Source organism: Aegilops tauschii, chromosome 7, assembly GCF_002575655.3.
Source record: "Aegilops tauschii subsp. strangulata cultivar AL8/78 chromosome 7, Aet v6.0, whole genome shotgun sequence".
Classification (NCBI taxonomy): Eukaryota; Viridiplantae; Streptophyta; class Magnoliopsida; order Poales; family Poaceae; genus Aegilops; species Aegilops tauschii.
This window is the reverse complement of record NC_053041.3, coordinates 505,016,583-505,088,671: the sequence shown is the minus strand read 5'-3', so window position 1 is coordinate 505,088,671 and position 72,089 is coordinate 505,016,583. Positions and strand designations below refer to the sequence as shown.

The window sequence follows — 72,089 nt, the reverse complement described above, 5'->3', positions numbered from 1 at the left end:
TCCGACGGTGACAGTATTCCGGACCCGTTTGAGCCGCCAAGTCAGGTCGGAGTCTTTATGGCCGGTGCACAGCCTGTTCAGAACCCTGCTGCTGGAGCGGGAACCCCGGTGCCTTCGCCGGCTCAGGTGCTAATGGATCTCACGGACAGGATGACGGCCCTGTTAACCGCCACGGTTGACCCGGGGGATCAAGCTCAGCATGATGCGGAGGTGGCACAGTTAAAGTTGGATCTAGTGAAAGCTAAGGAGGATCTGGCAGCGGAAGGGATCAAGATGGCTGCGGAGAGGGCGGCTCTCGATGCCCAAACTCAGTTAATCCAGGCGCAGTCCTTCCGGCTCACGATGGATCAGAACGCGTCCAATGAGGTCATGAGAAGGAGGCATCAAAAGGCCCAATCTCGACTCCCTCCGGTTTACGATCCACGCAACCTCTTCAACACGCCAGGTGCAGGGTCTAGTAACCCGCCAGGGGTCATAGTGCCCGGGTCTGGGACCCCTATTCAGCCAATAGTGATGGGGCCTCCCCAGGTGCCCCCTGCCCCGCCTCAGTACGTGCCAATACCCCCGGGTCATTATAATAACCCGCTGGAGAACATGGTCGCCGCGGCAGCACGGCTGGCGGCTCTCCCAGTCGACGGCGACTCTCCGACGGCTATTGAAACCCGCCGGGTCAGGGAACTCCTTCAGACAGCACTGGCGCAGCAAGAGGCGTACTCCTACAGCCGGGACAGGATCCACTCGACCCCTCGGCCAGGCCGGAGCCCGAGTTACAGCAGGCACATGGTCTCAGCGACCGGCTCAAGTAACGTCCGACGCCATGACCCGCCCCCTGGCCATGGCCCGGTTCATAACGGAGCTTTTCACGCAGCAGACCAGGACAGAGCGCGGCAGGAGGCGGAGCAGGTGCCTCAGTTGACGGCTTACCAGACTCCCCCGGCTTATCCGACGACTTCCGCCGACGTGGGTATCCCTACCAGGACTGGGGGTGTCCCTTGTTTAGTGCCAGCTATCCGCAATGAACGTCTACCCAAGGACTTCAAAGGTCCTAGGAAGGTGCCTAATTACACAGCAGACTTACAACCCGCAGCCTGGATCGAGAGTTATGAGATGGCTATGGAGCTGCTGGAGGTCAGTGAGGCGGCCATGGCTAAGTACTTCACCATGATGTTAGATGGGACTGCCCGCACTTGGTTGAAAGGGCTACCACCGAATTCCATTGGGTCTTGGGCTGAGCTGAAGGCCCAGTTCATCCAAAACTTCAAGGATACCTGTAGGCAGTCTATGTCAATTATGGATTTGACTAACTGCAAGCAGCAGGAGGGTGAGTCTACGACACATTGGGTTCGCCGGGTTAAGGAGATAATACATTCCTCGGATAAGATGGACGCCGGCTCTGCAGTCTTAATGTTGGAGCAGAATTGTCGTTTTGTGCCCCTGAAGATGAAACTCGGGCGGCTTAAGCGCGACTGCAATGATATGGGTACACTGATGGCGGCTCTTGTCAAGTACGCCAATTCTGATGGTACCAAGGACCCCGCTTCAGATGATGAAAGGACAGGGAAGGGAAAGAAGAACGGCAATGGCAAGGGTCCTCAGCATAACCCGGGGAACCAAGGAGGAGGCAAGCGCAAGGCCGATGGCAGCCTAGAGTTTGTGGCCAACGCCAGCTCACAAGGTAATAACCGGCGACGTAAGGGGAGGCCCCCTCCCCGAGGCGGCGGGTCAGGCCCGACGCTGGAGCAGCTGCTGAATGAGCCTTGTCCAAGGCATGGCTCTAGAGAGAAGCCAGCAACTCATCTATGGAAGGATTGTGCAATCATGAAGGCCTTTAAGAATTACAATGGCCCGGGTGGCGGCTCAGGCGCCGGCGGCTTTCATGGCCCGGGCGGCGGCTCAAACTCTAATCCTCAGAACGGTCAAGGGGGCTTTAATCAGCAGTCTGGCCAGGGTCATCAACAGCAGCAGGGGGGTTATCAGACCAATCCAAAGCAGCTTAGCGGTGGACAGTACCATGTATTTACCACCAGTCTGTGTAAGCGAGATCAGAAGCTTCATAAGAGGGCTGTGAATGCTGTTGAGCCGGCGGTTCCACGCTACTTGCGGTGGTCTGAGCAGCCTATATTATGGAGTAGAGAGGATTACCCTCCCCGGGTGGACAATCCGGGTCACTTGGCCTTAGTGGTGGCTCCTCAGGTGGGAGGATATAAGTTCACTAATGTACTCATGGACGGAGGCAGCAGCATCAACATCCTCTATTATGAGACTTTTCGCCGTATGGGGTTGGTTGATAAGAATCTCAGCCGGTCAAACACTATCTTCCATGGTGTGGTACCTGATAAGTCGGCTTATCCAGTCGGCAAGATCGAGTTGGAAGTGGCCTTCGGAGATGAGAACAACTACAGGGTGGAAAAATTGACCTTTGAGGTAGTCAAGATAAGAAGTCCGTACCATGCCATATTTGGGCGGCCGGCTTACGCCAAGTTCATGGCACGGCCGTGTTACGTATATTTACAGCTCAAGATGCCGGGTCATAAGGGGACCATTACGGTTCACGGCAGCCGGAAGGTGGCCTTGGAATGTGAGGAAGGCGATGCAGCTTATGCAGAATCTGTTTGTGCAACAGAGGAGTTGAAGTTTTACAAAGACAATGTTGACCCAACAGATATGACCTCTCTGAAAAAGCCGACTACGGAGCATGAGCCGGCAATGAAATTTAAGTCGGCTGATGAGACTAAACTTGTTGATTTCGTTCCAGGAGATTCATCTCAGCAGTTTAGCATCAGCGCCAATCTGGATCCAAAATAGGAAAGCGCGCTCATCGAGTTCATCCGTGAGAATAGGGACATCTTCGCATGGAAACCTTCTGACATGCCAGGTGTACCTAGAGAACTCGCTGAGCACACTCTCAATGTTGATCCGAAATTTAAGCCGGTCAGGAAGTTCCTTCGGCGGTTCAATGAGGAGAGGCGGAAAGCTATTGGTGAAGAGGTGGCTCGGCTCTTGGCGGCCGGGTTTATTGTTGAAGTCTTTCACCCAGAATGGTTAGCTAACCCGGTGCTCGTACTCAAGAAGAACGGCACTTGGCGGATGTGTGTGGACTACACGGACTTAAACAAGGCGTGTCCGGCTGATCCTTTTGCCCTTCCCCGTATTGATCAAATCATTGATGCTACGGCCGGTTGTGCGCGCTTAAGTTTCCTGGACGCTTATTCCGGATATCATCAGATTAAAATGGCAGTTAAGGACCAGGAGAAGACGGCGTTCATCACTCCCTTTGGAGCCTTCTGCTATGTGTCTATGCCCTTTGGACTCAAGTGTGCACAGGCGACTTACCAGCGTTGTGTACAGAACTGTCTTCATAAACAGATTGGGCGCAATGTTCATGCTTATGTGGACGACATTGTAGTTAAATATATAAAAGAGGAAACCCTGATAGATGATTTGAGGGAAACCTTTGATAATCTCCGGGTTTACAAGATGATGCTTAACCCGGCCAAGTGTGTTTTTGGTGTTCCTGCAGGCAAACTCTTGGGTTTTTTAGTTTCTGACAGAGGCATTGAAGCTAACCCGGAGAAGATCAAGGCCATCACCTCCCTGGCTAAGCCGGCGTGTATAAATGATGTTCAGCGCTTGGCGGGTCGCATCGCTGCTTTAAGCCGATTTATAAGCCGTTTGGGTGAGAAGGCAATGCCATTATATCAGTTGATGAAGAAATCTGATAATTTTGTCTGGAATGATGCAGCTAATACTGCCTTTGAGGATTTGAAGAAGCAGCTGTCAGAGCCCCCAGTCCTTGCTGCTCCGGTTGATAAGGAGCCCTTATTGCTGTATGTGGCTGCTAACACGCGAGCCGTCAGTGTGGCCGTGGTGGTGGAGTGCAAGGAAGAGGGTAAGGAGCATCCGGTTCAGCGGCCGGTTTATTATGTCTGCGAAGTGCTCATTGAGTCCAAGCAGCGTTATCCGCATTGGCAGAAGCTTGTTTATGGTGTGTTCATGGCGAGCCGGAAGCTTAAGCATTATTTCCAGGGTCATCCCATCACTGTGGTCAGTTCTGCCCCTCTTGGTGATATCATCCAAAACAGAGAGGCCACAGGGAGAGTGGCTAAGTGGGCTATCGAGCTCGGACCTCATGGTCTCAAATATGTGCCACGCACTGCTGTTAAGTCTCAGGCCTTGGTGGATTTCATCAATGATTGGACAGAGTCACAAGTGCCCGAGCAAAAGCCGGATAACACATATTGGACTATTCACTTCGATGGGTCCAGGCAGTTGGAGGGCTCGGGGGCTGGAGTTGTATTGGCTTCCCCTAAAGGTGACAAGTTTCATTATGTGCTACAATTGATGTTTCCTTGCACTAACAATGCGGCTGAGTACGAGGCCTTGCTCCACGGTCTTCGGATGGCTAAGGAGATGAGCTTGAGCCGGGTAAGGTGTTTCGGTGACTCAGACTTGGTGGCTCAACAAGTATCAGGCAAGTGGGACTCTAAGGACCCTCTCATGGCGGCTTATCGCTGCGAAGTTGATGCCATTGCTGGGCACTTTCAGGGCTACCAAGTAGAGCACATTGATCGCAGGAAGAACGAGGCGGCTGATGCTTTAAGCCGGCTAGGATCCCAGCGAAAGCCGGTGCCGCCTAATACTTTCCTGGATGTCCTGTATAATCCTTCTGTTAAGCTGCCTACAGAGGAAGACTTGGCTGTCCCTGACCCGGAGGCACGACTGGTGGCGGCTCTCCATATCATACCGGACTGGACAATGCCCTATCTGGCTTACATGACCCGGGGCGAGTTGCCTGAGGATGAAACTTTGGCCAGGCAAATAACCCGGCGGGCTAAGTCAATGATTGTTATCAATGGTGAGTTGCATCACCGCAGTGTTACGGGAGCGTTTCAGCGTTGTGTTTCCCCTGAGGAAGGTCAACAGATCTTGCGTGAGATCCATGAAGGGGATTGTGGCCATCACGCCGGCTCAAAGTCTCTTGTGGCCAAGGCTTTTCGTCATGGTTTTTATTGGTTGACGCCTCATGCTGATGCAGAGGACTTGGTCAGTAAGTGTGATGGCTGCCAAAGGTTCTCGCGACGGGCTCATGTACCGGCTCAAGAGCTGAGGATGATCCCAATTACTTGGTCCTTTGCGGTCTGGGGGCTTGATATGGTTGGGCCTTTCAAAAGATCCAAGGATAAGAAGACCCACCTTTTGGTGGCAGTTGACAAGTTTACCAAGTGGGTTGAAGCGGAGCCAGTTAGCAAGTGTGATGCAGCCACGGCGGTTCAGTTTATGAAAAAGGTGATCTTTCGCTTTGGTTTTCCACACAGCATTATAACTGACAATGGCACCAATTTATCCAAAGGCGCCATGGTGGAGTTTTGTCAATGAGAGCATATCCGACTTGATGTTTCCTCGGTGGCTCATCCTCAATCCAATGGTCAGGCTGAGAGAGCTAATCAGGAAATTCTGAAGGGCATCAAGCCCCGGCTTTTGGTCCCTTTGCAACGGACGCCGGGTTGTTGGGTGGAGGAGTTGCCCTCCGTGCTGTGGAGCATCAACACTACTCCTAACAGGTCTACAGGCTTTACACCTTTCTTCATGGTTTATGGAGCAGAAGCAGTCCTCCCCAGTGACGTCCGTCATGACTCGCCTCGAGTGGCGGCTTATGTTGAGGCGGACAATGAACAGGCGCGCCAAGATGCTCTTGACTTGTTGGACGAACAGCGTGATGTGGCCGCAGCTTGTTCAGCGATTTATCAACAAGACCTGCGCCGTTATCATAGTCGACGGGTTAAATCCCGGGTCTTCCAGGAAGGCGATCTGGTGCTCCGGCTCACCCAGGATCAAACTGATGCGCACAAGCTATCCCCACCTTGGGAAGGGCCCTTTGTGGTCAGCAAGAATTTGCACAACGGGTCATCTTACCTCATTGATATTCGGGAGCACAAAGATTCACGTAAGTCGGAGGAAGAGACCCGTCGGCCGTGGAACATAGCTCAGCTTCGGCCTTACTACACTTGAGTCACCAGCTCTCATGATGTACATATTTCTCTAAGCCATGTATATATTATAATAAGCAATAAAGCAGGACCTCTGTCCTTTTTCCTCCTCCAAATGTGCACGTGTTGTTTTCATTGCAAGATTACATGATAGCTTGAAGGAGGATCCGGCTTATGATCATCTTCGAATCTAGCCGTAAGTAATAAGATCACTTGGGGGCTTCCTGTTCAAACATAGGTCGTATTCGAACCAAAGAGAACATAGCTGTCGATACCCATTTGATTGGCAAAGTGCCGAGCTCATTGGGGAGTTTTCTTTGATCATATTTGAATCTTAGTTTAACCCCTTTGGGAACCGACGTGGATCGTATTTGAATCAGCGTCGTTAAACAATTCTTAAAGTCATTTGGGGGCTTCCTGTTCAAACATAGGTCGTATTCGAACCAAAGAGAACATAGCTGTCGATACCCTCTTGATTGGCATCGCCACACCCACTGGGGGCTATATGATCGCATTCGAATCTTAGGATAACCCCTTTGGGCCGGGTCTCTGGTCGTATTCGAACCGGAAGCCCCTAAGTTCTTCTGCTTCATGTAAGTTTTCTTCTGATCATTTCAAAGTGTGTACGGCCGGGTCTCATTTTGCCGGTTTAACTTGGATTTACAGTATTAGTTGAACACAATGGGTGTCATTAAGACAAGTAAATCGTAATTAAGGTACCAACCTTCTTACCTGGGTTATTTAAACCAGAAGTATGCTTGCAGGCCGCTAAGTGTGTTATTACGGCTGTATTAAGGATATAATTGAGGACCAGTCTTTTTCGATTCATATTCCGGGTTATATATCTAAACATATGATTCTCAGGGTGGTAAGCCGCCTGGAGACTTGCGATTCGTCTTTCTATGCAGGATAGTTAAAGACAATTATTTGAGACTAAGGCGAATGAATGACCCGGAGAAATATAAGGGAGACAACTTCAATAAAACTTCAAGCATTCAGGGCATGCGCGATGGCACGGCAAAGATAAAGTGTTGGTCCTACTCTATTACAAGACTCATCGAGTCCAAAAGGGTGGAGCATTGTTTTATAAGCCGTCTGCAGAAGTTAAGACGCTTGCTGGGTTGAAGTCTCCGGCTCGTCTCTTTCTTCTCCTCCGGCTGTTCCCAAGGTCTGGAAAGTCGACGACTTCCAGTCGATGCTGCTCAGCGCTTCGAATTGGGCTTCTCGTCAATTAACCCGGCCGGGTCAATCTCCGGGGCGAAGGTGTGCTGACGAGCCGGCGGAATTAAACTCAGGGCTTCATAGCGAGGGGTCGGGATCCTCTGATTCTCCGCATTGTAACCCGGCTGGTACTTAGTCAGATCTGTGTCGTTCCCGATAAGGGTGGCCACCGGGCGCACGACCTTCACGCAGGCGGCAAAGTCTCTTTGGTCGAAGGCCGTGCCGTCTTCCTTCAGACTTGGATAGCCGAGGGCGATGTCCGCCGGGTCTAACTCGGGGAGGAAAGCCTTGGCCCGGCTCAGCGCGGCGATCGCTCCGGCTCTTGCAGAGGCCCGTCGCAGCTCTTGGATACGTTGAGGCAGAACGGCGAGCCGGCGAAGCACTTCCGCCAGATGAGTCGGCACCTCGTTAGATAGGGCCACCACAGCTAAGGCACGCTGTGACCCGGTGTAGAGTTGCTCCACCAGGGTATACACGGCCTTTAGCTTGGTTACCACACTCTGGTTGAGGTTGGCGCTTCTGGGACCTGTTTAACAGAATCAGATAAGTCGCCGACAAGGATGAACTATGAGATATAAAAGATTCTACAACTTGATGAAAGCCGGTGAGATGACTTACCGAAGATTGCGGCCACCATCTGGGACACTTGGCGCTTTAAGCCGGAGAGTTCGGCCGTCTTCTCTGACAGGGCCTCCTCCGCCTGTTCGGCCCGGTTCACCAGTGCGGCCTTCTCTTCGGCCCAGGCTTTCCGTTCAGCGTCAAACTCCGTCTTCAGCTTCTCTTGCGCGGCGATGCTGGACACAAATTTGGCATTTGCCTTCCGGGTCTCCATCTCTTGCATCTTCAGCCGGTTCTTGAGATCAGCGAGGTCAGCTTCCAGCTTCTTGCCAGCAGCCTGCATAAATTTCCGGGTTATGGCGTGAACAGTTACTATACAAATGTAAAGTCCCAAGCGTTTTCCAAGCAAAGACACTTGACACTTGGGGGCTAATGCATATTGAACGTTTCTATCTACAAATTGCTGGTTCAATTGGGTAAGCCGGAACCTAAGTCTACAACATATTCAATCATAAGTCGTCGACTTGGGGGCTAGCATGGTAAAGGTAACTATGCAGTAAGTAAGAGGACAGAAGAATAATACCTCAGATTTTTGCTGGATCTGGGTCACCATGGCAATCTCTGCGTCCCGGCTCTTGTGCACTTGGCTGACGAAGCTGGAGACGATCTCTCCAATGTTCAAATTGGAGTAGTCAGTGAGGTCCAGGTTAACCCGGCGGGACTCTAGCAGCTCCCCTTTGGCGGAGCACTTGGCCAGCACGGTAGGTCTCCCCGGCTCAACAAACTCCATCCGGGTAATTACCACGTCCGGGTCATCTACTGGTTGAGCCGAGCTGGAGGCCTCCGGGTTAACAAAAGCTTCTGTTGCGGGCTTGTTGGTTGGGGCAGCAGCCTCAGGAGCAGAGGCAGCCGGCGGTTCTTGAGCGGCTGCCTCCGGCTCAGGCAAGTCCGGCTCATCGACCGGCTTGGATTTCTTCGCCCTCTTGGTGAGCTTGGCCTGGGCACTGGAAGGACAGAAAGGTTAAGCACAATGGTGTAAGTAAAGACAAAAGTACAGTATGAGATGGTTATCATTACCCGGGCACGGTCTTGAAAGCCGGCAGGCTTGACTGCATAGAGTCGCCAGAAGAGGGGGAAGTTTCCTGGTAATTTGAGTCAGAAGAGTTGAGCGGTTGACGTATAACACCTGCCAAAGGATGAACATGGTACAATTTTAAGATCACCTCGGTCCGGCGTTTCCTCGATGCGTCAGGTAACCCGGAGGAGAGGTCGGTGCTTTTGTCGGTCCGGGTGTGCCGCCGGCTCTCATGCACCTGTTGCTTCAAAATAAATTGAGGGTCTTGATAAGCTAAAGGATGTGAAAAGCTTACTTTCCGGGTTACCCTTCGGATTTTCAGCCTTGGCAAGGGCTCCGAGTCGGAGGAAAATGTCGTTACCTCTTCAACCACCGGGTTACTTGCTCCGGTGTCGTCCTATTGATAAACAAGTATTGATAAGGCGGACAGAAGTAAACAACAAAGTACAACAAGGACTTACAGGCTCAGGGGTTACCTCTGACTCGGAGCTGTCGCTTAGTTGCATCAGCTCTGAAGCAGTAGGCCTATTTCCTTTTTTGCGAGGGGCGGCTTTCTTGGCGGCTTTCTTCGCCTTTCTGGCCTTCTTGGCCGCCTCATGGTCATATTTGACCCGCCAGAACTTATCATCGGCCTGGAAAATACAATGATGATTTCTTAAAACGATTCAGATGAAAGCTATATGCAGATAAGATGTTCAGATCAGCGGCTTACCGCTGGGGCTGGATTGGTCTTGTAGAAGGGGGCTAGGCCGGTGCTTCCGCAGTCTGCCAGGCTCTCGTTTAAGAGAGCCTTGGTCATCTCCTCTGCAACATCTTCAGGAAGATCGTTGCGGCTGTGTCTCTGGGGGTCATCCTTTCGGCCCGTGTACTCACACATTAAGCCAGGGCGGCGGCTCAATGGGATCACCCGCCACGAGATCCAGACCCGGACCAGATCGATTCCGTTCAGACCATTGCCCAGGAGAGCCTTGATCTTGTTGATGGTGGGGAGCAGAGGTTGGCGCTCTGCTTGAGTCAGCTTGTCTGACAGTGGGTGAGTCAGCTCCAGACGCGAGGGGCGAAAGCCGGGCAACGGACTCTCATCAGCCGGCGACGTGTCTTGGCAGTAAAACCACGTCAAATTCCAGTCTTTGGGGTGGCTCGGCGGCTCTGCGTAAGGGAAAAGGCAGTCCCTGCGCCGCTGGATGGAGATGCCGCCTAGCTCCAAACTTGGCCCATTGGCGCACTCGTTCTGGCGGTTTAAATAGAAAAGCTCTCTGAAGAGCAGCAGACTGGGTTCTTCTCCAAGGTAAACCTCGCAGAACACTTGGAAGTTGTAGATATTGGACACTGAGTTGGGTCCTATGTCCTGAGGCCGCAGATCGAAGAAATTCAGAACGTCTTTGAAAAACTTTGAGCCGGGCGGTGCGAAGCCCCGGCTCATGTGATCCGCAAAAATGACCACCTCTCCGTCCTTTGGCTGTGGTCTCTCCTCTGATGGGTCAGGGGCACGGTAGGACATGACGTCCTTCTTGGGCAAGTGGCCTAACTTGACAAAATCCGCTAGGGTCTCATTGGTGACGTTGAACCTCATCCAATTGCAAGTAATGGAGGCCTTAGGAGCTTTGGGAGGCATGGTGAAAGTCGGCAGCCTATGATAAAAGGAACGTCCAGTTTAAGTATAAGCCGGAGGAAAGTTATAGTTCAGTGTTAAGTGGCGGCTTACAGAGGGGCCTAATGATATATATCTGAGTACATTGAGTTATCTAAGCCGCAGAAAAGATGTCAAGAGTAATTCAAAATTGTCTACGGCCTTATCACGGATGAGCCGGAAATTCTATGGTGCATGGTCTCCTTTAAGCCGGAAGATTCTACGGCACGTGTTTTCTTTAAACCGGAAATGTAACCCGCCATGACTCAACGAGTGCAGTTTTTTTACTAAGTGTGGTGAAAACAAGTTTCACACATGGCGGTAAATAATTTGGATCAAGTGGTCGACAGAAAAAGAAAATTTCTAGACCTAAAAACAGACGCGAGGGAAGTTCTTGAGCTCGAATGAGGCCTTTATGCAGTAAAAAGAGGCCTACTTGCATTTGAAATGAGTGCTAAACAGCCGCCGCACTAGTTCTATCCTATACTAAGATCAAAAAGAGGCAGTAAAAATCAAATCTACTGAGGGTCGCGATGAACTATGAAGAACAGAGGAAGAACTACGGAGCCCTAGTGCGGATCTATCCTATGGAATGGCGAAGACTCACCGGTGCTGAAGAGACGCGGAGGTCGTCGCGTTTCTCTGGTCAGATCAGGGTGATGCAGCGGCCTGAGTTGGTGACGATGCGAAGACCCGCGGCGGCGGCAGCAGCAGAGCTCGGGCAGGGGAGCAGTAGCGCGAGGAAGAAGACGAAGGAGAGAGAAGTGGCTGAAGGCCCATCGGACCGGCCTATTTATAAGGGCGAGCTCATAAGTGGGCGCGAGAATCAAGGAGACCACGGCGTGGTTATCTCCCCACGAAACGCCTCGATTTTCGGGATGACAGTAAAGATAAGATCCGTTGCGGATCTGGCAGAGTAAAAAACGGACTTAATGGAAGATGATGTCACGGCGGATTACCCGAAGTCCAGAGGATGACGTCACGCCGGGTTATGGCCTTCACATAATTGTAAGCCGGAGATTTTCTGTCGAAAAGATTGAAGATTGACATGAGCCGGCTCAAATCAATCTGGGGCCTAATGTTGAGGGTATAGACCTTAGAGTTACCCGCCAGAAGGGGCTGGGTCACTCATATGGTCATTGCCAGAAGCCCGGCGTCAAGCTTAAAGACGGTGGGCCAGAGATGGGCTTAAGACCCGGATACGGCTTAAGGCCCGTAGTTGCAATTATTATCATGGTAGAACTTGTAGTGTAAGGCAAGAATAGTTGAGAGTCCGAGCCGGACACTCTTATGAGCCGGCCGGGACTCTGAGAGCTGCTGGGCGTCGGCCTCCCTATATAAGGGGACGACCCGGCAGCGGTTTAGGGACAAGCAAGATCTCATCGAGAACCAGGCATAGCGGTCTCGCTCCCTGGTCATCGAAACCCTAATCAATACCACCTCAAACTGGACGTAGGCTTTTACCTTCACCGTAAGGGGCTGAACCAGTATAAACCCTCGTGTTCCTTGTCCCACTTAACCCTTTCAAGCTTCCTAGTCGCGATGGCTCCACGACTAAGTCCTAGTTCGAGGACATCTGCCGTGACAATTCCACGACACCGTGCGTTCGGTACTTGATCGTTTGGATCGCGAAGACGTTCGACTACATCAACCGTGTTACTTAACGCTCCGCTTTCGGTCTATGAGGGTACGTGGACACACTCTCCCCGCTCGTTGCTATGCTTCTTCTAGATAGATCTTGCGTTTTCGTAGGATTTTTTTTTGAAATACTACGTTCCCCAACACCATCTCAGGTCAAGTGCCAGATGCCATGTTTGGACAACTGCAGCTGTTGCCATGTGTGGTATGGTCTCCTACAGTTGCCATGATTTGAAAACTTTAGGAGTTGCCACCTACTAACACTAGGCAGTTGCCATGTAGCACTACAAAAAGACATGGCAAAATAGCATGTTCGGGTAAAGAGAGAGTTGACATCTGCTTACAAGCACACTAGGGGCAGTTGCCATGTACCCTGCAAATCACATGGCAACTGACAGCTTTGGGTGTTGGAGAGGAGACGGGCGTGTGGGCACGGTGGTATCTTTAGAAGTTGCCATCTACTAAACACTAGGCAGTTGCCATGTAGCACTACAAAAAAGACATGGCAAAAATAACATGTTTGGGTAAAGAGAGAGTTGCCATCTGCTTATAAGCATACTAGGGCAGTTGCCACGTACCCTGCAAAACACATGGCAACTGATAGCTTTGGTTGTGGGAGAGGAGACGGGCGTGTGGGCGAACTGATAAACGCCCACACACCAGCCCCTTTGCGTGCGTTGAAAACTGGCGTGTGGGCGAACTGGTAAACGCTCACACACCAGCACCTCCGCGTGTGAGAACGGACGTGTGGGCGACCAGATGAATGCCCACACACCAGCCCAATCCTACGTGGGCGTTAGTATTTCCGAAAATAAACTAGATGAAGCTCGTAACTAGGCTATACACAAGATCACGAGGGGAGGATCTCGATGCCTGTGGGTGTTGGGGAATGTAACATGCAATTTCAAAAAAATTCCTACGCTCATGCAAGATCTATCTAGGAGATGCATAGCAACGAGAGGGGGAGAACATCTTCATACCCTTGAAGGTCGCAAAGCGGAAGCGTTTATCAACGCAGTTGATGTAGTCGTACACCTTCACGATCCGTCCTGATCAAGTACCGAAAGTACGACACCTCCGCGTTCAGCACACGTTCAGCTCGATGACGTCCTCGCCTTCTTGATCTAGCAAGAGGGGCGAAGTAGTAGATGAGTTCTGGCAGCACGACGGCGTGGTGACGGTGTTGGTGAAGAACAATCTCCACAGGGCTTCGCCTAAGCACTACGAAAACTATGATGGAGGATAAACTAGAGGGGGCGGGGTTGCCGGCACACGGCTTGGTGATACTTGATGTGTCTTGGGTGCTAGCCCTGCCCCTCTATTTATATGTTGAGCCCTGGGGTTGAAACTTGGAGTAAAAGCCTCCTCAAAGTCGGTTTTGCCCGAAAGGCAAGAGTCCCACACAGACTCCAAGACCAAACGCCACAATCCTTGGCGTCTGGCCCAGACGCCATGGGCCTCGGCGTCTGGCCCTCCGGCGTTTGGCCTCTGACCTCCGCAAAACTATCTTTTGCACCGACCTATAGCCCCGTGGGCCTGACCCCTTGGCCTAACCATATCATCCAATATATGAATGTTTACCTCTGGACCATTCCGGAGCTCCTCGTCATGTCCATGATCTCATCCGGGACTCCGAACAACATTCGGTCACCAACATACATAACTCATATAATACTATATCGTCAACAAACGTTAAGCATGCGGACCCTACGGGTTCGAGAACTATGTAGACATGACCGAGATACCTCTCTGGTCAATAACCAATAGCGGAACCTGGATGCCCATATTGGCTCCTACATATTCTACAAAGATCTTTATCGGTCGAACCTTATGACAACATACGTAATTCCCTTTGTCATCGGTATGTTACTTGCCCGAGATTTGATCCTCGGTATTCTCATACCTAGTTCAATCTCGTTACTGGCAAGTCTCTTTACTCGTTCTGTAATGCATCATCCCGTAACTAACTCATTAGTCACATTGCTTGCAAGGCTTATAGTGATGTGCATTACCGAGAGGGCCCAGAGATACCTCTCCGACACTCGGAGTGACAAATCCTAATCTTGATATATGCCAACCCAACAAACACCTTCGGAGACACCTGTAGAGCATCTTTATAATCACCCAGTTACGTTGTGACGTTTGATAGCACACAAGGTGTTCCTCCGGTATTCGAGAGTTGCATAATCTCATAGTCAGAGGAATATGTATAAGTCATGAAGAAAGCAATAGCAATAAAACTTAACAATCATTATGCTCAGCTAATGGATGGGTCTTGTCCATCACATCATTCTCTAATGATGTGATCCCGTTCATCGAATGACAACACATGTCCATAGTCAGGAAACTTAACCATCTTTAATTAACGAGCTAGTCAAGTAGAGGCATACTAGTGACACTCTGTTTTGTCTATGTATTCACACATGTACTAAGTTTTCGGTTAATACAATTCTAGCATGAATAATAAACATTTATCATGATATAAGGAAATATAAATAACAACTTTATTATTGCCTCTAGGGCATATTTCATTCATTCTCCCACTTGCACTAGAGTCAATAATCTAGTCCACATCGTCATGTGATTTAACACCAATAGTTCACATCTTTATGTGATTAGTCCACATTGCCATGTGACTAACACCCAAAGGGTTTACTAGAGTCAATAATCTAGTTCACATCGCTATGTGATTTACACCCAAAGAGTACTAAGGTGTGATCATGTTTTGCTTGTGAGAGAGGTTTAGTCAACAGGTCTGCCATATTCAGATCCGTATGTATTTTGCAAATTTCTATGTCTACAATGCTGTGCACGGAGCTACTCTAGCTAATTGCTCCCACTTTCAATATGTATCCAGATTAAGACTTAGAGTCATCCGGATTAGTGTCAAAGCTTGCATCGATGTAACCCTTTACGACGAACTTTTTGTCACCTCCATAACCGAGAAATATATCCTTATTCCACTAAGGATAATTTTGACCCCTGTCCAGTGATCCACTCCTGGATCACTATTGCACCCTCTTGCTAAACTCATGGTGAGGTACACAATAGGTCTGGTACACAACATAGCATACTTTATAGAACCTATGACAGCGGCATAGGGAATGACTTTTCATTCTCTTTCTATTTTCTGTCGTGGTCGGGTTTTGAGTCTTTAATCAACTTTACACCTTGCAACACAGGCAAGAACTCCTTTGACTGTTCCATTTTGAACTACTTCAAAATCTTGTCAAGGTATGTACTCATTGAAAAAACTTATCAAGCGTCTTGATCTATGTCTATAGATCTTGATGCTCAATATGTAAGCAGCTTCACCGAGGTCTTTCTTTGAAAAAACTTCTTTCAAACACTCCTTTATGCTTTCCAGAAAATTCTACATCATTTCTGATCAACAATATGTCATTCACATATACTTATCAAAAAGGTTGTAGTGCTCCCACTCACTTTCTTGTAAATACAGGCTTCACCAAAAGTCTGTATAAAACCATATGCTTTGATCACCTTATCAAAGCGTATATTCCAACTCCGAGATACTTGCACCAGTCCATAGATGGATCACTGGAGCTTGCACACTTTGCTAGTACCTTTAGGATTGACAAAACCTTCTGGTTGCATCATATACAACTCTTCTTTAAGAAACCCATTAAGGAATGCAGTTTTGACATCCATTTACCAGATTTCATAAAATGTGGCAATTGCTAACATGATCCGGACAGACTTAAGCATCGCTACGAGTGAGAAAATCTCATTGTAGTCAACACCTTGAACTTGTCAAAAACCTTTTTTCGACAAGTCTAGATTTGTAGATAGTAACACTACTATCAGCATTTGTCTTCCTCTTGAAGATCCATTTATTCTCTATGGCTTGCCGATCATAGAGCAAGTCAACCAAAGTCCACACTTTGTTCTCATACATGGATCCCATCTTAGATTTCATGGCCTCAAGCCATTTCGCGGAATCTGGGCTCATCATCGCTTCCTCATAGTTCGTAGGTTCGTCACGGTCAAGTAACATGACCTCCAGAACAAAATTACCATACCACTCTGGTGCGGACCTTACTCTGGTTGACCTACGAGGTCCAGTAGTAGATTGATCCAAAGTTTCATGATTATCATCATTAACTTCCTCACTAATTGGTGTAGGCATCACTTGAACTGATTTCTGTGATGAACTACTTTCCAATTCAGGAGAAGGTACAATTACCTAATCAAGTTCTACTTTCCTCCCACTCACTTCTTTCGAGAGAAAACTCCTTCTCTAGAAAGGATCCATTCTTAGCAATGAATATCTTGCCTTCGGATCTGTGAAAGAAGGTGTACCCAACAGTTTCCTTTGGGTACCCTATGAAGACACATTTCTCCGATTTGGGTTCGAGCTTATCAGGTTGAAGCTTTTTCACATAAGCATCGCAGCCCCAAACTTTAAGAAACGACAGCTTAGGTTTCTTGCTAAACCACAGTTCATACGGTGTCGTCTCAACGGATTTAGATGGTGCCCTATTTAACGTGAATGGAGCTGTTTCCAATGCATAACCCCAAAACAATAGTGGTAAATCAGTAAGAGACATCATAGATTGCACCATATCTAATAAAGCACGGTTATGATGTTCGGACACACCATTACACTGTGGTGTTCCAGGTGGCGTGAGTTGCGAAACTATTCCACATTGTTTCAAACGAAGACCAAACTCATAACTCAAATATTCACCTCCACGATCAGATCGTAGAAACTTTATTATCTTGTTACGATGATTTTCCACTTCACTCTGAAATTCTTTGAACTTTTCAAATGTTTCAGACTTATGTTTCATCAAGTAGATATACTCATATCTTCTCAAATCATTTGTGAAGGTCAGAAAATAACGATACCCTGCCGCGGGCCTCAACACTCATCGGACCGCATACATCAGTATGCATTATTTCCAATAAGTCAGCTACTCGCTCCATTGTTCCGGAGAATGGATTTTTAGTCATCTTGCCCATGAGGCATGGTTCGCAAGCATCAAGTGATCCATAATCAAGTGATTCCAAAAGTCCATCAGCATGGAGTTTCTTCATGCGCTTTACACCAATATGACCTAACGGCAGTGCCACATATAAGTTGCACTATCATTATTAACTTTGCATCTTTTGGCTTCAATATTATGAATATGTGTATCACTACGATCAAGATTCAATAAACCATTTATATTGAGTGTATGACCATAGAAGGTTTTATTCATGTAAATAGAATAACAATTATTCTTCGACTTAAATGAATAACCGTATTGCAATAAACATGATCCAATCATATTCATGCTTAACGAAAACAGCAAATAACATTTATTTTAGGTTCAACACTAATCCCGAAGGTAAAGGGAGTGTGCGATGGTGATCTTATCAACCTTGGAATCACTTCCAACTCACATCATCACCTCGCCCTTAACTAGTCTTTGTTTATCTTGCAACTCCCGTTTCGAGTTACTACTTTTAGCAACTGAACCAGTATCAAATACCGAGGGGTTGCTATAAACACTAGAAAAGTACACATCAATAACATGTATATCAAATAAACCTTTGTTCACTTTGCCATCCTTCTTATCCGCCAAGTATCTAGGGCAGTTCCACTTCCCGTGACCATTTCCTTTGCAGTAGAAGCACTCAGTTTCAGGCTTGGGTTCAGCTTTGGGCTTCTTCACGGGAGTGGCAACTTGCTTGCCATTCTACTTGAAGTTCCCTTTCTTTCCCTTTGCCCTTTTTTTAAACTAGTGGTCTTGTTAACCATCAACACTTGATGCTCTTTATTGATTTCTACCTTCGCCGACTACAACATCGCGAGGAGCTCGAGAATCGTTTTCGTCATCCCTTGCATATTATAGTTCATCATGAAGTTCTAGTAATTTGGTGATAGTGACTAGAGAACTCTGTCAATCACTATCTTATCTGGAAGATTAACTCCCACTTGATTCAAGCGATTGTAGTACTCAGACATTCTAAGCACATGCTCATTGGTTGAGCTATTCTCCTCCATCTTGTAGGCAAAGTACTTGTCAGAGGTCTAATACCTCTCGACACGGGCATGAGAATGAAATACCAATTTCATCTCTTGGAACATCTCATATGCTCCATGGCATTTCAAAACGTTTTTGAAGTCCCGGTTCTAAGCCGTAAAGCATGGTGCACTAAACTATCAAGTAGTCATCATACCGAGCTTTGCCAAACGTTCATAATGTCTGCATCTGCTCCTACAATAGGTCAGTCACCTAGCGGTGCATCAAGGACATAATTCTTCTGTGCAGCAATGAGGATAATCCTCAGATCATGGACCTAGTCCGCATCATTGCTACTATCATCTTTCAACTTATTTTTCTCTAGGAACATATCAAAAATAAACGGGGAAGTTATACGCGAGCTATTGATCTACAACATAGATATGCAAAAACTATCAGGACTAAGTTCATGATAAATTAAAGTTCAATTAATCATATTACTTAAGAACTCCCACTTAGATAGACATCCCTCTAGTCATCTAAATGATCACGTGATCCATATCAACTAAACCATGTCCGATCATCACGTGAGATGGAGTAGTTTTCAATGGTGAACATCACTATGTTGATCATATCTACTATATGATTCATGTTCGATCTTTCGATCTTAGTGTTCTGAGGCCATATCTGCATATGCTAGGCTCGTCAAGTTTAACCCGAGTATTCTGCGTGTGCAAAACTGGCTTGCACCCGTTGTATGTGAACGTAGAGCTTATCACACCTGATCATCACGTGGTGTCTCGGCACGACGAACTATAGCAACGGTGCATACTCAGGGAGAACACTTATACCTTGAAATTTAGTAAGAGATCATCTTATAATGCTACCGCCGTACTAAGCAAAATAAGATGCATAAAGGATAAACATCACATGCAATCAAAATAAGTGATATGATATGGCCATCATCATCTTGTGCCTTTGATCTCCATCTCCAAAGTACCGTCATGATCACCATCGTCACCGGCTTGACACCTTGATCTCCATCGTAGCATCGTTGTCGTCTCGCTAACTATTGCTTCTACGGCTATTGCTACCGCTTAGTGATAAAGTAAAGAAATTACATGGCGATTGCATTTCATACAATAAAGCGACAACCATAAGGCTCCTGCCAGTTGCCGATAACTTTTACAAAACATGATCATCTCATACAACAATTTATATATCATCACGTCTTGACCATATCACATCACAGCAAGCCCTGCAAAAACAAGTTAGACGTCCTCTACTTTGTTGTTGCAAGTTTTACGTGGCTGCTACGGGCTTTTAGCAAGAACCGTTCTTACGTACGCATCAAAACCACAACGATTTTTCGTCAAGTGTGCTGTTTTAACCTTCAACAAGGACCGGGCGTAGTCAAACTCGATTCAACTAAAGTTGGAGAAACAGACACCCACTAGCCACCTGTGTGCGAAGCACGTCGGTACAACCAGTCTCATGAACGCGGTCATGTAATGTCGGTCTGGGCCGATTCATCCAACAATACCGCCGAATCAAAGTAAGACGTTGCTGGTAAGCAGTATGACTATTATCGCCCACAACTCATTGTGTTCTACTCGTGCATATAACATCTATGCATAGACCTGGGTCGGATGCCACTGTTGGGGAACGTAACATGCAATTTCAAAAAAATTCCTACGCTCATGCAAGATCTATCTAGGAGATGCATAGCAACGAGAGGGGGAGAGCATCTTCATACCCTTGGAGATCGCAAAGCGGAAGCGTTTATCAACACGGTTGATGTAGTCGTACACCTTCACGATCCGTCTCGATCAAGTACCGAAAGTACGGCACCTCTGCGTTCAACACACGTTCAGCTCGATGACGTCCTCGCCTTCTTGATCCAGCAAGAGGGGCGAAGTAGTACATGAGTTCCGGCAGCACGACGGCGTGGTGACCGTGTTGGTGAAGAACAATCTCCGCAGGGCTTCGCCTAAGCACTACGAAATCCATGACGGAGGATAAACTAGAGGGGACGGGGTTGCCGGCACACGGCTTGGTGATACTTGATGTGTCTTGGGTGCTAGCCCTGCCCCTCTATTTATATGTTGAGCCCTGGGGTCGAAACTTGGAGTAAAAGCCTCCTCAAAGTCGGTTTTGCCCGAAAGGCAAGAGTCCCACACGGACTCCAGGACCAAACGACACAATCCTTGGCCTCTGGTCCAGATGCCATGGGCCTCGGCGTCCGGCCCAGGGCCAGACATCATGGGCCTCGGCGTCTGGCCCAGGGCCAGACGCTAGGGTCTCCGGCGTTTGGCCTCTGACCTCCGCAAAACTATCTTTTGCACCGACCTATAGCCCCGTGGGCCTCACCCTTTGGCCTAACCATATCATCCAATATATGAATATTTACCTCCGAACCATTCCGGAGCTCCTCGTCATGTCCGTGATCTCATCCGGGACTCCGAACAACATTCGGTCACCAACATACATAACTCATATAATACTATATCATCAACGAACGTTAAGCGTGCGGACCCTACGGGTTCGAGAACTATGTATACATGACCGAGACACCTCTCCGGTCAATAACCAATAGCGGAACCTGGATGCCCATATTGGCTCCTACATATTCTACGAAGATCTTTATCAGTCGAACCTTATGACATACGTAATTCCCTTTGTCATCGGTATGTTACTTGCCCGAGATTTGATCGTCGGTATTCTCATACCTAGTTCAATCTCGTTACTGGCAAGTCTCTTTACTCGTTCCGTAATGCATCATCCCATAACTAACTCATTAGTCACATTGCTTGCAAGGCTTATAGTGATGTGCATTACCGAGATCGGGCCCAGAGATACCTCTCCCACACTCGGAGTGACAAATCCTAATCTTGATATATGCCAACCCAACAAACACCTTTGGAGACACCTGTAGAGCATCTTTATAATCACCCAGTTACGTTGTGACGTTTGATAGCACACAAGGTGTTCCTCCGGTATTCAGGAGTTGCATAATCTCATAGTCAAAGGAATATGTATAAGTCATGAAGAAAGCAATAGCAATAAAACTTAACGATCATTATGCTAAGCTAACGGATGGGTCTTGTCCATCACATCATTCTCTAATGATGTGGTCCCGTTCATCAAATGACAACACATGTCCATGGTCAGGAAACTTAACCATCTTTAATTAACGAGCTAGTCAAGTAGAGGCATACTAGGGACACTTTGTTTTGTCTATGTATTCACACATGTACTAAGTTTCCGGTTAATACAATTCTAGCATGAATAATAAACATTTATCATGATATAAGGAAATATAAATAACAACTTTATTATTGCCTCTAGGGCATATTTCCTTCTGTGGGCTGTGGCAGAACCCACCGTGGTGCGATAGTTTGAGATACATTTGATGGCTTTGACGGTTTTCATGGTTCGTTAGGGCATGTACAATGGTTGATAAGATAGTCTTATCTTAAATCTTGCATGTAATTTAGAGATGACAAAAAATATGTCTACAATGGGTCATCTCTTAGCCTTATCTTCAATGACTAGTCATTCCTAAAAATCATGGTGAGATATATTGTGCTAAGAGATCATCTCTTGTCTTCTCTTAAATAAGAGAAGACAAGCTTTTTTATGAGTTCTCTCTCCTCCACCTCATCATTTATACTACGTGGCACTCCTAAGATAGCATCATTGTACTGTATGCCGATTTACTACATGGGGAGGAGTGTCGTAGTCATGCCCCGAGGATGTATGTGTTGATCGATGAACCTCGTTAATAAATATTTGTCTCTAAGTCTACATCTCTGCAGTGATGCAGCTGGTAAATTCTAACAAGTGCTATAAGAGAAAGGTTGCAAACTGAATCATTGTGTGGATGATATAAACGAAGATGATAGCGATGACAACACAACATGGTGATGTATGTTCTAAAGAAACGACATACTTCTGTAGGAGCGAGTGGAGCGAAGTGGAGGCCAAAACGATTGAAGTCGCCCACTTGGCCATGCATGATGACGTGTAGCTGAAGGGGTGCCAGGAGATTATGAATGGAAATCAAAGGAAACACAATGGATCAAAGAGCACACGAATTGCCTAGCCCAAAATATCGATCACGATTTTCTGAAACAATGGGATGAGCACGGAGAACACTTTGTCGAACTAAAATAGAAGTTAAGGTCTGTTGGGTTGGATTGACCTATGCGACCAGCTCTGTGATGGTTGTTCACAAGAGAGTAGCAGGGATTCTTCAGCGCAAGTCCACGCGGGAAGAAGAAGGCAACAAAAGGGGGGCTGCTGATTCAAGCAAACATACCCCCTAAGCAGTGGCGGGGCTTACTACAAGTCTGAGGGGGCCGTGCCCCTCCCCCCCCCCCCCCAGCCTTAGGCAAAACAATGAAGAAAATTTACTATGTATGGCTTATAGATAAGGGAAAAGTCAATTCTTTGCCCTGTTCGTTGCCCATATTTTGGCTTTGCCACTGCCCCTGAGGCCGATCCAAATGACGTCAGCGAGGAGGTCATCTCGCAATCCGAGCAGGTCGAGGTAGCCAAGGATCTAACAAAGTGGTTGGATTTTCCTATGATGATATAGGATGACTGGTGTGTGCCTAAATGTCCACATTAATCATATTCCAGGTGAAAATGTTTGATGGTATGTGCAACTTCCCATTATGCCAGGCAAGAGTCAAGGGCATTTTTGGAAAGTAGGGGTGCATGGAGACAACCAAAGCTGGTGTTGTGAAACATATATCAGGATGGCTGCCGAAAGTTGGGAGGATCTCAAGATTAAAGTAGCTGGGACTTGGAACCATACAATTGTGCATCTCTCGTGAAGTCTTGTAACATGTGATGGACAAGGCGCCATCAGCCAAAATTTCTGCTAAGTTGGAAACTTAGTTCCTGGACAAGGCCCTGCCCAACAAATTTTATATGAAACAAACAGTTGTATGGGTTGATGATGCAGAAAAAGGTGAACCTTACTAAGAATATAAATTCCTTCAACCAAGTGACCTCATACTTATGTCAACTAGAGGTCAAAGTGAGAGACGAAGGCATGCCATTACTTCTAATCACTCTGGTATCTCGGTCCGATGAGCACTTAGTTACTACTGAGATATGAAAAGGCTACCAACATTGTAAGCAAGGTTACTGCAGCATTGTCAACATATGATCGATGCAAGATGAGAAGTATTGTTGGCAATTGTGTCATAGTAATTTCCCGACAATACCCATCTGAGGATAGCGTATATGTCAGAGATTCGGATGGTGCGCACGAGGAAGATTTACTCAGGTTCATGCCCCAAGATCGTCTCGGGGTTGAAGCCTTAGATGATTGCTAGAATAAGGTGCCTATCGGGGGATCCCCACTAGTCCATATATATGGAGACAAGGTAGTATTACAAGTCTAGAGTCAGTCGATGAGTTTTTGTGTGCTACATTTGGTAGCTAGCCGGGATCGATTAATGCATGCCATATACAGACCATCCCTAGCCTAATTCAAAGGGGAGTCTTCATCTTGTCCCCCAAGATGGTGATGCGCTTCGGATCATCGGTGGACGTCGAGTTGTTGGCTTGGGCCGCCCTACTGTTGTTGGACCTATTCTGCCGCCGTAGCTACACTCCAGGGGCATGTCACCATCAATTTGCAATGGAAAAACCTTAAAGGTACTATGGTTTGAAGTAATATAATTATTCATGGCAACGGTTTTATCTACAGGATGGACAAAAATAATAAAACCATGAGTGTAAAATGGACAACAAACTCGTGATGAACAAAATAAGTACTAAGAACAACATGTACAAGGTACAAGTAAGTATCGTACTTAAAATCATACATAGGTGTTCACTTGAAAATGACATCTCAAGATGGCGAAGGCATGTTCACCAAGGCACAGTTTGTTAAAATTGGTGTTGCATAGTGCTACCATCATACTGGAATATGGGATCACAAGTGTATGCCCTGTTGGCTCCTACTAGTTATTTGTTAATACTCCCTCCGTTTCTTTTTAGTCTGCATATAAGATTTGGTTAAAGTCAAATTTTATTAACTTTGACTAAGTTTATAGAAAAAATCATCAAGATTTACAATATGAAATCAATATTGTTACATGCATCATGAAATTAATTTTTGTAACATATAACTTTAATATTGTAGATATTGATATTTTTTAGAAAGTTGGTCAAACTTTATAAAGTTTGACTTTGACCAAATCTTATATGATGCGGACTAAAAAAACCGAAGGGAGTACTAATTAATTTAGGAAAACATTATCTGGCGAACATCAGCTGGGAGCGCTTTCTCGGCGAACGCTTCAAACTTGCCATGCCATACCAACTATAGTTGCCATGACAACTTTGTAGGATTTGCCACGACCGGAGGTGAAAGTTGCCAAGCTGTACAAATAATTAATGCTATATCTGACAAGTAGACATCTGAATGGCATTAGTTTCACATTCAAAGACCCAACAATGTACTGCAAGTATGTAAATTTAATCTTTCTCACTGAAACCCGAAGAGTGGACGGACTTCATCTGAGACAGTGTACATCGAATCGCCCACGCTAAACAAATGCATGCTATGTATCTACGCCAGTTAAATGATACTCTGATCACAGTGCTGCCCACATTCCCTTTTCATATTTGCTCAGTATACGGGAGCTGATCCCTACGTCAACAAGCTCAAGCTCACCGCCGTCGTCCCTTTGGCGAAGAACCGGTTGATCTTCTCGGTTGGATGGAACGAGTCCCAGAAGAAGTACTTGTCGGCGTCGTCGCACGTCAGCGGGGACTTGTCGTTGCACATGAACCCCATCTCCACCTTCCCGGTGGCGCAGCAGCCCTCGGACACGTTCTCCAGCCCGAGCTTCTCGGGGTGGTCGATGAGGTCGACCATGTCGTCGTAGACGTTGATGTAGGCGAGCCTGTACCCGCGGAGCTCCGCCCGGAGCCTGGCGATCATGGCCTTCACCTTGACGTTGTAGTCCCGGGCCACCTGGTTGTACTCCTCGTTGCAGGCGCCGCCGCCGAGCAGGTTGAGCGTGCGCTCCAGCGGCACGCAGCCGATGGCGGAGAGCCCCGCGAAGGTGACCCGGCGCGCGCCGAGCCGGTAGATGGCCGTGAGAAACTCGGCGGCGCGCGCCACCAGGAAGTCCTGGTACTCGGCCACCGTGAACTCGAAGAACCGCCCGGTGACCAGCAGGTAGTAGTTCTCCAGGAAGTCGTTGGTGCCCACGCTGACGACGTACACCGCGTTGGCCACGATGTGCCTGGCCCGGGCGCGCCCGGCGTGCTTCGCCAGCCGGCGCTGGTACTCCTTGAAGTACTCCACCTCCTTCCACATCGGTATCACTCCCTGCATGTGCACGCGGAGAAGAGGATCAGCAACAGTGTTTTCCTTTCTGATGAATGTTGTTTTCTGAACGGAGGATTCTGCTACCCTGGGTTCTGAATATTGACTGTGTTACTTTCGTATGGTGCAGTAGATTCAGAGATTGAATGCTCCATGATATGTGCATCGATTCGATTAGCATGTCAGTACTTTCTGCCTGTAGACACACAGATTCTGGCCCGGGAAAGATCGGTGCGGCTGGTTGGTGAGAGCAACGAACCAAACCACCACTATTTGGCTCATAAATTCTACAGGAACCACAATCGATGGCGCCAAATTCAGACCGAAAACGGTGGACTGACCGCTAATAAATGTGTCAATAGAACGAACCGCGTCGCTCTCGAGCATATGGACTGATGGGCAACGCCAGCTGAAGGAAACGGAAAGCAAAGAAAATGTTGTCTGATCATGGATATTCATGGTACAGAACCACTCTAGGGTCTCGACTCTGGATCTGGAAAAGAAGCTTCCTAGCTAGCCTGAGCAGGACAGGGTACACTACATTGAAGAAGATAGGCTCATAGGCCGATTATGCACCGCAGCTGCAGGTCGATCGATATCGATTGGTAATGAATGGGTTGCGTGCGACTGAATGAAGGCATGTGGTCGGCCATTCGGAGCGCTGAATGCGAGCTAATTAACGCCTCTGCATGCAGATGCAGTTGGTTGCTCGAAGAAGGAGGTTCATAGCTCAACAACCATGAAATTAGCCCTTTCTTGTTTTCAAGATCAACAATGAGAATGCTTGTGTTGGAGGGGAAAACGCAACCTAGGGGATGCTTGGCAAAAAAGTCCTATATATTCTGCTGGGTAGTTGATGCGCGCGGTGCGTAATTAATTAGCCGTCCAGCCTGATGGCCGGGCCGATCGCTCTAGCGTCCCAGCTAGAGCCGTTGACCAATGTGCCTTGTGGCGATCTGCAACGTCTAATCAAGGTTCCCAGTGGAGTAACACATGCATCGTTTGAGAAAAAAGACGGTGTGCAAGTGACATATATATAAACGCATGTCGTCTCTTCAGAAAATGTGTGGTTTGCTTTCTGTTATCGGAAAACAGTGCAAGTCAACATATAAGGAGGAGAAGTGATGCTGAAAAAGAACAGATGCGCGGCCGGCTTTGCCGTACCGGAATTTGGGAGGACATCCGTTGCGTGCGTCTTCCTCTGCAGACGTGCATAAACGGCATGGCGCGCGCGAATTGGCAACAGTTGGTGGGCTCGTCTAAAATTAGATTCCACCCGCGCATCTGCTCTATTTATTGTGTTGCTTCGCCAGCCGCTAATCGTGTTAATTGCTTCAGACGGACGGCTGAGATGATGTTTGGACCAGAAATTAGCACCAGGACGCATGGCTCAACTGCCATGTTATGGGGTTTTATGCTATCGAGCCGGTGCCTGTCGACTTAAAAGCTGCCTGCAGGTAGACTGGTACGTACCCATGGGCCTGCGTGCTGTGTCTCACTGTTGTACGCACCCTTGATGACCAAATTAGTCAGTAACCATACGGAACAAGAGGCCTTCGGATACTAGGAACAACAGGAGTAGCATTTGCGTCGCCGGCCGATCTAGCGTACTATTGCGTGCGTGTGAGTTTTACTGGCTAGCTAGCTTGGTCCCAAGTTACTCGTACGTGCTGCAGTTGTATTTGTACTCACTACGGACGCGGCAGCTGCGGCGTGCAGGTTGGTGCGTGCGGGTTCGCGGTTCGTACCAGGACGCTGGCGGTGGCGTTGTCGAGGCCGGAGCCGGCGGAGGCGAAGACGACGCCGGTGGCGAAGTCCTCGATGCCGTAAGCCGGGTCGAGGTACGCCGGCACGAGCGGCGGCAGGCCGAGCGCCTCGGAGACGAAGTCGGGCGGCAGCCGCCCGTTGCAGAACCGGCCCGTGGCGCCGCCCTGCAGGTCGCGCCCGTACGGCGGGAAGTTGCTCTTCAGCACCGTGCCGATCACGTTGTTGTTCCCCGTGTCCACCGTCGAGTCGCCGAACACGATCACCGCCGGCACCACCGGCTTCTTCTTCCCCGCCGCCGCCGCCGCGCCTACCACGACCGCCGCGGCCGCGAGCAGCAGCAGCACCGTCGCCGACGTCCACGACCTTGCCCGGTGAGGCGCCATCAACATGGCGTCTCAGGGTGGCGTCGCGCGTGTACTGACTAGTGACTACTGACGCAGTGCGGTGGTGCTACGTGCGTGCGGCGGGCCGGCGGTCGCGGCTTGCAGTTGCAAGTGCGACTAGGCCCAGCGCTCGTCGCCAGCTCGCCACTAAATAGGCGGGAGAGCCGGGAACGCGACGAGGTGCCGACAGAGGGGATGCGTCGCGCGCGCGGTTTCTCAGCTGACCGAGGAGGCTTTCATCAAAGTTACACCGGGAGGCGCATGACCTGACCAGCCTGCCCCACTTTGTTCGTTGGGCAGGGGAAATGCTGCTACTGAGATCGTTGTCAGTTGGCCTTTTTCAAGAAAAGGAATACGATCGTCGCACTGTCACGTTATTCAGTGTGTACTGTCCACTGCCCAACTGATATACATGTTGGACCACAGGAATTGATTGGGGTGTCCAACCCAAATTTGTTTTCATGGTTTGCACAAATAGCTCAATCTCACGACTAGATCTCACAACTGATATGCCTACACTTTGTTTCAGAAAGCAAAAATGTGAAGGGTCTGGGTAAGGTGTCCTTCTGCTAGACTGTCTGGGTTGATTCCCTATGTAGCTACAGAAATGGCTAGTTGCTCAAGCAGTGTTAGTAATATATAGTACTGAAAATGGATAAGCTGTCCCTGTAATGTCTGGATTCCATTATGCTCACTGCGCTACCACTGTACAGGTATATTTACCAGAAAGAAAGCATCAACGAAAATGGTAAATGGAGACGCGCTCTATGGAGCTCTTTATTTTGAAAATTTTGAAAATCATATTTTGAAGTTTCAACAAAATCTAAAAAAACCATACGCATTCATACGGATGTGTAATACATGTGCGTGAAATTTCAAGATAGTATACTTACATTATAGTGAGAGCTACACAAAAAAGACAAAATAGTAATTTTGAAATAGTTAGCCATCGTTAAGTGCCTGTCTCTTTCGGGCTATGATGTAGGCCGAGCACCTTTTGCCTTTTTTTCACTCAGGAGAGCATTTTACTTTGTTAGAGCAATTACAGGTGAATCCTAGAAACTTCTCCCCTGTAGTTTTATAAGGGGCTTCACTTTCTTCCTTAAAATTCTTCAAACTCTAAAGGAACCCCAATATGTCATTTCCAATACCCCACTATGTTAGAAATAATTGGTCAAAGTTAGAAATAGTTGACTTTTAACTGAATTTATATGCCACCTATTTGAAAACAAGATAGTAAACAGAAATATATATAGTATGTATATTATAGAGAAAAGAAGAAATATAAAAGATGTCATCGAGCCCCAATGTATAGGGGGGGGGGGGGGGGGGGGGGGAGAAGCCCATGATTGGTGACGACCCGTCAGGAATTGTTCGTCGGTGGTGACTCAATCACTGTTGGTCCATGCACTAGCCAGTCCATCTAAAGGCTGAACTGATGGAGAAGGATGGGCAATATATTTCAGCACTCCACCTCACATCTAGACTCTTGTAGGCCTTAGACGTGGGAAACTATTCTTAATTAATAGTGCATTGGTATGGTCTTGATGAAATTTAACTTATATAGTGAGAAATAAAAAAAGAACAAATCCAATTGAGAATAGTAATGATCATCTACTGTATGTGTTGCATGAATTTGGTACTGTCCACGATCAAATTTACATCATCTTATTTCTCAACCCATGTTGCCGCCGTGGGTTCCTCTGCCTCCCGCCGGTCAATATGACTGCAAGTGGGTGGGGGTGGGGGTGGGGGGGGGGATCTTTGTGTCCAGTTCAGGCTTTGTAGGTGCTTCATCTCTTCATCGCCGGTGAAGCCGGGGTAGTGGCAGCGATGGAAATAACTTTTCACGGATTTCTCCATGTCGATGGGCTTTCTTGGAAGGGTGTCAACAAGTCGGAGGACGCCGTCGATTGCCGATCATTATGTATGTCATTGTTAGCATCAGCAGCGGTGTCCTATGGAGGGGGCAACGTGCAACATGTTTTTGTTCTCCAAATCAGTATCTGTTCAATGAAGCTTAACCAGATATAACTCCTTCGGGAACTTGTGAGGTTTGTGACTCCTCCTCCATCTTGGTGCAACCTCTCCGGGATGGTGAGTTTTGTTGTGCACCAGACGGGTCTTGAACTCAATACCTCTTGGCTCTGATACCATGTAGAAGTGCTTGCTCTAACTAATATAATCAAAAGACCAATCTGATTAAAAAGACTAAATATTACATTTATACGTCAACATAGAGGTGGGTACAATCTCTACTCACCACACGCCATCAGAGAATGCAGAAGGCGGCAACAAGTATTGTATCGTAAATTCATGATAGCAGGAACCAGGAAGGAACAGCCGGTCATGAACTCTCCGACGACAACGACACCACAACCTCGAGTGGACGAGCCGCGATCGCAATCAGCACCGCATGTGCGTGCATGCAAACGCATTCTGCATGATTGTATCTCGGGGTGACGGATGGCGCCCGTGCCCCGGACGCCTCTCCGCGGTCGCTCTCCGGCCCGCGCGGCCGGCGACGGATGCCATAACTCCCCATGCACGCACCGCGCGCCCACCACCGCCCCGCCAGCTGCATGGGCCTTCAATTCTGGCAACGACGCGGAGCCGCACGGTTGCCCCCCGGAGCCCGCCAACGACCATAGGCACGAACAAGCTAGGCACGATCGACGTACGTATCTCGATCCGGCCACCACATAACCGGGACCTCGCGCACGTATTTCCGGGGAGAATGAAGGATCCGGGACCTCGCCCATGCACGGCACACGGTTGGCGCTGCAGTACGGCCGGTCGACGACCGGCCGGCCGGGCATGAGAGGCGGAGAGACGACTGGTTGGTTCCGTATCACCATCGTGGGCTTATTGTGCAGTTAGGATCGTGTCTCGTCTTGATCGGAGGTAGTCGTAGTCGTGTGCGTGCCCATGGCTGGTTTGCGTGCTACGTTGTTTACGTACTGGCCCAAGAAAGCTCGTTGGGATTGCAAGTTGCAAGCCAGGATTGTACGTTTATTATTCTTCTTCTTTTGTGAAACAAAGATTGGGTTAGGAAAAAAGATCACCGTAACAGGCACAACACCCGGGTCAGGAGGCTCGAGAAACGAAACCAAACTTCAATGGCCAGGTTCATAAGATAAAAACGAATTTAATGGTGAGCATTCCGTGTTGGATGATCTCCCTTCATGACGGAATTGCACTAGTTGAAACTACTCCCTCCGTCCGCCAAAGAGTGAACGTCTGGGTATTCTAAGACAAATTAAGGATTTTGCAAAAAAGCCCTCCCACCACTCAATTAAGGTGCCAACAGCTGTACCAATGCTTCGATTCCCGTTGATAATAAATGAGAAGGGAGAAGTAAACACAACTTTGCCAACAAATGAGAAGGGGTGAACGTAAAATTACCTCGGTGGATCGCTGCGGAGCCAGACGTTCACTTATTTTGGGAAAATTACTCGAGCCAGACGTTCACTCTTTGGCGGACGGAGGGAGTATCTCTTCATCTCCTTGATACCTACAGATCCCAATAGATGGGAACATCAGCTGGGACGGAGCTTCGAGCGAACGGTTGGGGCCGTGCAGCTCCCAGCGAACGTTTTCCCAGTCCCTCGTCGTTCGCTAGGGGCAGGCCAAGGCGAACCCCCTCGATTGGCACAAAAGGCCTAGTTAAGTGTTTTTTATTTAAAATTGCCATGCTAAACTTTTCTAAAAAAAGGTCATGTGATTTAGAAAAAAATTCCATGCTAAACTTTAAAACTGTCATCCTCTATACAAAAATGCCATAAACTAAAAAGTAAACAAATTTATAAATGTCATGCTCTGAAAATGTGAAATTGTCATGCTACTTTATAAAACAGCCATCATCTAGATATATTTTTTATCTGGATAAGCCCAAAACTACCATGCCATTAAAAATGGCATCCTCTCAATAAAAAATGTCATTCTATTATTAATAAAAATGCCATGCGCTTCAATAATAAATTGTCATCCACTTATTAATAAAAATTCCATATTATTAATTATAGAAATGGCATATAAAAAAACAAACTTGAATTGTGAACATTATAAAAAGATGACATCCTCTTATAATAATAAAAAAATGTGATGTCATTAATAATGAAACTGCCATGTACAAAAGCAAACTTGACTTGTGGACATTAGAAAAAAATGTTTAAATTTGCCATCTTCTAAAAAGAGGTGAAAAAAAAGGAGGGACTAGATTCAAGGTCGATGCTCACGTCCCTGGCCAGTGTGGTGTGCGGGCAGTGTTTTAACTAGTAAAGCGTTCGCTGGGTTTTGTACTCACATCGAACAAGTTAATAAATCTGACGTGACTTCTGTCCCTGCGCCAAGATTTCTGCAACGAATCCGACGAGAGAGAGAGAGAGAGAGCGTGTTCGCAAGGATTGCCCGCCGGCGAATGTTCGCTAGATAACTTTTTTGGTAAATAATACTCAAATGCTACAGGGTTTATCCTTTACAAACGTGTGCATGCAGTCTTGGCCTCTAGGGCAAGTGCGAGCGAAGTACGCACTTTTTTTTCCTTCTCAGTTCTACTAGCAAAGTATGCACATGGAGGTCCTGATCCGAGGACCGCTCGATTATTCCACACCCTGGGAAGAAGAACCCGGGTGACCACCCAGAAGAAATGGCAAGAAAAGGAGCCGTTTTGGGGTGTCTCCTCAAGGCTAGGCCCCGGCTAGCTCGATTTAGCTCCGCCATGCAAGCCGCCAAAAACGCAGACCTGCACGCAAACCTTTCCTTAATTCCTCACCGCAGTCGTCGTCCAGCTCGATTAACTTTCCTCTCGACTACAATCCCCGTACCTCTTCTGAGAAAGCAAGTACAGTCCTCAACGTCGAGGCGCACCCATGGCGGCGACCGTGCGCACATGGCTGGTGGTGGCGGCGCTGGCGTGCGCGCTAACGCTGGCGCTGCGCTCGGCGGACGCGCAGGAGACCGAGGCGCAGGCGCAGCCGACGTCGTCGTCGTTGCCGGCCCAGAAGCCCAACTGCGCTCCGGGCGCCGCCACGCCGTGCCGCGTGGGCGCGCTGCGCGACCCGGAGAACCAGGAGGAGGAGGGGCTGTTCAATGTGAAGGTGAAGGCGCCGGCGCCGACCGCCGCGGGTGACTCCGACGACAGCGACGACGACTACAGCGACCCCGACAAGCCCAAAGACCCCGACCAGTCCGACGACGAGCTTATCGTTCTCGGCCACTGATCTGATCGACCGGCCGGTCCGGCATGATCGATCACGTGCGCGTGGCGCCGGATGGTTTTCGTTTTTTTTTGTTGGACTGGCCGGTGGCGGATCGACCGGTGCTCGTTGGACTTGCATTGTTGTTTAATTCTTCAGCTAATTTGTTGTTGTTGTTGGTGTTGTTAAGTATAAGTAGGTAGTGCGTGGATTGGCAAATATGTTCTGTAAGCTAATAATTGGATTTGATAAAGTGTGATCCTTACATGTCTTAAATCTATAAAAAGATTGGGTAAAGTGTGATCCTTACATGGTTAGCAACGTTCATGGATTGATCCGTGGCCATTGGAGTCCATAGCAGAAAACTACCACAATCACGATGAAAATCACCAAAATTCACCACAATACCTTCTGCCAAAGTAAAACCACTGAAGATAAAAAAGTACGTAAAGCCACCGAACCATGTATTTTTTTTCACCTTAAATACCGATGAAGTGCTCTTTTTGATACATTCTGACACGCGTAGCTGACCCATCGGGGTTGACTTGGCAAAAAAAAAAACACGAGCATACTGACTTGATCAATTTCCTCCTGCTCTCTAGTGATCTATCGGTGCTTTGGTGAGCTTGGGGGTTCTGGTCACCATGCCTTTGTTTCTTCATCCTCACTGGTGATATACTATGACATAGTCTCGGAGGAGGTAGGAGAAGGGGATGTGGGCAGGAGGGGCTGAATAACAAGCCCGCCTATTTGCCGCTCACTGTGCGAAGCTGTCAACATATAGTGTACATGGCGGTTATTTAGGCCGGTCATACACGCAGCCCAACATCCTTCGTTATTTATACTTTTCAGAAATATATTAAAAATATATTTCAGAAATAAGTTCTCAAAATTATTATTATACTTTAAATCTATTTCTAAATCTATTTTTTATAAATAAATATGCTTACATATTACTCCCTCCGTTCCTAAATATAAGTCTTTCTAGTGGTTCCACTAGGTGGACTACATACGGAGCAAATTGAATGAATCTACACTTAAAATATATCTATATACATCCGTATGTGGTTTATAGTGGAATCTCTACAGAGACTTATATTTAGGAACGGAGGGAGTATATGTATTTAAAATATGTCCTATGTATACAAACAATTATATATAAAAATGGGAAAAGGTGAAGAGAAAGAAAAGATAAAACCATCGGAAAAATTATAGAAGAAAAAACAAAAAACCAGAAAGAAATACAAAGGAAAAAATTGAAAGAAAACCAAAGAAACCAAGGCTAAAACCATAAGAGACAGGTAATACAAACAAAGTATCTGAAAAAGAAACCGACAATAGGCCCGGTCCATAGTATATGCGCCCTGCTCTAGGCTATTTGCCTCGCCGCACCGACCAACAAACATGTTTAGATGGTTGGATGAGGTGACGGCCACTTTTTGCAGAGTACGTGGATGTTGCTTCGATTATTGGGATGGTCAACTTTAAACACTGTTTTCGTTTAGATAATAAAGCAGCACATGCGCTAGCTAAATTTTTTTATTGTAGTAGACTTTGTCTAGTTGGTTGGATGAGCCCCATGACTGCATTGCCAGTGAGCTTGTGAACGATGTACTCCCTGTTAATTTTTAATAAAGCTAGCCATGATGGCATTTTCTAACAAAAGGTTTTGCCGTGAACAAGAAAAAAGAGTGCTCCTATGCCGCGCGAGATGTGGTAGAAAACGGTCAAACGTGCACCCTGTTTTTGAACTCCATAAAATGTTCAAGAAATTTAGAAAAATGTTTTCGTAAAAACGTTCCAAATTTCATTTTCCCTGAATGTCAAAATATGATCACAAATTGAAAAAATGATCAATAATTTGAAAATTATTCCTAGATTTCAAAAAAATCTTATGAAACTAAAAACTTTCATTCATTTGAGAAATTATCTCAAAGTTCATAAAATATTCCAAAATATTAAAATATTCTCAGATTTAAGAAACTTTCCAGATTTTAATTGTTTTTATTTTTTCTCTAACATAAGAAAATGTTTAAAGTTTTTAAAATATTCACAATTTGAAGAAATTATCTGATTTTGAATATATTCATGAATTTAGAATGGGAAAATGAAAAAAACCCGAAAGAAGACCTACTGAAAAGAAGCAGAAAAAAAGACCTCAAGGAACGTTAAAGCATCTCTAGCAGACCCCGCATAAGTGGTCAAACCTGCAAAAATTTTGCGTTTTACAGTTTTGGGCGAAAAAAGTGTCCAGAAGTGAAACCGTAAAAGTAGTCCAACCCGTAAAATTTTTAAGGGCCACCGCAAATGCACACCCGAAACCCTTATCTTTGGAGGTTGGAAGGCCGAATATAGGGGGGCCCGTATACCGGGTCAAACCTCGTCGGAGCAAACACGCCGCCGCGGAGTTTGCCGGAATCCGCCCTAAACTCGCCGGAATTCATCACCGCACATCGGAAAAGGCCGCTAGACGCCGCAATCGATTGCCGCCGGTTCGAATTGGACGAGCTCGACATCGTCGTGGCCTCCCATGACCTCAGCCAGGCCGCCGGAATCCTCCCGACGCGGCAGGCAAAGGGGCACGGCTCGCCTGGCAATAGAGTAAGGCGCGGACGGCGGAGGCGACGGGGCGTGGCCGGCAAGGCTGGGCGCGGACGACGGAGGCGACGGGGCGCGACCGGCAAGGACGGGGCGCGACCGATGGGTGATGGGGCGCGGCCGACGGCCGACGGGGCGCGGCCTACAGGCGACGGGGCACGGCCGACGGGGTTGGGCGCGGCCAGCGTGGCCGGCGCGGTCGGCTGGAGGAAGGGGCGGCAACGGCCGGACTGGAGGAAGGAGCTTTTTATTCCACTTTTTATAGTTTGTTTTACAGTATCTGTTCGGCCGCGCTAGTTTTCGACCCGCAAACGCGATCTTCGTGAAACTGTAAACGCGTTTTGCGGGTCAAGTTTTTGTGGGGTCTGCTAGAGTTGCTCTTATAGAACCTTTTCAAAAACGGTGAGAGCACACACCATATATTGGCAGATCCAATTGAAGCAGCTTGCTTCGTCATGGTGGTGTGCGATTGCGCAAAAGAAGAGGGAAAGGGGAGTTTTTTTTTTTTTGAGAGAGAGAGAAGGGAAAGGGGAGGTGCAGCAGGTTGCACCGTCGTGGGCCGCATGAGATCTGCCAAGGAATTCGTCGTATGGGCCGCAAACTTTCTCGTCCGTCATGCCGTACCGCTGCTTCCTGTTAAACGTCTGGGGCTGCACGCGCGCGCGCATGGCAGGCGCTGACCGTCGACGGCAAACGCACGCCGCATGCAGCCAGCGGCGTGACGGCCGAGCATGATGGATTAAACTATCCATGGCCGGGAGTTCTGCAAGCCACGGCCGGCGTGACCCCGCGTATATTCGTGCGCCCGGAAAGCAGAAAAGCTCCCCCCGGTTCCATGGCACGTACGTACGTACAATAATCAGTACCCCCTCCGCACATGCGCATCGCGTTCGCCGGTCACCAGTAAAAAAACGAGCGGAGAGAGATCATGAAGCGGCCGGCTTCGACGCGCGAGGATGCTGGCCCGGAGCAAAACATGCGTGGATGTCGCCACCTGATCTGTCCGCCCTCCACGTTAACCCCCGATACTCCTGAGTATGCCGCCTCTCTACCGACCCCCGTCGCCAGCCAGAACCAAAACATGATGCGTGTATTGCCTTTTCGCCGTATACTCGCCTACTTGGTCTGTAAAAAGCGAGCTCCGCTGTCAAAAAATGAGTTCGAACGACCGCGGGCGATAGGGTTAAAAAGCGTGGTGGAGGATGATGGGGCATGGGGTTAGCGCGTGGGAATCTGATTAGTGAGGCGCCGGCACGCCACCTGAAGCCCCGAGGTGATCCTATCATCACTTCAACAAGTCCACCTCCACGAACCACTTGCTTTGCTCTACTCCCTTTTCTACCTTGTCCCCTGGACCTAGCTTTGCTTCCCCGTGGGCCCGTGAAGTGCCTATTGGCACTGCTTTCCAAGTAGACGCGTATGAAGTGGAGCATATACCCGGCTTTCTTAATTGATTTTTCATCCCTAAGAAAATTGTAATGAATTTTGATCACGTTGTGTGTAGCTTAGCGACACAAGTTTTATGTCCAAAATCTGAGTAAATTAGGGACCGAAGGACTGCTATTGCTGTAACATTTATAGCGGTGGTGCGTATGCGCGCAATTAAATCTGTTGCGAAGAATTTGAGCAAGATGATTGTCACCTCTGCCACCAAAAATTGATACTACTTAATTAATAGCAACTGCCTCCAATAGACAATACTGGTTTTACTTTTGGTGTTCTTTGTACTATCTTAACAGTTGATGAATAGATCAAAAGTTTTTCCTCGCAAAAGAGAGAGAGAGAGAGAGAGAGAGAGAGAGTCGATAATTCATCCTGGAGCCCGGGCTCAGCTGCACCTGGTCAGCAAAAAATTCAAAAAAATACTAGAAAAATTCAAAAAAATCCAAAAATAATTTGTGTGGTAGATAATTTGATGCGTGAGGTCCGCTCCAAATTTTAACTCATTTGGATATCTGAGTAGGCCTCGGCAAAAAAGACAAATCGGGTCAAAACAGTTTGCGAACAATAAACTTTTTCACAGACCCCGATTTTGTCTTTTTTGCACAGACTTGCTCAAATGTCCAAACGAGTTGAATTTTGCAGCGAACCTCACGCATCTAATTATCTACCATACAAATTTTTTTGGAATTTTTTGAACTTTTTTGTATTTGTTTTGATTTTTTCCGTGAGTGCGGGTGCAGCTGAGCCCGGGTGCAGATTCGCCGCACTCAGAGAGAGTAGTCTAATTTGTTATATTCATAGCAATGCACGGGTATATAGCTAGCTCTAAAATGTAGTCAAGATCTTGTAGATCACATGATTTTGATCCAATGGATGCCCAAGGTTCACTCTCTTCTCCTTCTTGACTCACACCCATGGACAACTAAGTTGCGCTACCATAACCCCCTTCTCCCGTCCCACCCATGCCTTATTGTCTTGACTCACTCAAGTCAGCAACCGCCTCCACCGCCTAACCTCCTTTGTCGCACCTCCTCTCACATTGCCATCCCCCATTTTTTTCTTCTCTCTACATTGTCCGGTAGACACATCTCAAGTTCGATGTTGCCACCCGCCTCCGTAATTGTAGTCTGACTGTGTCAACCAGCTTAGACAAGATTGCAAACCTCTACATAAGTGGTTGCTGGCCCAATGTTGCGTTATTTTCCCTTGATACATAAGCTAGGGGAATTCCCCCTTTTCAAAAAAGCCTAGGGAGCATAAGGAACCCCAACCCTCAAACATTTTGCATTGATCATTGGTTGCCTTTCGCTAAGAATTCACACCATATGCACAATAGCTTATCGATTAACTATCTAATATCATCATTTACTTGTTTCGTCAAGTAAACTATATTACCTTCAAATTTTGATTGCATGCTTTTCTTGGAACTCATTGTATGCAAGTTAATGGAGTACATGACAAAATTGATATCACTTGCTTGTCAATTCTCACTGATCTTAGAGATTGTGTGTTAATGTCTAGGACGACAAACATTTATATATGGAGGTGCTATTAATTTCTTAGAATACTACCTCCATTTCAAATTACACCATTAATTAGCATACACCTTTTGTGATGCAAAATCATAATCATGGACAAATACACATTTTGGAATATGAATAAAATATGAAATCAATTTTAGCCACATAAAGTATACACAAATAGAGTAATTGTTTGTCCATAGATTATTCTAACAAAACCTAATATACGAAGTATCTTTCAAATGGAGTGAGTAGGGAGATAGAGAAGTAGGTTCTATTATGATGTAGATAATGACCTTTAGAGAGATGCAAAAAGGGGGAGAAGCCAAGCGAAAAGCAAACAACAATTATGATATACAGGGTAGAAAGAACCCACGGCTCGATCTCAACAGCTAGTAGAGAGTAGAGATGGGAGGGAGATGAGAGGCACTATTAATTTGTTAGAGAAGTGAGAGATACTACCTCCATTTAAAATCACACTATTAGTGTGCACCTTTTGTGATGCAAAATCGTAATCACAAACATACATTTGGAATTCGAATAAAATACGAAATCAGTTTTTGTCACATAAAGTATATACAAAAGGAGTAATTTTTGGTTTTCCAAGACTTAACATGCAAAGTGGTATTTTTCAAAGGGAGTGAGTAGGGAGATAGTAGACAGAAGTAGGTTGTATTATGACGTAGATAATGACCTTTAGAGAGATGCAAAAAGGGAGAGAAGCCAAACCAAAAGCAAACAACAATTATGATACAGGGAAAAAGAAGCCACGGCGATCGATCTCAAGTTCTCAACAGCTAGTAGAGAGAGTAGAGATGGAGGTGAGATGAGAGGCGCAACCCCTCCCTATGCGAGCCGTGTCCCCCGGCGCGGCGCCACGGCAGGGCCGCTTTGGCGCCGCTGTCCCCGCTTTGTGGCAGCCGCCCTCATTGCATGCATGCATGCATGCCCCCGTCCTCTTAACAAGCTGGGAGGAGTATTAATCTGCAGACGGATTTACGTGCAAGTCGCTCCCGATTAAGAAACTGGCCCCTCTTCGTACGGAACCCCCGCCGAGGCCCCTTTCTAGGCACACACATCCTGCGCTCCTGCCCCCGATGCTGCCCTAGCCAAGCCAAGCCACTCCACTGGCGGTCGGTCGCCGTCGTCTTCCTCCTCCCCCTTCCTGCTCGATCGTCGCCAAGGAGAGAATCCTCGGCTGTCTGCGCTAGTCCAAGTAGAAAGGGAGGGGCTCCGCCTCTCTGGCTCCTACTAATTCCTAACCGAACCGCGTGGAATAATGGCCGCCTTCCGCCCGCGAAACGCTCGACCTACCCCACTAGCTGCCGCATGCCGACCGTCTGTGCGTGGAACGAGAGGGGGGCGAATATCTTTTGGTCTGCTGTGCTTCATCATTCTGCTCACCACCCCTCTCTCTCTCCCTCGTCTCGTGGAGATCGGTCGAGCTGCGCGCTTAAGACTCCGGCGCATGCCTCTCCTCCTATTTCATGCCCGGCCCCTCCCCCCACAGCCTATCATCGCCCCCTACTGCTCCCTGCGTTCCTCGCCCTTCTGTTCTGTCTGCAGGCTAGATCTTGCATGGTTAACTGCAGATCAGGCTGCCAATGGCTGGGTATATAGGCTAGCTTATGCCGTATACAAGCAGTGCCTAGCTAGCTACATGCATGGATGCGTGCTATTTGGAAGGAAGATCCAGAGCGCGCTAGTTCTAGGACGCTTCTGATTAACCCTAGGGCGCAGGAACAACGGCAAAGAGGTATGTACCAGAGACTTGATTTGGTTCCTCCTCAACTGATCTGGCAAACATGCATATATGGATCTGGATCTCATTTGGACCGATCATGCATTTAACATGTATGTATGTCTACCATTTTAATTCTGTTCTTATCTTGGAATGCAGGCTGATGAGGCCGGGGAGCGGAGGCACACAGCCTGCTGCTTGCATGAGGTTGAAATTAGATCCAGCGGCATGCATGGTGTGCATAAATTGCATGGTTGATCATGTACAAGCAATGGATCTATGGAGCGATATTGGTGAGGTTCAATCCGATGCTAGGTCTTACAATCGTGGTAAGACCAGTATCTGATTGAGCCGTGCCAATATCTCTCCCTTGCATGCTTCCTCCGCCCAACTACATCTCCATGGCAGGTGAGCACTATCTACTCCATCGAAGTCTAGCATTTTAATTATTTTTCTGCAAACCATGCACCAAGTGAAAATAATTAATCGACCCCTGTTTTTGGACATGAATTATATAGTTAAAACAGTCTGAAGTCTGAAAATGTCCTAAGGCCTTTGCTATATACCCCGAGAGAGGCTACGCACTCAAGTTCGGTGCACCCATGATTTTTTTTTTACTTAAAAGGGTAATGTGATTTTTTGGGTCCAAGCTATAGCTATTCAGTACAGTACATAACAGTACCTTTCACACAAGTAATAAATCATTTTAAGTTTCATATTTCCAAGGCTAAAATTCAGCCAAGTTTTGTGACAAGTCTCACATATTTAGTTTTGTTCAAATCACAACATGTTTCAAGTTTTTGATTTTCAGATGCACTAATTGCGAGTATTCTCTAAGATTTTCTCATCTATATATGGAATGTGGTTGGATATTTATATTTCTTCGAAAGAAGGTGGTTGGAAACATTACTCCCAAGTGATTATAGACTCCACGTACGTACCCAGCCAGATAACAAATATCATGGAGTACATTCGTTAGTTTAAGATCATTTGTATGCCTATGCCTAGACTTTTTTTTAACACTTGTATGCCTAGACTTCACCAGATAAACTTGCACTACCATGCGCTGGATATGTTTATCTAGGTGGTAGAAGTAGAGCAACATTCTTACCCCTTTTGCCTGGACTTCAAACAGTATCATGTTAATTGTCTAAGGGCATTGGTTTATAGTCAATCAATGTCTATTTGTTAATACTCCGTATGCTTTTGAATGAATCGAGGAAACTAATCGTCAAGCAGTAAGCCGTGCTAGGATAGGGTTTATCCTCCTCTTCAGGAAAAAGTAAGCCATACCCATGCACTCAAGCTAGCACTATAACATTTATTAAATACGGAAAGTTGTAAAAATAAATAAATTGTGAAGATTATTATTACAAACACATAATTCTATTTCTTCTACCCTTGTGCTAGGTGCAAATTTGAATTAATATTCTTAGTTTAAGTTGTAGTTAATGATGCAATCTACATGAATTTTTTTAGTTATGTTAAATTGTATTAATGCACTGCCAAATCTATTAGAATCTGAGTGCTATAGATATTACTTTGTGTAAAATGTTTGATTTTTTATATTATTTGTAAATTTATATCAAAACTGGTTTGTAAATCAGAATTCCCATAATTGAAGTTGACGTCTGATGTGAATGCATCTAAATTCTTATCTTTCGAAAAGAAGGTTGTATACCCTCGGATGTGAAGGCACCATATGTGCTTCTATCTGTATTATCTGTTTCATGATCGATATAATTGTAATCGTTGGACGTTAAATGTTTGATCTGTTTGTAGCATGTACTATGTTATGCTGACCTAACACACAATTAGACAAATAAGATTTGATCAAAATACATCTGAGTGGGGGACTAGTGATAACTCCGTGATCACCATGACCATCTTATAATTGGAATGCTAGGTGTTGCTTGTTAGCGGGATGTGTGGCGTTGAATCAACAAAAAGTGGATGATGGCAAGATGATGTTCGGTGACGGACGTTGGATGAAAACTTACAGATCAACGAGGCTTTTGTTTTATGTACTCCACTTTGTCTAGAGAAGATAATAAAATATTTTGTACAATAATTCACCTCTTAGTTCTTGGTGTCATTTTTTATTGTTAATGTCCATGTGAATTCAAAAATAGATGCTAATTAAAAAAATTAAAACATGTGGCAACAAAATCTCTTTACTCTAGAGAAGACCTATGGTATATTAGAGAATATTTATTGAACCTGAAGCATTTTTTTGAACCAGAGAACTGCATGTGATCAATAAACTAGAATGGAGAAAACATAATACAAAGTCTTATACAATACCCACCAAAATGACAAGAAACGACACAAGGACAAACCCAAGGGCATTAAGCCAAAGCTACTCAAAACAAAGATTGGAAACACTTAGCCCCAACCTTAAACCATGCACACGCACTACCCTTGATAAGGTTGACCAAGGTGTATAGAGGAACAACTGTGTCCTCGAAAATCTCCTATTGTGTTCCTTCCAAATGGACCAACCAACCAACATGATATCACTGTTGAGTTTCTTCTTGTCATGCGTAGGAACACAATCTGAAAATTCTAGACCAAATGATGTTCACGACCGCACAACCAACAAGGAGATGGTCAACGTTTTCAAAAGAATTGTAGCAAAAATGAGAGGATCATTATGCGGAAGCCCACACTTAGCATGGCGATCCACTGTCCAAATCCCTCTTGTGGGTAGCCAACCAAATGAAGAATTTGCATCTCAGAGGGCCCCAAGATTTCCAAATTGCAATGGCCAAGGTTCATTGAGGAAGCCCCACAAAGTTTATCATGCAAGCTGATTTTGAAGAGAAGTGACCCGATGGCTCATGTTTCCATTTCCATATGTCAATCGGTCACAATCAAGCTGAACCTCCTGTATGGCCTCCCATTAGTTAAGCAACTGAATAAACTTGTCGATTGAGAGAGGAGCTCTAAAATATTTTAGCTGTAGACCTCCTTCCAGAGCATAAGCAACCATCCTTTTAAATCTAATATTATCTGGAATGACCGCAACAATATCCGGCGAAATAGAGGCAAGAGGAGTGCCATCCTGCCACACATCATACAAAAAATATGCTCTCACCATTACCTAAAGTCACCTTGGCTACAATGTTAAATTTTTGCAAGTCATCCCTACCAAGAGTCAACCCCAAGTGCCTCCAGGGCTTGTCAACATCAACGCAATCGACCCAAGACTGTTGTAGAATCATGGCCGAGTTCATATAGACCAGGCTAGTAATGCGAAGGCCACCAACCTCTCTAGGGCTGCATATAATCTCCCACTTGACACGGCAATTGCCTCCAACTGTTTCTTTAGTGCCCCTCCAAAGGAGCGCTCAACGAATCTCGTCGGTTGTCTTTAGAACCTAGGCGAGGGCGCGCAAGGGGCTGGGTGGGGTGGGGGGGGGGCTCAAGAGATTGTAACTGGAAATGGCAATTGAGGTGAGAAATTGACTGAATAAGCACCAAACAACCGCCTTGGGTTAACATAGCAAATCGCCAAGAAGCAAGGCTCATTCTAAGAATGTCCAAAAGCCTTTGAAAATCTTCTTTACTTGCTCTTGAGAAGATTGCAACTCAGCCCCAAGGCACATATGAAAATCTTGAACAGAGAGACGACCACCTGAACATCAGTCGGTGAAGTGCAAAGGAACACAATAACATCATCGACATAAATTGAAAGCCTTTCTGACATAGTGCCTGGAGGAAGGGCACTTAAAAGACCCACGTCACCCTTTTCATCGTCATGTTGATTGCATCCATAGCAAGAATAAAGAGCAGTGGTGAAAGAGCATCTCCCTGGCGAAGACCACTACCATGACAAATCCGTGGACCCGGAGCATCAATTATGAGGATTATCGAGGACGTCGACGATAATATAAAGGAAATTCATGTTCTCCGCCTTGGACCAAAACCTTTAGCTCTCAACACTTTCAAAAGATAGGGTATGCCATGTATACCTAATAAAATATATAATTGAAGAGACTATCTCTTAGTCAAAGAGAATGCAAAGTTCTTTTATATTTCTTTCTCTTTCATGTTAGCAATCATCCTACAGAAAAATGAGACATGGTAGTACCATTGTAGTACTCCCTTTCTAAAGCAATATAAAAGTGTTTAGATAATTAAATAGTGATCTAAATACTCTTATATTTCTTCACGGAGGGAGTACATGCCAAGTATAAAAATTAAGGAAGTCTTAGGTTCATCGACATGGTCATGTTGCTTGTGTGTTACTTCCTCCGTCCGTAATGTTAGATTTTTTTTGACAAGAGTAATTGTTTCTTCGCGATTAGTTTGACTTCCGCCGAGTCAACAAAAACGATAAACCTATACGCACGGAACATTACGGGCCTCCCACAGACTACTCGACGCTAATCAATCTCTACCCCCGATTCTCATGGGGGTGGGCTCCGCCTCCTTAATCACAAATCAAAAACTGACACATAACCACAGCCCGTTGAATCCGTAAATCCCATCCCGTGCGTGTAGCATTACTCGAACAAAAATGGCTGCTTGGTCAAGCACAAACCCACGCAAGTGTGGCTGCTAACGCACTCCTACGTGTACAATGATGTTAAGATGGAATTAGCAATAATTCTAAACACATTGGAATCACACAAGTCCATGTACTTGAGGCTGGTCACGGAAAGCAACTGAGTCCATGGCTGCTACGGCGCCAAAACATAACGTCAATGGCGTCGACCAGCATAAAAACTCGACGAGCTTAGCTCTGGTGCACATGTACCGAGACGTACACCGGAAAAACAAAGACCACGGCGCGCGAGCTGGTAGTATCATGATGAGAGCGCTCGCAATCCTCCTAGTGATCACCACTGCGGCGACCTTGCCTCGCGTTGCGCTCGCGGCAAGCGATGATCGGCGCCGGACGAGCATCCTGTGGCGCCGCGGGTCCATCGCCGTGGGGGACGACGCCCTGGTGTCCCCGAGCGGCGACTTCTCGTGCGGCTTCCACCCCGTCGCCACCAACGCCTACGTGTTCGCCGTCTGGTTCACCGCCTCGGCCGATCCGCGCACCCTCGCGTGGGCCGCCAACCGCGACGCCCCCGTGAACGGCATGGGCTCCCGCGCCGAGCTTCTCGTGGACGGGACCCTGGTGCTGCGGGACTTCGACGGCCTGGCCACGTGGAGCACCAACACCAGCGGCACCGGCGCCGATCGTGCGCAGCTGCTCGACACCGGCAACCTCGTCGTGTCCGACGCCACCGGCCGCACCCTGTGGCAGAGCTTCGACTGGCCCACCGACACGCTCCTCCCCGGGCAACTCATCACGCGGCGCGCGCGCCTCGTGTCGGCAAAGGCGAGGGGCTCCACGTCCTCCGGCTACTTCAGCTTCTACTTCGACAATTTCAACATCCTCAACCTCGTCTACGACGGCCCGGAGATCAACATGAACTACTGGCCGGACCCCTTCAAAACGTGGGTGGAAAACAAGCGGACGGCCTTCAACAGCAGCCGACTCGGCCGCCTCGACGACCGTGGCCGCTTCTCGGCGACCGACAATCTGCGGTTCGCCGCCTCCGACATGGGCGCCGCCGGGCACGTCATGCGGCGACTGACGCTGGACTACGACGGGAACCTCCGGGTGTACAGCCTCGACGTCGCCGGCGGCGGGGTCTGGCGCGCCACGTGGGCGGCGCTCTCGCGGCAGTGCAGCGTGCACGGGATCTGCGGCCGGTACGGCGTGTGCGCATACGGGCTGGCCGGGCCGGCTTGCGCGTGCCCCGAGGGGTTCGAGCCCAGCGACCCCGGCGACTGGAGCAAAGGCTGCCGGCGCTTGTTCGACATCCAGTGCGGCGAGGACGTGTTCTTCGCCGAGCTGGCGAACGTGGACTACTGGGGGTTCGACAAAAAATTCCGTCAGAAGGCCACCATCGATGAGTGCCGGCAGCTGTGCATCGACGACTGCAGATGCGAGGCGTTCGCCTACAAGAAGGGGGGAGGCGGCTTCTGCTACACGAAGGTCTCTCTGTGGAACGGTCGGAGCTCGGACCCCATTCAGTTCATGTACTTCAAGGTCCCTACACGCGTCGAGAAGAAGCTCAACCTGTCGTCCGTGTTGCGCTTGCGCTTCGACGGCCATGACTGCAGCACCACGCAAGAACGAAACGCCAGCGTCGGCTACTCGCCCTCCCGTCACCTGAAGAACTACAACGGCAGCAAGATAAAGTTCGTCTACCTGTACAGCTTCCTCGGGGGATTGTTCGTCGTGGAAGCCGTCGTCATCATCGCCGGCTACCTGTTCGTCTTCCGGGCCGACCCGGCCGCGGTCCAACGCGTCCACGACGATGGCTACACCTTGGCGATGAGCCACTTCAGGAAGTTCACGTACGACGAACTGTCCAGCGCTACCTGCAATTTTGGTGAGGAGCTCGGGAGGGGCGCTTCGGGGGCGGTGTACAAGGGCGTCTTGGACGACGGCCGGGACGTGGCCGTGTCGCGGCTGGTGGAGGTGACGACGCCGCAGGCCGAGGAGGTGTTCCGGTCGGAGCTGAGCGTCATCGGGCGGATCAACCACATGAACCTGGTCCGGATATGGGGCTTCTTCTCCGAGCGCTCGCACAGGCTCCTCGTCTCCGAGTACGTCGAGAACGGCTCGCTGGCCAAGGCCCTCTTCGGCGGCGAGCCCGCCCTGGGGTGGCCGTCGAGGTACAAGATCGCCGTCGGCGTCGCCAAGGGGCTGGCCTACCTGCACCACGAGTGCCTCGAGTGGATCCTGCACTGCGACATGAAGCCGGAGAACGTTCTGCTGGACGCCGACCTGGAGCCCAAGATCACCGGCTTCGGCCTGGTGAAGCTGCTGAGCCGGGAAGACGACGCGTGCGGCAAGGCGCCGTCCCCTGTCCAGCTGGGAACGAGGGGGCACGTGGCGCCGGAGTGGGCGCTGAGCCTCCCGATCACCGGGAAGGCCGACGTGTACAGCTTCGGCGTCGTGCTCCTCGAGCTGCTCCGTGGGCAGAGGGTCAGCGAATGGGCGGCGGTGGAGGGCGTGCCCGGAGGTGATCAGCAGGCACGCGTGAACCTACAGGAGATCGTAGCGTGGTTCCAGGACCAGACGCTGGAATGCCAAGGTGACCGGTCGGCGCCGTGGCTGGAGGAGTTCGTGGATGCACGGTTGCTCGGCGACTTCAACCGCTTGCAGGCGGCGGTGATGCTGGAGGTGGCTGGCTCGTGCGTGGAGGATGATCCCAGCAGGAGGCCGAACATGAACGCCGTTGCGCAGAAGCTTCTCTCGGCGCAGGATGTAGTAGGCTCGGTGTCCCTGCGCCGTGTGTGTCCGGTTCCTTCCCAAGGCATCAGTAGTCTGCACTTCGTCTGAATCTCTTGCGATCAGTAATCTGCCAACGAGAAGTTTGGCAATGTTGCTACTACAAAGGTGTACTCCGTGGTAAGTGAGATGGATCGGAGGGGATACTGTTTTAGGCTGGGCATGTAGGAGTAACTTAGATTTAGCACTTTAGCTACATGTCAGCTGACTGGGTTTTAACTTTTGGGTCAGTTGACTTTTTTAATCATTGATTGCTGCTCCAAGATGCGTGCTAGTTATTTCTTTTCTGTTGTGTGTGCTGTCCTATATTGGCCCGGACGTTTTTTGATTGATTCCTATTTTGGGTCGGTCGATTTCTTGTTGGGCTAAGCCTGTTAAGTGTTTTCATATTAGGCTGTTTGTGTGTGTTTTTGCTTCTGTTTTTTGTCTGTTTTTCTGGGTATATTTTGGATGTTGGGTGAACAAAATATATACACGTAAGTAATTTATAATACGTGTATAAATTGTAATTGTGTGAAAAATGCACTATTATGTGCTTATGTCTTGCTACTAAAATAGCGCAGTTTCACTATAATTGTATTTTATGTGAAAATTCCACTACAATATGCATATTCTTGCATATTATTGAAAGCGCAATTTTGTATATATATTGTGTGTAAATTTTGTTACTGTTTGATTATTTTATAATTTCTTTCTTCTTAAAGGGTAATATCAATGCAACTAATTCATTCTTACTTAGAAAACTTCATTATCTTGATTTTGTTTTAGTAGTTATTTCATATATTTTTTGAAGGGTAATTCCAAAATCACAAATTCATTTTTTCTTACAAAACTTCATTATTTTTTTGATTTAGTGTTTGTTTCATTTTCCTTTCTAATGGTAATACCAATGTCACTAATTTATTCTTTCTTAGAAAACTTTCTTTTTCTGAGAATTCTACTATTATATACTTATTCTTGCATATTATAAAAGAAGTGCAATTTCTGCGTAAATTGTGTACAAATTTCTCTCTTTTTTATTTTTTAAATTTCTCTCTTTTTTATTTTTTTGTTTCCTTTCTTCTTAAACGGTAATACCAATGTCAATAATTTGTTTTTTTGTTTCCTTTCTTCTTAAACGGTAATACCAATGTCAATAATTCATTCTTTCTAACTCATTCTTTCTTAGAAAAACTTCATTATTTTACTTTTATTTAGTTTTAGTTTTAGTTTTAGTTTTATTTCTTATTTAATTGTAACACAAGTGACATGATTAATTCTTACTTAGGAAATTTTGTATATTGCAAATATTTCACTACTATATGCTTATTCTTGCATATTAGAAAAAATCGTAATTTATGTGTAAATTGTGTGCAATTTTTATCACTATTTGTTTTTTCATTTCTTTCTTCCTAAAGTGTAATAGCAATGTCATTAATTATTATTTTTTAGGAAACTTCATTGTTTTTATTTTCTTTTGCTTTTTATTAAATTTACTTTCTTCTTTAAGGGTAATGTGTATGTAATTCATTCACTCCATCTTAGAAAACATTTTTTATGAAAATTCCACTATTGTATGCTTACTCTTTCATATTATAAAAATGCAATTTCAATCTAAATTGTGTGTCATTATTTCATCTGCATTTTCTTCATCTTTAAGGTTAATACTAATGTCACTAATGCATTGTTTCTTAGAAAAATATTACTATTTTGATTCTGTGATTTCGCTTTGGTAGTTACTTCCTTTCTTTCTTCTGAAAGGGTAATACCAAAACCACTAATTCATTCTTTCTTACAAAACTTCATTATTTTGTTTTTGATTTTGTTTTTGTTTCATTTTATTTCTTCTTTATTGGTAATACCAATGTCACTAATTCATTACTTCTTCGGAAACTTTCTTTCTAGTGAGAATTCTACTATTATATACTTTTCTTGCATATTATAAAAAGTGTAATTTCTGTGTAAATTGTGTGCAAATTTCTCATTTTCTTTAAGTTTTTTGTTTCCTTTCTTCTTAAAGGGTAATACCAGTGTCATTAATGCATTATTTCTTAGAAAACTTCATTATTTTGTTTTTGATCTATTTTTATTTTATTTTATTTCTTCTTAAAGGGTAATGCCAAAGCCTCTAATTCATTCTTTCGTACTAACTTCATTATTTTATTTTTCATTTAGTATTTGTTTTATTTTATTTCTTATTTAATTGTAAATGAAGTGCCACTAATTCATTCTTTCTTAGGAAATTTCTTTTATTACGAATATTTCACTATTATATGTGTATTTTTGTATATTGCAAAAAAGCACAATTTCTATGTAAATTGTATGGACAAAATCACTATTTGTTTAAATTCGTGTATATGTTTTTCTTATTGAAGGGTAATAGAAATACCACTAATTTATTCTTTCTTAGAAACCTTTTTTTTGCTTCATTTATTCTTTAAGGCAACACCAGCACAACTATTAAAATTTCACGTGACGGGCCTTTTTCTTCCTTTGGTTATTGGGTTTATAGTGCACACCTCCTTGTGAGTTTGTAGTGGATGTGCAGAACAATGTAGTTTCCTCGGGAACTGATTTAATATTTTGTCCATTTGGAAGTTCTGGGCATTTTGTTGATATACATGTTAGCAAGTTATATGTAGCAGTAGCACACTTTTTAAAATAATATATGTAGCATGTGTGTTGAATTTTTTTTGTATACAACACATCTTAGTAACTCTGAAGGTCTAATTTTTTCCAGGGATCTATGAAGTCTAACTGTTGGAATGAAAAAGATGACCGTCTAAAAGCCTCAAAGCATTGGAAACTTGAAATATATGGGATCCATCATGTGCAGAGCCCGGCAGTCTACGTGCTTGCTCGCTACATTTTTCTATTGTGTGGCATGCAGAGCACTTGAGATGCTGCAGGACACTCGCACATGGCCCAAGCAATCATTGTTGGGAGACTTTTATTAATGGACATATTACATTGATTCCTTGCTAATGGGCCTGCTAAGTAGCTGGCCTACTCTATACATTGGGAACTTAATTTGATTGCGAGAATGACTGAAACAGTTTTCGGTCAGTCGACGGAACCAAATTCTATTTTCAATCGACTGACATCTAGTCGCTCCCTAGATTTAGACACCTCAATGTAAATATGTGTGTGTGGTAACGGAATACGTTATTGCAACATAAAGGAACCCGAGACAAAAGGAGTCAACATCTGAATAAATAAATGAAAGTTGCATGATATGTTAACCATTACGAAGGTAATAACATATAGACTATGTACTCCTCCCTATGACCCGTCTTCATTAACATGTTGTGTTTAATACTAGCATACAACCCATAAATCTTGATAGTCCACACAGAGTCTCCCAAAAATGCTAGACTTACATAGACCATCTATGTAATCCTACGAAACTTCTTTCTATCCAAACCAAACATCCCCTGATTTTTAGGGTGGGCCCATGCACCCCACTAATGCCCAATTAAACACTGCCAAATCAGTACGTAACCCCTCTGAGCACGTAGCCACCCGTAGGTGTAGCAAACCTCCCGAGTCTCGAAGATCCCTCTTTCTTCCTAACAAGAATGGCAACGAAGGCATAGGGGCCGCTCCATGATTGAATTACTAATGTTGCCAGAAGAGATTCTGTTTATACTTCGTTTCAACCTTTTGGTGCCCTCACATGTGGCTTCGGCGCCTGCTCCAGCCCCGTCGGCACATAATCTTAATGCTCTCTTTGGGAAAGAGCTAATTTGTAACTTGCTCGCCAATTTGAAGGCTGCAATAGCACTGGATCTGGAAGGGCGATTGCTTGTCTCATGACAAAAACGAGATTAAACCGGGGGCGGGGATTTGAAGCACGCAACTGCCCATGCATGCACTTTGTGGGCCATTGATCTGCGCCATGATTCACAAACATGGTTGTGTATAGTGGGTACTTTTCATCCTATAGCCCTCACCAAAACCTTATATATTTCCTTTATTTCTCGAAAAGGAGGTTAGAACCTCCATCCTACCAAAACTCTGTAATGGGTTCGTAAATTGGGAAGGTGGTATACATGTACAAGTGGGCGCATTTGTCGATACATATATTTTTTATAAATGGTGGCTGGAAACGTAAAGTACTAAAATAGCAGTGTTGTGCAAAACATTTTGTCCTTCTTCTTTGTGTTCTTATCCCTAGTTGTCTGTTCTTCTACTCACTTGCTCTGTCCCGAGAACACCCATCTCAGACCAGCAATAATGTAGAAGAAAAATTACAGAACAACCGTTGTTGATTTGAAGATTGTGAGTGATTGATAGAGACTAACGATATTAATAAGGGAAGCGGTGGAATTTCAAGTAGTTTTTGTTGAAATAGTTAGTTCTGGTATATTTCATTTATGTGAAGTTTCATCTTGTTAGACATGTTGAATCTGTTTGTTCTTCTACTCGCTTGCTCTGTCCCGAAAACTCCCATCTCAGACCAACAATAGTGTAGAAGAAATATTTGCATAACAACTGCTGTTGATTTGAAGATTGTGAGCAATTGATGGAGACCAACGATATTAACAAGGGAACCAGGGCAATATCAGGTAGTTTTTGCCGAAATAGTTAGTTCTTGTATATTTCATTTATGTGAAGTTTCATCTTGTTAGACATGTTGAGTTTGTGTATTACGAAAAATCATGACACATAATGTTACTACGAAATGAAAAATAACAACTAGTTATATATGTTGAATCTGAAAAGGTTATACTTGTTGGGTCTATATAGTTACAGGCACTGAAACTTACTCTTCTGTACAATATAGCAATGAAAATAAAAATGGGCGTACTGGTTAAACGTATATAAATATTATTGTTTTAAGTGGAGACTGAAAGTTACAATTTTGTCAATCTTTTAGGCCTCCTTTGGTTCGTAGGATATGAATATTATAGGAATATGAATTTCATAGGAAGTGAGATGACATGCATCTGAATTCCTATAGAGAAAGAGATGCCATCTCAGTTCCCCCAGAAACAACATGTCAACCCCTCAATCTAAAGGAATAACGTGGATGAACTATATAGGCTTAGCTTGTAATATCCTCAACGTCGCGTCGCAGGAACTCACACGCTAGTAGAGATTTTTGACAAGATCTCTAAACTCGATAATGTGCGATGGCCGAAACACACATAGTTTATAAACATCATAAAATAACCTAACTATTTGAAACGGACGCACCTAACTACTCCCTCCGTTCCTAAATATAAGTCTTTTTAGAGATTTTAGTAAAGACTACATATGGATATAGACATATTTTAGAGTGTAGATTCACTTATTTTTCTTAATATATAGTCCATATTAAAATCTCTAAAAAGACTTATATTTAGAAACGTAGGGAGTATATGTAAAGGTTGTGGAAACAACTGACTCAAACTTGCGGTTCCCTTTTACATCTCTGCAGAAAATAAATACAAACAACCTAAAATAATCTAAACCGTATATGTTATGGAGAATAGAATTGTGGTGCGTGAGCCATATCCTCACTGCACTCCAGTGCCCCCAGCCTGTCACGCATAAGCATTGGAGATCCTGTGATCCGGCCATCCTAATTACATCTTTAATGTAATCCTTACGAGGCAAAAATAAAAACAAAAAGTTAATCTGCACCCCCTCCTCTTTGAACCAAAACAGATTCCTCGTATCCAGTTCCCTCTGCTACGGCCGAGGAATTTTGTAGGAATTCCATAGAACATGATTTCTATAGGAAAGCTTCCTTTAGAGTTATTTGGTTTGTAGGAATAGAATCATATTCTATGGAGGAATTCTCCCTATCCTTCATATTTCATAGGAAAATAAATAGTTTCTTAGGACCCTGATAAGTGTCACATGTGTGGCCTGAAGTAGGTCGGGCCAAACGCCCTTCTAGCCACCCATTGTGACACGTCCGCCTTTTTGTTTCTTTCACACATACATGCAAATAGGAACAAAAACAGATGATGTGAGCAGGAATCTTTTGAGTTTTTCAAACTTTAAAATGTTTTATCTCTTAAATGAAAAATTCGATTGAAAAGTCCATTTTCACCATTAAATTCGTGGTGACGGGGACTTCAAAACTAGATCCCATATCGATATGTTTCGACGATATCTTTTGGTGGTCAAAGTTGTCATGTCTATAGCACATAGATTGTCATGGTGTTTACTCTGAAGTTGTCATGATATGTTTCAACTACTTTTTTCTTCTACATTTAACGTAAATTTTGACATGTTATAAAAAAGGAGAATAAATAAGCTAAACTTGCCATGGTGAATTACTAAAATTTACCATGATCCATGAAATAATTTTGACATTGTTCATAATTAAAAAGAAATTCATCGTCAATTACGTTAAATATGCATAGTCAATGACTCAAATTTGCCATGAACCAGAAACTAAAATTGCCATGATGAATTACTTAAATTTATCATGATACATGCACTAAAAAATTTCATGGTTCATACAAAAAAATTCCATGGTCAAAATACTAGAATTGTCATGTTCTATTGAAAGTGCTAGTTATCAACTAGTGCGGGGTGAATAAGCGATTTTTATGTAAGTCTTCGAAAGAAGCAATGTCTTCGAAGGCAGACAATCAAACAACACCTACACAATATGCAGCGGAAGATAAACTACACTAGATAGGCCATAGTCAAGTAAGCAGAACAATGAATGCACGAAGACAAATAGCTACTAGGTAGAACAGATCAGAATAGGAAGACAGTATGAAGCCAAACAAGTGAACGAAGTGAAAGTCTTCACATAATAAAGTCAAACAGAGCAGGCAAGCAAGCAATGACTTCACGAAGCTAAACCATAATTAAAGAAGGGAGGGGATAGAACAAGTTGCTTGGTGAAGACAAGGATTTGGTAGACCAGTTCTAGTTGTTGTGACAACTGTACGTCTGGTTAGGGAGGCTGAGATTGAACTCAGAAGACCACGTCTTCACCTTATTCCCCTTGTGCTAAGGTCACTGATATGTCTCCAACGTATTTATATTTTTGATTGTTCCATGCTATTATATTATCTGTTTCAGATGTTTTATATGCATTAATATGCTAGTCCCTCCGTCCCAAAATTCTTGTCTTAGATTTTTCTAAATATGGATGTATCAAGTCACGTTTTAGTATTAGATACATCCGTATCTAGACAAATTTAAGACAAGAATTTTGGGACGAAGGGAGTATTTTATATTATTTTGGGGACTAACCTATTAACCTAGAGCCCAGTGCTAGTTTCTGTTTTTTCCTTGTTTTTGAGCTTTGTAGAGAAGGAATACCAAACGGAGTCCAAACGGAATAAAACCTTCGCGATGATTTTTCTTGGACCAGAAGACACCCAGGAGACTTGGAGATCGAGTTGGAAGAGCCACGAGGAGGCCACAAGGGGGGAGGGCGCGCCCAGGGGGTAGGGCGTGCCCCCTGCCTTGTGGGCCCCTCGTGACTCCCCTAACCTAATTCTTCGTCCTATGTATTCACATATATCCCCCAAACCACCAAAAGCATCCATGAAAACACTTTTCCACCGCCGCAACCTTCTGTACCCGTGAGATCCCATCTAGGGGCCTTTTCCGGCATCCTGCCGGAGGGGGATTCGATCATGGAGGGCTTCTACATCAACTCTATTGCCCTTTCGATGAACTGTGAGTAGTTTACCACAGACCTACGGGTCCATAGCTATTAGCTAGATGGCTTCTTCTCTCTCTTTGATTCTCAATACCATGTTCTCCTCGATGTTCTTGGAGATCTATCCGATGTAATCTTCTTTTGCGGTGTGTTTGTCGAGATCCGATGAATTGTGGATTTATGATCAGCTTATCTATGAATATTATTTGAATCTTCTCTGAATTCTTATATGCATGATTTGATATCTTTGTAATTCTCTTCAAACTATCGGTTTAGTTTGGCCAACTAGATTGGTTTTTCTTGCAATGGGAGAAGTGCTTAGCTTTGGGTTCAATTTTGCGGTGTCCTTTAACAGTGACAGTAGGGGTAGCAAGGCACGTATTGTATTGTTGCCATCGAGGATAAAAAAGATGGGGTTTACATCACATTGCTTGAGTTTATTCCTCTACATCATGTCATCTTACTTAATGTGTTACTCTGTTCTTCATGAACTTAATACTCTAGATGCAGGCAGGAGTCGGTCGATGTGTGAAGTAATAGTAGTAGATGCAGAATCATTTCCGTCTACTTGACACGGACGTGATGCCTATATTTCATAATCATTGCCTTAGATATCGTCATAACTTTGCGCTTTTCTATCAATTGCTCGACAGTAATTTGTTCACCCACCATATTATGTGCTATCTTGAGAGAAGCCACTAGTGAAACCTATGGCCCCCGGGTCTATTTTCCACCATATAAGTTTCCGATCTACTATTTTGCAATCTTTTATTTTTAGATCTATAAACCAAAAAACCCAAAAATATTTACTTTATGTTTTGTTTTGTTTCATCTATCTCTATCACATATCACTTTTGCAAGTAACCGTGAAGGGATTGACAACCCTTTATCGCGTTGGGTGCAAGTTGTTTGATATTTTGTGCAGGTATTGGTGATTTGTGTATTGTCTCCTACTGGATTGATACCTTGGTTCTCTAACTGAGGGAAATACTTATCTCTATTTTGTTGCATCACCCTTTCCTCTTCAAGGGAAAAACCAACGCAAGCTCAAGAAGTAGCAGGAAGAATTTCTGGCGCTGTTGCTGGGGAGATCTACGCCAACTCAAGACATACCAAGTACCCATCATAAACTCTCATCTCTTACATTACATTATTCGCCATTTGCCTCTCGTTTTCCTCTCCCCCACTTCTAAAATGATTTTATAAAAGATTTGCCTTTTTATTCACCCTTCTTTCATTCGTCTCTTTCGTTTGCCCTTATGTCTTACTTGGATTGTTTGCTCGTTTGCTTGGTATAATTGTGTGTTTATTGAAAATCATAAACAAAGCTTATGGATCCACTTAAAGTTTTCTACTTTGATCATCTTTGATCCATATGTGCTCGTGCTGAAACCCCAACTAGTTTAGTTGAGGGAAAATCTTAGATGAGCATGTTGATTTTGTGCGTCACCGTTTGTCTGAAAAAGGGAGACTCTTATGGAATCAAATAATTTTTTTGCTATGTTATGCTTGGAATCTTTGTGAACTTTGTGATTTTGCTTGTTGCTCTAAAAACCCTAAAAAAACACCTTCCCTACCTATGTGAGTTTAATGATAATGGAATCTTATCTTCTAATGAAAAGGGTGTTTACAGTTACTATGATATCGAACAATTGAAGAATTTGTTGCTTTTAAGGGTGCTTATGAAGTTGCTTCTTTGATTGAAAAGTATGATATTACTCTCTACAAATCAGAAAATTTTGACCTACTTAAATATTGCTATGAAAACTATGCTCACAATGCCTATGTCAAAGAATTTATTGAGAGAATTACCGTTGTTTTGGAAGAAAATAATGATATGCATGAATCTATAGATAATTATGATTCCGATGATTTGATTGAGATACCCTCCCTTGATGAGTGTGATGCTTGCTATTCTTGTGGCCATGATGCCAATATTTATGGAGATGAATTTGCTATAGTCCCCTATATTAAACATGAGATTGTTGCTATTGCACCCATACTTGATAATTCCTTGAATCAAAAGCATGATTGCAATGATGTTATTGTTGGAAATATGCCCTAGAGGCAATATAAATGGTTATTATTATATTTCTTTGTTCATGATAATTGTCTATTGTTCATGCTATAATTGTGTTATCCGGAAATCGTAATACATGTGTGAATACATAGACCACAACGTGTCCCTAGTAAGCCTCTAGTTGACTAGCTCGTTGATCAACAGATAGTCATGGTTTCCTGACTATGGACATTGGATGTCATTGATAACGGGATCACATCATTAGGAGAATGATGTGATGGACAAGACCCAATCCTAAGTTAGCTCAAAGATCGTGTATTTCGTTTGCTAGAGCTTTTCCAATGTCAAGTATCTTTTCCTTAGACCATGAGATCGTGCAAATCCCGGATACCGTAGGAGTACTTTGGGTGTGCCAAACGTCACAACGTAACTGGGTGACTATAAAGGTACACCACAGGTATCTCCAAAAGTGTCTGTTGAGTTGGCACGGATCGAGACTGGGATTTGTCACTCCGTATGACGGAGAGGTATCTCTGGGCCCACTCGGTAATACATCATCATAATGAGCTCAATGTGACTAAGGAGTTAGCCACGGGATCATGCATTACGGTACGAGTAAAGAGACTTGCCGGTAACGAGATTGAACAAGGTATTGGGATACCGACGATCGAATCTCGGGCAAGTAACATACCGATTGACAAAGGGAATTGTATACGGGATTGATTGAATCCTCGACATCGTGGTTCATCCGATGAGATCATCGTGGAACATGTGGGAGCCAACATGGGTATCCAGATCCCGCTGTTGGTTATTGACCGGAGAGGCGTCTCGGTCATGTCTGCATGTCTCCCGAACCCGTAGGGTCTACACACTTAAGGTTCGGTGACGCTAGGGTTGTAGAGATATTAGTATGCGGAAACCCGAAAGTTGTTCGGAGTCCTGGATGAGATCCCGGACGTCACGAGGAGTTCCGGAATGGTCCGAAGGTGAAGAATTATATATAGGAAGTCCAGTTTCGGCCACCGGGAAAGTTTCGGGGGTTATCGGTATTGTACCGGGACCACCGGAAGGGTCCCGGGGGTCCACCGGGTGGGGCCACCTATCCCAGAGGGCCCCATGGGCTGAAGTGGGAAGGGAACCAGCCCTTAGTGGGCTGGGGCGCCCCCCCTTGGGCCTACCCCTGCGCCTAGGGTTGGAAACCCTAGGGGTGGGGGGCGCCCCACTTGGCTTGGGGGGGAAGCCACCCCCCCTTCCCCCTTGGCCGCAGCCCCCCCTTGGAGATCTGATCTCCCAGGGCCGGCGCCCCCCAGGGGTCCTATAAATAGTGGGGGGAGGGAGGGCAGCAGCACCACAGCCCCTGGCGCCTCCCTCCCCCCTGCAACACCTCTCCCTCTCGCAGAAGCTTGGCGAAGCCCTGCCGAGATCCCGCTACTTCCACCACCACGCCGTCGTGCTGCTGGATCTCCATCAACCTCTCCTTCCCCCTTGCTGGATCAAGAAGGAGGAGACGTCGCTGCTCCGTACGTGTGTTGAACGCGGAGGTGCCGTCCGTTCGGCACTCGGTCATCGGTGATTTGGATCACGGCGAGTACGACTCCATCAACCCCGTTCACTTGAACGCTTCCGCTCGCGATCTACAAGGGTATGTAGATGCACTCCTTTCCCCTCGTTGCTAGTATACTCCATAGATGGATCTTGGTGATGTGTAGGAAATTTTAAAATTCTGCAACGATCCCCTACAGTTATTATAAATTCGATCTATTAGTGTCAGTTGTGCTAATAATATGCAAAACCCCAAGCTTGGGGATGCTAGTTTTGCTATGTCCGCTACTTATTGCAATGATCATGATTGGGGTGATAATGCTTCTTATGATCTTGAAAATTTATTTAAGCCCCATGATGAATGTGAGGTTGATAATAATGTTTGCAATAATATTGAAAGTGGGTTTGGAAGAGTGTCAACTTTAGATCCCACATATTTGGAGAATGTTCAATCTTATGAAATTTTTGATAAAAGTGGGTTTGGAGAGGTCATGACTTTAGTTAATGTTATTATCCCGCTATTTTGGAAGAGTGTCAACTTTACATGCATGTGGATCATGTTGAGAATATGTTATGTGATAGCTATATTGTTGAATTTGCTTATGATTCTACATGTAATTATCATGAGAGGGGAAAATATGGTTGTAGAAATTTTCATGTTACTAAATTACCTCTCTTCATATTGAGATTGATATCGTCTCTTTCTTCTTCCTTGCATATGCTAGTTTTTGTTTGCCTTGATAATTTGTTTGCTTATAAAATTCCTATGCATAGGAAGTATGTTATACTTAGATATGTTTGTCACATGTTTTATGATGCTCTCTTTGTGCTTCAATTCTTCTCTTTTATGTGAGCATCATTGAATTTTTCAATGCCTAGCTAAAAGGCTTTAAAGAAAAGCGCTTGTTGGGAGACAACCCAATATTTTCCCTTGTTGTTTTGCAATAAATAATTCATCTAGCCTCTGGTTAGATGTGGTTTTGTGTTTTAATTAGTGTTTGTGCCAAGTAAGACCTTTGGGATGGCCTACGGTGATAGTTGTTTTGATCTTGCTGAAAAACAGAAACTTTTGCGCGCACGAAAATAATTTTCATAAATCACAGGAACGTGCTTTTCAGTTGATTCGTTTTGAAGAAGATTAATAAACAAATTGCTTAGGACTTCCTAATTTCTCAGGATTTTTGGAGTTACAGAAGTATTTGAAATATCCAGATTGCTACACACTGTTCTGTTTTTGACAGATTCTGTTTTTCGCGTGTTGTTTGCTTATTTTGATGAATCTAAGGCTAGTATCGGGGGGTATGAACCATGGAAAAGTTGGAATACAGTAGATATTACACCAATATAAATAAAGAATGAGTTCACAACAGTACCAAAAGTGGTGATTTATTTTCTTATGCTAACGGAGCTTATGAGATTTTCTGTTGAGTTTTGTGTTGTGAAGTTTTCAAGTTTTGGGTAAGGATTTGATGGACTATGGAATAAGGAGTGGCAAGAGCCTAAGCTTGGGGATGCCCAAGGCACCCAAGGTAATATTCGTCTTCGTCTATCGGTACCTTTACTTGAGGCTATATTTTTATTCGCCACATGATATGTGTTTTGCTTGGAGCGTCTTGTATGATTTGAGTCTTTGCTTTTTAGTTTGCTACAATCATCCTTGCTGTACACACCTTTTGAGAGGGACACGCATGAATCGTGATTTATGAGAATACTCTATGTGCTTCACTTATATCTTTTGAGCTAGGCAATATTGCTCTAGTGCTTCACTTATATCTTTTTAGAGCACGGCGGTGGTTTTATTTTATAGAAATTGTTGAACTCTCATGCTTCACTTATATTATTTCGAGAGTCCTTTTAAACAGCATGGTAATTTGCTTTGGTTATAAATTTAGTCCTAATATGATAGGCATCCAAGAGGGATATAATAAAAACTTTCATATAAAGTGCATTGAATATTATGAGAAGTTTGATTCCTTATGATTGTTTTGAGATATAAAGATGGTGATATTAGAGTCATGCTAGTGAGTAATTGTGAATTGGAGAAATACTTGTGTTGAGGTTTGTGATTCCCGTAGCATGCACGTATGGTGAACCGTTATGTAACGAAGTCGGAGCATGATTTATTTATTTATTGTCTTCCTTATGAGTGGCGGTTGGGGACGAGCGATGCTCTTTTCCTACCAATCTATCCCCCTAGGAGCATGCGCGTAGTACTTTGTTTCAATGACTAATAGATTTTTGCAATAAGTATGTGAGTTCTTTATGACTAATGTTGAGTCCATGGATTATACACACTCTCACCCTTCCACCATTGCTAGCCTCTCTAGTACTGCGCAACTTTCACCGGTACCATACACCCACCATATACCTTCCTCAAAACAGCCACCATACCTATCTATTATGGCATTTCCATAGCCATTTCGAGATATATTGCCATGCAACTTTCAACTGTTCCGTTTATTATGACACGCTTCATCATTGTCATATTGCTTTGCATGACATGTAGTTGACATCGTATTTGTGGCAAAGCCACCTTTCATAATTCTTTCATACATGTCACTCTTGAGTCATGCACATCCCGGTACACCGCCGGTGGCATTCATATAGAGTCATATTTTGTTCTATGTATCGAGTTGTAATTCTTGAGTTGTAAATAAATAAAAGTGTGATGATCTTCATTATTAGAGCATTGTCCCATGTGAGGAAATAAAAAAAAGAGAGAGGCCACTGAAGCCTAAATAAAAAAACATGGCCAAAGAAGCCAAACAAAAAAAGAGAAAAATAGAGAAGGGGCAATGTTACTATCCTTTTTTCCACACTTGTGCTTCAAAGTAGCACCATGATCTTCATGATAGAGAGTCTTCTATGTTGTCACTTTCATATACTAGTGGGAATTTTTCATTATAGAACTTGGCTTGTATATTCCAACGATGGGCTTCCTCAAAACGCCCTAGGTCTTCATGAGCAAGCAAGTTGGATGCACACCCACTAGCTCACGCTCATGTATTGCGTGAAAGTTGGAAAAGTTTGAGAACACCAAAAGTATGAACAATTGCTTGGCTTGTCATCGGGGTTGTGCATGATTTGAATATTTTGTGTGGTGAAGATGGAGCATAGCCAGACTATATGATTTTGTAGGGATAAGCTTTCTTTGGCCATGTTATTTTGAGAAGACATAATTGCCTTGCTAGAATGCTTGAAGTATTATTGTTTTTATGTCAATATTAAACTTTTGTTTTGAATCTTATGTATCTGAACATTCATGCCACAATAAAGAAAATTACATAGAAAAATATGTTAGGTAGCATTCCACATCAAAAATTATGTTTTATCATTTACCTACTCGAGGACGAGCAGGAATTAAGCTTGGGGATGCTTGATACGTCTCCACTGTATTTATAATTTTTTATTGTTCCATGCTATTATATTATCTATTTGGATGTTTTATATGCATTAATATGCTATTTATATTATTTTTGGGACTAACCTATTAACCTAGAGCCCAATGCCAGTTTCTGTTTTTTCCTTGTTTTTGAGTTTACAGAGAAGGAATACCAAATGAAGTCCAAACAGAATAAAACCTTCGCGATGATTTTTCTTGGACCAGAAGACACCCAGGAGACTTGGAGATCAAGTCAGAAGAGCCACAAGGCGGCCACAAGGGGGGAGGGCGCGCCCAGGCGGGTAGGGCGCTCCTCCTGCCTTGTGAGCCCCTTGTGACTCCCCTGGCCTAATTCTTCATCCTATATATTCACATATATCCCCAAACCACCAGAAGCATCCACGAAAACAATTCTTCACTGCCTTGTGAGATCCCATCTACGGGACTTTTCCGGCATCCTACCGGAGAGGGATTCGATCATGGAGGGCTTCTACATCAACTCTATTGCCCTTCTGATGAAGCGTGAGTAGTTTACCACAGACCTACGGTCCATAGCTAGTAGCTAGATGGCTTCTTCTCTCTCTTTGATTCTTAATACCATGTTCTCCTCAATGTTCTTGGAGATCTATCCGATGTAATCTTCTTTTGCAGTGCGTTTGTCAAGATCCGATGAATTGTGGATTTATGATCAGCTTATCTATGAATATTATTTGAATCTTCTCCGAATTCTTATATGCATGATATCTTTGTAATTCTCTTCGAACTATCGGTTTAGTTTGGCCAACTAGATTGGTTTTTCTTGCAATGGGAGAACTGCTTAGCTTTGGGTGCAATCTTGCGGTGTCCTTTCCCAGTGACAGTAGGGGCAGCAAGGCACGTATTGTATTGTTGCCATCGAGGATAAAAAGATGGGGTTTACATCATATTGCTTGAGTTTATTCCTCTACATCATGTCATCTAACTTAATGCGTTACTCTGTTCTTCATGAACTTAATACTCTAGATGCAGGCAGGAGTCGGTCGATGTGTGGAGTAATAGTAGTAGATGCAGAATCATTTCGGTCTACTTGACACGGACGTGATGCCTATATTTCATAATCATTGCCTTAGATATTGTCATAACTTTGCGCTTTTCTATCAATTGCTCGACAGTAATTTGTTCACCCGCCGTATTATTTGCTATCTTGAGAGAAGCCACTAGTGAAACCTATGGCCCCCGGGTCTATTTTCCATCATATAAGTTTCCGATCTACTATTTTGCAATCTTTTATTTTTAGATCTATAAACCAAAAACCCAAAAATATTTACTTTATCTTTTGTTTAGTTTCATCTATCTCTATCATATCTCACTTTTGCAAGTAACCGTGAAGGGATTGACAACCCCTTTATCGCGTTGGGTGCAAGTTGTTTGATTTTTTGTGCAGGTATTGGTGATTTGTGCGTTATCTCCTACTGGATTGATACCTTGGTTCTCTAACTAAGGGAAATACTTATCTCTACTTTGCTGCATCACCCTTTCCTCTTCAAGGGAAAAACCAATGCAAGCACAAGAAGTAGCAGTCACTTAGTCCTCGCCCAATCACTCAGGTAAGTCTTCAAGGTAGACATCCAAACCTTCACAGACTTCATTCACCGGCGATCCACAATGACTCTTGGATCCTCATAACGCGATGCCTAACCGACTGGAAGATGCACAGTCTTCAAGTTTAATAAGTCTTCAGATCACGCGGACAGAAATACTTCAGTGATGCCAACACTCTTTGGGCTTTGGGTGTTTTGGGTTTTGTCCCCGCAAGGATTCTCTCTCAAAGCCTTCGGAGGTGGATTGCTCTCAAACGACAAAAGCCGTGCACTAACTCTAAGCAGCCACCAATTTATGGTGTAGGGGTGGGCTGTTTATAGCCAAGAGGCAACCCGACATGATCTGTACGAAATGACCCTGGGACACTAAGGAACCGACACGTGTCCAACGGTCAGAATTCAAACACACGCGGCAGCTTGACTTGGGCTACAAGCAAAGCTGACTCATCCAACTCTGGATAAGATTTTCTCTCATTTGTCTTCGCTCAAAGACATCGGATTTGGGTTGAGCATCACGTCAGCTTTCTGACTTTGTTCACTTGGACCCCACTTGACAGTTCGGTCGTTCCTATGTTTCAAGAAAGAAGAAAATGAAACAATGAAAGAAACAACGTCTTCGCACTTCATTGTCTTCAAGTGAATGTCTTCACACGTCATTATCTTCGACATGTATGTCTTCACGAACCACCATTGTCTTCAATGTCTTCATACATTTTTAGGTAAACCGAATCAATGAGGGACTTCTACCTATGTTTTCCTGTGAATCTCACAAACACATTAGTCCCTCAACCACGTTTGTCGCCAATACTCCAAAACCAACTAGGGTGGCACTAGATGCACTTACAATCTCCCCCTTTTGGTGATTGATGACAAACCGGTTGAAGTTTTCAACGGGGATAAAAATATGTGAAAGTTAAAGTACGTGGTCATTGGCTTCATGAAGTTAAAAGGGCCCCCATAGAAGATGTGCATATAAGTAATTTGCCTTTCAATGCAAATGCACATTGCAGGTTTTGCTTTGTGGAGATCTCCTCCTGTTCATGAAGTCAAATCATCGTGCAAAAAATGTATTGAAAATAATGACATGCACAATGAAAAACGGGCGTCTGCAGAATGATTTCATGCGCTTAAGATAGGAATTCAACCACGTAGTCAAAGATAGTAGAAAATATAGCAGATGTTCCATCTGGACTAAGTGTTACAACTCAAAACCAACAGTTCAAGAACGATAGTTACAAGACTTAACAAAGATATAGCACTCGACCCATATAGAGCTGCTTGAAGACCACCAACTGCTACTTCTTGAGCTTGCGTTGTTATTTCCCTTGAAGAGGAAAGGGTGATGCAGCAAAGTAGAGACAAGTATTTCCCTCAGTTAAGAACCAAGGTATCAATCCAGTAGGAGGTACAAGCAAGTCCCTAATAGATGCACATGCACAAACTAACAAACACTTGCACACAACGCAAAAAAGGGGTTGTCAATCCCTTCACGGTCACTGCTACCTCTTGAGCATGCGTTGGTTTTCCCTTGAAAAGGAAAGGGTGATGTAGCAAAGTAGCGTAAGTATTTCCCTCAGTTTTTGAGAACCAAGGTATCAATCCAGTAGGAGGCCACACGCAAGTCCCTCGTACCTACTCAAACAAATAAGAACCTTGCAACCAACGCGATAAAGGGGTTGTCAATCCCTTCACGGCCACTTGCAAAAGTGAGATCTGATAGAGATGATAAGATAATATTTTTGGTATTTTTATGATAAAGATTGAAAGTAAAGATTGCAAAATAAACGGCGACGGAAATAGCTAGTTGACGGGAGATTAATATGATGGAGAATAGACCCGGGGCCATAGGTTTCACTAGTGGCTTCTCTCAAGATAGCATAAGTATTACGATGGGTGAACAAATTACTGTCGAGCAATTGATAGAAAAGTGCATAATTATGAGAATATCTAGGCATGATCATGTATATAGGCATCACGTCTGCAACAAGTAAACCGACTCCTGCCTGCATCTACTACTATTACTCCACACATCAACCGCTATCCAGCATGCATCTAGAGTATTAAGTTCATAAGAACAGAGTAACGCATTAGGCAAGATGACATGATGTAGAGGGATAAACTCAAGCAATATGATATAAACCCCATCTTTTTATCCTCGATGGCAACAATACAATACGTGTCGTTTCCCCTGCTGTCACTGGGATCGAGCACCGCATGATTGAACCCAAAGCTAAGCACTTCTCCCATTGCAAGAAAGATCAATCTAGTAGGCCAAACCAAACTGATAATTCGAAGAGACTTGCAAAGATAACCAATCATACATAAAAGAATTCAGAGAAGATTCAAATATTGTTCATAGATAATCTTGATCATAAACCCACAATTCATCGGACCTCGACAAACACACCACAAAAAGAGTTACATCGAATAGATCTCCAAGAAGATCGAGGAGAACTTTGTATTGAGATCCAACGAGAGAGAAGAAGCCATCTAGCTAATAACTATGGACCCGAAGGTCTGAGGTAAACTACTCACACATCATCGGAGAGGCTATGGTGTTGATGTAGAATCCCTCCGTGATCGATGCCCCCTCCGGCGGAGCGCCGGAAAAGGCCCCAAGATGGGATCTCACGGGTACAGAAGGTTGCGGCGGTGGAAATAGGGTTTCGTGGTGCTCCTGGTTGGTTTTGGGGTACATGTGTATATATAGGAGGAAGAAGTAGGTCGGTGGAGCTACGAGGTGCCCACGAGGGTGGGGTCGCGCCCAGGGGGGCACGCACGCCTCCCTGCCTCGTGGCCTCCTCGGTTGTTTCTTGACGTCCACTCCAAGTCCTCTGGATCACGTTTGTTCCAAAAATAACTCTCCTGAAGGTTTCATTCCGTTTGGACTCCGTTTGATATTCCTTTTCTGCGATACACTGAAATAGGCAAAAAAACAGCAATTTGCACTGGGCCTTGGGTTAGTAGGTTAGTCCCAAAAATAATATAAAAGTGCTTAGTAAAGGCCATTAAACATCCAAAATAGATAATATAATAGCATGGAACAATAAAAAATAATAGATACGTTGGAGACGTATCAAGCATCCCCAAGCTTAATTCCTGCTCGTCCTTGAGTAGGTAAATGATAAAAACAGAATTTTTGATGTGGAATTCTACCTAGCATATTCCTCAATGTAATTGTCTTTATTTTGGCATGAATGTTCAGATCCGAAAGATTCAAGACAAAAGTTTAATATTGACATAAAAATAATAATACTTCAAGCATACTAACAAAGCAATCATGTCTTCTCAAAATAACATGGCCAAAGAAAGTTATCCCTACAAAATATATAGTCTGGCTATGCTCTATCTTCATCACACAAAGTATTTAATCATGCACAACCCCGATGACAAGCCAAGCAATTGTTTCATACTTTTGATGTTCTCAAACTTTTTCAATCTTCACGCAATACATGAGCGTGAGCCATGGATATAGCACTATATGTGGAATAGAATGGTGGTTGTGGAGAAGACAAAAAGGAGAAGATAGTCTCACATCAACTAGGCGTATCAATGGGTTATGGAGATGCCCATCAATATATATCAATGTGATTGAGTAGGGGTTGCCATGCAACGGATGCACTAGAGCTATAAGTGTATGAAAGCTCAACAAAAGAAACTAAGTGGGTGTGCATCCAACTCGCTTGCTCACGAAGACCTAGGGCATTTTGAGGAAGCCCATCATTGGAATATACAAACCAAGTTCTATAATGTAAAATTCCCACTAGTATATGAAAGTGACAACATAGGAGACTCTCTATCATGAAGATCATGGTGCTACTTTGAAGCACAAGTGTGGAAAAAGGATAGTAACATTGTCCCTTCTCTCTTTTTCTCTCATTTTTTTGTTTGGGCCTTCTTTTTTTCATGGCCTCTTTTCTTTCTCTTTTTTTTATTTTTCGCCCGGAGTCTCATCCTGACTTGTGGGGGAATCATAGTCTCCATCATCCTTTCCTCACATGGTGCAATGCTCTAATAATGATGATCATCACACTTTTATTTACTTACAACTCAAAGATTACAACTCAATACTTAGAACAAAATATGACTCTATGTGAATGCCTCCGGCGGTGTACCGGGATATGCAATGAATGAAGAGTGACATGTATGAAAGAATTATAAAGGTGGCTTTGCCACAAATACGATGTCAACTACATGATCATGCAAAGAAATATGACAATGATGAAGCGTGTCATAATAAACGGAACGATGGTAAGTTGCATGGCAATATATCTCGGAATGGCTATGGAAATGCCATAATAGGTAGGTATGGTGGCTTTTTTGAGGAAGGTATATGGCGGGTGTATGATACCGGCGAAAGGTGTGCGGTATTAGAGAGGCTAGCAATGGTGGAAGGGTGAGAGTGCGTATAATCCATGGACTCAACATTAGTCATAAAGAACTCACATACTTATTGCAAAAATCTATTAGTTATCAAAACAAAGTACTACGTGCATGCTCCTAGGGGGATAGATTGGTAGGAAAAGACCATCGCTCGTCCCCGACCGCCACTCATAAGGAAGACAATCAATAAATAAATCATGCTCCGACTTCATCACATAACGGTTCACCATACGTGCATGCTATGGGAATCACAAACTTTGGAACAAGTATTTCTCAAATTCACAACTACTCAACTAGCATGACTCTAATATCACCATCTTCATATCTCAAAACAATCATCAAGTATCAAACTTCTCTTAGTATTCAATGCACTTATATGAAAGTTTTTATTATATCCATCTTGGATGCCTATCATATTAGGACTAATTTTATAGCCAAAGCAAACTACCATGCTGTTCTAAAGTACTCTCAAAATAATATAAGTGAAGCATGAGAGATCAATAATTTCTACAAAACAAATCCACCACCGTGCTCTAAAAGATATAAGTGAAGTGCTAGAGCAAAATTATTTAGCTCAAAAGATATAAGTGAAGCACATAGAGTATTCTAATATATTCCGATTAATGTGTGTCTCTCCCAAAAGGTGTATACAGCAAGGATGATTGTGGTAAACTAAAAAGCAAATACTCAAATCATACAAGACGCTCCAAGCAAAACACATATCATGTGATGAATAAATATATAGCTCGAAGTAAAGTTACCGATGGACGAAGACAAAAGAGGGGATGCCTTCCGGGGAATCCCCAAGCTTAGACTTTTGGTTGTCCTTGGATTTTACCTTTGGGTGCCTTGGGCGCTTAGGCTCTTGCCACTCCTTGTTCCATAATCCATCAAATCTTTACCCAAAACTTGAAAACTTCACAACACAAAACTTAACAGAAAATCTCATGAGCTCTGTTAGCGAAAGAAAAAAAAACCACTTCAAGGTACTGTAATGAACTCATTCTTTATTTATGTTGGTATTAAACCTACTGTATTCCAACTTCTCTATGGTTCATAACCTCCGATACTAGCCATAGATTCATCGAAATAAGCAAACAACACACGAAAAACAGAATCTGTCAAAAACAGAACAGTCTGTAGTAATCTGCATCTAACGAAAACTTCTGCAACTTAGAGAAATCGACCAAAATAGGAAGACCTAGATAAATTTTTTATTGATCTACTGCAATTGGAATCAGTATTTTATCACGTTCTGGTGATTTTTAACAATTATTTTCGTGATCAGAAAGTTTCTGACTTTTTCAGCAAGATCAAATAACTATCATCCAAGAAGATCCTATAGGTTTTACTTGGCACAAACACTAATTAACACATAAAACCACATCTAACCAGAGGCTAGATCAAAGATTTATTGAATAACATCTAGGAAAAATATTGGGTTGTCTCCCACCAAGCACTTTTCTTTAAAGTCTTTTAGCTAGGCATTGATAATTTTAATGATGCTCACATGAAAGACAAGAATTGAAGCACAAAGAGAGCATCATAAAACATGTGACAAACACACTTAAGTCCAACATACTTCCTATTCATAGGCATTTTATAATCAAACAAATTATCAATGCAAGCAAAAACTACCATATGCAAGGAAGAAGAAAGAAACAATAGCAATCTCAACATAACGAGAGGTAATTTTGTAACATGGAAATTTCTACAACCATATTTTCCTCTCTCATAATAATTACATGTGAGATCATAAGCAAATTCAACAAAATAGCTATCACATAAAATATTTTCAACACGGTCCACATGCATGCAAAGTTGACACTCTTCCAAAATAGTGGGATTAACATTAACTAAAGTCATTACCTCTCCAAACCCACTTTTATCAATAATTTCATAAGATTGAACATTCTCCAAATATGTGGGATCTAAAGTTGACACTCTTCCAAACCCACTTTCAATAATATTGCAAACACTATTATCAATCTCATATTCATCATGGGGCTTAAATAAATTTTCAAGATCAAAAGAAGAATCACCCCAATCATGATCATTGCAACAAATAGTAGAAATAGCAAACTAGCATCCCCAAGCTTAGGGTTTTGCATATTATAAGCACAATTGACATTAATAGAATTTATACTATCATCATTGCAATCATGCTTTTTATTCAAAGATCCATCGTGAATCACTCCATAAAGTACTTCATCACAATTTTCAAATTCATGAATTTCAAGCAAAACTTCATAAAGATAATCTAGTGCACAAAACTCACTAGCAATTGGTTCATCATAATTGGATCTCTTAAAAACATTAGCAAGCGGATGAGGATCCATAGATCTTAGGTTCTCTGTTTAGCAATAAATAAACAACTATTCCAACCAAACGAGCAAACGAGCCAAGTAAGACATCAAAGCAAACGAAAAGACCAACAGAAGAAGGGTGAATAAAACGGCAAGGGTGAAGTGGGGGAGAGGGAAACGAGAGGCAAATGGCAAATCATGTAATGCGAGGGATAAGAGTTTGTGATGGGTACTTGGTATGTCTGTACTTGTGCGTAGACTCCCCGGCAATGGCGCCAGAAATCATTCTTGCTACCTCTTGAGCATGCGTTGGTTTTCCCTTGAAGAGGAAAGGGTGATGCAGCAAAGTAGCGTAAGTATTTCCCTCAGTTTTTGAGAACCAAGGTATCAATCTAGTAGGAGGCCACACGCAAGTCCCTCGTACCTACACAAACAAATAAGAACCTTGCAACCAACACGATAAAGGGGTTGTCAATCCCTTCACAGCCACTTGCAAAAGTGAGATCTGATAGAGATGATAAGATAATATTTTTGGTATTTTTATGATAAAGATTGAAAGTAAAGATTGCAAAATAAATGGCGACGGAAATAGCCAGTTGACGGGAGATTAATATGATGGAGAATAGACCCGGGGCCATAGGTTTCATTAGTGGCTTCTCTCAAGATAGCATGAGTATTGCGGTGGGTGAACAAATTAATGTCGAGCAATTGATATAAAAGTGCATAATTATGAGAATATCTAGGCATGATCATGTATATAGGCATCACGTCTGCAACAAGTAGACCGACTCCTGCCTGCATCTACTACTATTACTCCACACATCGACCGCTATCCAGCATGCATCTAGAGTATTAAGTTCATAAGAACAGAATAACGCATTAGGCAAGATGACATGATGTAGAGGGATAAACTCAAACAATATGATATAAACCCCATCTTTTTATCCTCGATGGCAACAATACAATATGTGTCGTTTCCCCTGCTATCACTGGGATCGAGCACCGCATGATTGAACCCAAAGCTAAGCACTTCTCCCATTGCAAGAAAGATCAATCTAGTAGGCCAAACCAAACATATAATTCGAAGAGACTTGCAAAGATAAACCAATCATACATAAAAGAATTCAGAGAAGATTCAAATATTGTTCATAGATAATCTTGATCATAAACCCACAATTCATGGGATCTCGACAAACACACGCAAAAAGAGTTACATCGAATAGATCTCCGAGAAGATTGAGGAGAACTTTGTATTGAGATCCAAAGATAGAGAAGAAGTCATCTAGCTAATAACTATGGACCCGAAGGTCTGAGGTAAACTACTCACACATCATCGGAGAGCTATGGTGTTGATGTAGAAGCCCTCCGTGATCGATGCCCCCTCCGGCGGAGCGGCGGAAAAGGCCCCAAGATGGGATCTCACGGATACAGAAGGTTGCGGCGGTGGAAATAGGGTTTCGTGGTGCTCCTGGTTGGTTTCGGGGTACATGTGTATATATAGGAGGAAGATGTAGGTCAGTGGAGCTACGAGAGGCCCACAAGGGTGGGGGAGCGCCTAGGGGGGCAGGCGCGCCTCCCTGCCTCGTGGCCTCCTCGGTTGTTTCTTGACGTCCACTCCAAGTCCTCTGGATCACGTTTGTTCCAAAAATATCTCTCCCAAAGGTTTCATTCCGTTTGGACTCCGTTTGATATTCCTTTTCTGCGAAACACTGAAATAGGAAAAAAAAACAACAATTTGCACTCGGCCTTGGGTTAGTAGGTTAGTCCCAAAAATAATATAAAAGTGCTTAGTAAAGCCCATTAAACATCCTGAACAGATAATGTAATAGCATGGAACAATGAAAAATTATAGATACGTTGGAGACGTATCAGTCACTTGCAAGAATGA

General features: G+C 44.6%; 3 protein-coding genes across 3 annotated transcripts; 2 read left to right on the top strand and 1 right to left on the bottom strand.

Moving 5' to 3' along the window:
- Positions 1-24,558: 24,558 nt before the first annotated feature.
- Positions 24,559-27,807, bottom strand: LOC109780278 (GDSL esterase/lipase At4g26790). The gene is made up of 2 exons (XM_020338873.4): positions 27,184-27,807; positions 24,559-25,438 (listed from the first exon to the last, which is right to left on the bottom strand). Exons 1-2 carry the CDS (start codon positions 27,589-27,591, stop codon positions 24,752-24,754), a joined length of 1,095 nt encoding a protein of 364 aa, XP_020194462.1. The 5' UTR covers positions 27,592-27,807; the 3' UTR covers positions 24,559-24,751.
- Positions 27,808-32,031: 4,224 nt separating this feature from the next.
- LOC109780269 (uncharacterized) lies at positions 32,032-33,080 on the top strand. Its single transcript, XM_020338858.4, has one exon. The coding sequence runs from the start codon at positions 32,457-32,459 to the stop codon at positions 32,805-32,807; it is 351 nt and encodes a 116-aa protein (XP_020194447.1). The 5' UTR covers positions 32,032-32,456; the 3' UTR covers positions 32,808-33,080.
- Positions 33,081-44,795: 11,715 nt separating this feature from the next.
- Positions 44,796-48,305, top strand: LOC109780268 (putative receptor protein kinase ZmPK1). Its single transcript, XM_020338857.3, has one exon. It carries the CDS (start codon positions 44,842-44,844, stop codon positions 47,437-47,439), a length of 2,598 nt encoding a protein of 865 aa, XP_020194446.3. The 5' UTR covers positions 44,796-44,841; the 3' UTR covers positions 47,440-48,305.
- The last annotated feature ends 23,784 nt before the right edge of the window (positions 48,306-72,089 follow it).

Excerpts from the sequence above, each read along its gene's own strand:
- LOC109780278 (XM_020338873.4), bottom strand. The coding sequence starts at position 27,591 with ATGTTGATGGCGCCTCACCGGGCAAGGTCGTGGACGTCGGCGACGGTG. Across the intron at positions 25,439-27,183 it reads ACGCCACCGCCAGCGTCCTG|GGAGTGATACCGATGTGGAA; the intron begins GTACGAACCGCG and ends GTGCACATGCAG.
- LOC109780268 (XM_020338857.3), top strand. The coding sequence starts at position 44,842 with ATGTACCGAGACGTACACCGGAAAAACAAAGACCACGGCGCGCGAGCT.
- LOC109780269 (XM_020338858.4), top strand. The coding sequence starts at position 32,457 with ATGGCGGCGACCGTGCGCACATGGCTGGTGGTGGCGGCGCTGGCGTGC.